At 43.0% G+C, this 72,089-nt stretch overlaps 1 long non-coding RNA gene across 2 annotated transcripts; it reads right to left on the minus strand.

Annotated features, from left to right (window-relative positions):
• Positions 1–13,878: 13,878 nt before the first annotated feature.
• LOC111753708 (uncharacterized) lies at positions 13,879–55,345 on the minus strand. Of its 2 annotated transcripts, XR_002788502.2 has the most exons (4): positions 55,025–55,345; positions 54,230–54,691; positions 47,967–48,038; positions 13,879–14,164 (listed from the first exon to the last, which is right to left on the minus strand). It is a non-coding gene; the product is annotated as an uncharacterized LOC111753708 (long non-coding RNA). The 2 variants fall into 2 exon arrangements; XR_010041788.1 differs by lacking the exon at positions 47,967–48,038.
• Between the last annotated feature and the right edge of the window lie 16,744 nt (positions 55,346–72,089).

Here is a 72,089-nt window from a genome sequence, read left to right on the forward strand (position 1 = left end):
CAGCGACTTAGAACGCTTTTAGGACCTGCTGTGATTCCTACAACGGCTTGCACCTTGGTGTTGTCTAGCCTTACATCAGAAGGCATCTCGTTCTCCGGGAAAGGACTCTGAGGGTTCCGCTGCAGTCACACACCCGTTCCCGAGCCAGTCACTCTCACCGGGAGAGGTGACGGCACTTTCATTTCTATTACTGCTCTAATGAATCATCCTACGGATGGTGGCTTAAAGTAGCACATTTCTTATCTTACAGTTCTAAAGGTCACATACCCATGGAGGTTTCACCAAACTCAAATCCAGCGGTTACAAGGCTGTAGCCTCTGTTTTATTTTCTCTCTCAGCCTGTTGATAGAATTCAGTTCTTTGTGCATAGCAGATGGAGGTCCCTATTTGCTTGCTGGTCGTCACCTATGGGCCATTCCCAGGTTCCAGAGGCACCCACATTCTGTGGTTTACTGCCTGTTTCTCCATCTTCAAAGCTAACAGTTGTGGGTCAAAGTCTTCCTCATGATTCAGGTATCTCCTGTTTCTCTTTTCTATAATCTTGCTTCTCTGGCCATTCTGTCTCCTCTTTTACTTGTAACATTCATCTGCCTATGCTGGGCTCATGCAGATAATCCAATATAAAACCCCCATTGGAAAGTCTCCATTCTATCAGCAGAGTCTCTTTTGTCATATAATGGTCCTGTGTGCAAATGTCATATTTATGTATAAATTGACATGAATATATACATTGTGTGCTCACAGGTTCTGGGGCTAGAACATCCTCATGAGCAGGCAGTTATAGATGACCACAGGCTGGGTTTGGTGACATATGCACCTGTGTGGCCAGGGAATGGGCTGTCATGGACTGATATGGGCTGATCTGATTGACACCCCATGTAGAAATGGGAGAAAGGAGTATCTAGCAATGGACAAGATGCCATCAGCAGAAAAAAAGAGAAACGATGTCCACTACAAGGCAGGATGGGCCTTTTACACATTTAAGTCACTGTTCACAGGTATCTGTGGGCTTTTTAGGTAGGAAATTCAGTATCCCCAATGCTAAGTACCTTAAATATCTTTAATAAGTAATGAATGACAGGAGAAGCAGGTCACAGACAGTGAGTTAAACTGGTACCAAATTTGCTCATCTGCATGTGCTATAATATTTGGGGGCTTAACCATAAAAAACACAAAGGAAACAGAGAGTATTCATACGGAACTATAAGAATTGGACCCAAGGAATCATGTTCACATTTGGCAACACAGAACAGTCAGGAAGGAGGAGGGATCTGGGATCTGACACAAGACTCATGTGCTTGGGTAACCAGGGTGGCTGAACAGAGAGGGTTTTGCAAAAGAGAAAAATTATTGAATCTGTGGGATGGAGGAGTCTGGACTGTTACTTGGGATGTGTTAGCCATGGTTGAAACTCCTGTAACTGGCCATAGGACTTTGAATAAGTCTCACTGTGGGTCAGTTTCATCTCTAGTGGAAAGAATAAATGGTGCTATCAAGGACATTGATGAGATAACAGCCATCAGCCACTCTGCCTGACACCCATAGCCAACCATAGGATATTTTCCATTAAGTCCTACACATGGCAGCTCTTGGACAGCTACTACTAATTATCAAGTCATAACACCTGGCAAAATCCCTCGGTCATTCTGGAATCGGTTCATTTTGAAGGTGCCCTGCCCATTGACATTTTATATCATAAGATCCTAATACAGAGCAACTGCTCAGGAGCAGGTGCGCCCTGTTTAGGCTCCTGTTTCAAACTCCTGTGTCTGGATGAGGATTTTAAAGCTACTTGGCGGGAAAGGGAAATAGAGCTAGACAATCTTCATTATTTCACCTCAGGGATCAAGGACACTTTCAAATTAGATTTTTAAAACTTTCCTGTTTTAACTGTAAGTCTCAAAATGACATGCAGGTGCTTTATAAAAAGGTTAACTGATCTTTAGTGGGTAGATAATTGCCTTGAGATTACATAGGTAAGCAGTCTGGGCTTTTCTTTTCTTTTGTTTTGGTTTGTTTTTGGCAGACATAGGTGGTACAGATAAATTGAAAATTTCTATAGGTTGGATTCCAAGAAACTCTGAACAGAGGTTAGCAAATAGGAAATTTTTCTAGGTGCCATCGCAAGATTAATACCTGTGAGAGAAGAAAAAGAAACAAAACTTGTCCTTGGAAAAAATTGTGAACACAGCAAAGGTCTCACTCAGTTCCTGCACAGGGAGATCTGGTGCGGGTCTGGCCTATCAGAAACAACCTTGGTTAGGACATAGAGTAGACCCCTTTACATGTCCACCAATTGACCAGAGGATGGAAAATTCCCCCAGCTCAAAGGTCGCTCTCGGTGAAGCAGCTGTTCTCGGTAGAGGGCAGTTCTTGGGGCTCACAGGACACAGCTGTCAGCCAGCAGCAGCTCCTTCCATCTTGAAGGAAGATCTGGGGAGAGCACATACCAGGAAGAAAAACAGATGGTATCTTCCTGCATGGTCTCTCCAGGTGGCCAGCAGTGGCCACAGGTATAATGGTCTTCTGTCCACCATCCCTACAACAGCTGTCCTCTGTGTAGCTGGAACAACCTGAAGTTCCTTCAGTTTTCACCACAAGGCAAGTTTTCTGGTGGTGCTCAGGAAAAGGAACAGGACACATAAATGGCATGGAGAATTGTTTCTGGTGGGTAAACATCAAGAGTTATCTTCTGTTAACTTTATATTTTAAAAGTTTGTGAGCAAATATTTCCCACATGTTGTAAGTTCTATAGAGACACGATCTTTGTCTGCTAGTGCTACTAAATTAAAATGCCACAAATGGAGCTATTTAACTAAAGAAACCCATTTTCTCAGCATACTGGAGGCGAAAATCCAAGATCAAAGGTTGGTAGGTTTGGTTTCTCCTGAGGGCTCTCTCAATGCCCAATGTTGCATCTCTGTCTCTTTCTCTTCCTGTAAGGCCACCAGCCATGCTGGATTAAGAGTCCACTCTTGGGACCACTGAACCATAATTAGCTCTTCAAAGGCTCCTAACAAAGCCATGTTAGTGTTAAGACTTCCACATACGAATTTCTCAAGAACACGATTGAGTCTATAACAGATAGCATAGAAAAGTTATGTTAACGTACTCTGCCATTAATCTATAGATGAAATAATGTTAGTATACAAAACTTTGTACATAGATGCCATGAAAACATGTGTTTAAGTTTTGCCTCTTTTTGTTTTTGCTTTGTTGTATAGGTCTTATTGTTTACATTAGAATTCAGAAAACTGAAAATTGCGGAAAAGAAGATAAAATGCCATATTCTTAACAGCTATTAAGAATTATTAAAACAGTTGATATATTTCCTTTCAGGCTTTCTTTTCTGACACATATAAATTTCTTTTAAGGATTAGGTATCATGAGCACTATTATATAACTTTATATTTTTAAGTATGTATTATCAAAAACTTGCCCATAGAAAAAGAAAACAAAATATTAATAATTGAATGTTTAATGTCTTATTTTGGAAGCCATTGCACCAAATATTTGCTTGTGAATATTTTCTTACATGTCTGCCTTCCTCATTTTTTACTTTAATACCACATTCTTTTTTTCTTGCTCTTCAAATTTTTCATTTCCTTTTAGGCCCAGTTTAAATCCTGCCTCTTTAAAGCAAGACATTTCTTGTGTCCCTGGAACACAATACCTTGGCCTGCCTTTGCTTTTAAAGCATGTGTGTTCTGTATTATTTGCTTAATCTCACTTTTCTTGTGATATCTCTTGTACTGGTTTTGTACTGTACTTTTGTTCTAATCCTGTTTCCCAGGACAATTGTAAGCCCCCCTTGAGTACAAAAACTGTACCTTGACAGCCTTTGTGGAGGTCTGTCTGGAGGTTTCTCAAAAAGTTGGGATTGGAAATCCCATTTATTCCAGCTATTCCACTTCTAGGCATATTCCCAGAAGAACTGAAAGCATCATACCACAGTGATTTATGTGCACCTATGTTTATAGCAGCACAATTTGTAATCGCCAGATCTTGGAAACAACCCAAGTGTCCATCAACTGAGGAATGGATAAAAAAGTTGTGGTATTTCTATACAATGGAATATTATTCAGCTATAAAGAAGGATCACATTGAGATATTTATCAATAAATGGGCGCAGCTTGAGACCATACTCATAAGTGAAATAAATCAATCTCGCATGTATGAATACCGAATAGTTTCCCTAATGTAAGCAATGATTCAAATATATGAAAATATGTGGCAATCATGATTCCCCATTATGTGGCCTTGAAGCCTTATAAAATTTTCACTTATTAATTAGAAAGGCTTTATTCCGGGCTTCTTGATATGGAAATATTTGAAGCTATAGTATATGAAGTTTTATCCAAATATCTCAAGGAAAAAGACAGACACTATGGTAACTATTATTCTTTAAAAAAATTATTTAGTTATTTCTTATGTTTATTTTAATTAAGGGAAAAATTTAAAAAATTAGGATATATAATAGTAACTCTTTTCGATTTCCTATTAACTTGTTTTGAAGTCCTGTAATGCTCCCACGATCTTGTTTTGACTGATTAGACTCTGTTCCATTCTGTGGGATAGTATCAGGTCCGAGGGTATAGGCAACTACTTTGAAGGCAGTAAGATTCACTAAGATGCCCATTCTGGTTTGACTATTGTCTCCTTTGGAAGTCCTGTAATGTTTACAATGTCTAAGTTTTATTGGTCTTGTTCTCTACTGTTTTGTCCAACTTTATAATATCTAATGAGATAGACAAATCTTTTTAAGGAAACAAGAGAAAACGTTGATAACTATTGTTAATAACCGTATACTCTGTTCTACATCATGTGCTAAGTCTATCCTTGGTTTTCACTGACAGCTTTGTTCTGCCATATTTGACTTTATTCTCCCCCCCCCAAAAAGTAATAAGAACTAAGGAGTAATAAAATCTAAAATGTGTAAATTTTGGTGTAAAAAGAGAGGAAGGGGAAAAAAGAGCTCTAACGGATATAACAGCAAGTGTGTATAGGGATGTTGAATAGCTGACTATATTAATGTTTTTGGATCATTGAACACAGCTGTTTGTAGTCTCTCTGTTTGAATGTCTACTTTGTATTCTTTGATACTGTGATTTGAGCAACTATTTCCAAGATGATAATATGTAATCTATTAACAGGTGATTTCTTACTGTTATGCTTTTTTTTGTAGTTCTGTATTATATGTAACCTTACACTGCTTTGTTTTGTTTTGTGTTTTTCTCTTTTTCCTCTTAAATAAAAAAAAAAAAAAACTGTACCTTGTATTTATTGCTTCTCACTCAAGATTGATGTTGGTTGATTGATTGATTGGTTTTCTGGTTGGTTTGCTATTTTCTAAAAATTGAGTCTCATGCCCAGTTGTCTGTGAAAATTACTTTTCTCCCCAACTTATCCTTTGGAGGGTACTGATTTGTGACATTTCCACAGCAGGACTAAATTGGAAGCATTGTGTTCCTCTTATTTCCCCACTCTGTGCGCCTTGACAGCGGGATGGTTCTATTATGTTACGTCCTATTGTGTCTTTATAATGGCTTAATTACTGTGTATGGGCTTCTGACTGCAAACTGGGGAGATGGTAAATCCTATAAATAAAATGCGCTATCAGTGACATTAATATGCTTCCAGATTTAGTTGTGTCTACATTGCACAGGTTCGCATTAAAATTCAAAGTGTTGTCAAATACACATTATAGGTAAAGAATCTATTTTAAATTCCTTTAGCGAGTGAATTAAGCTTCAGTCAAAACATGTTCTGGAATGAGTAACTTTGATGTTCTGGCACTCCCCACACTGTGAGGCAGTCTACACCCACATGCTTTCTCTCTGTGCAGTGAAAGGACAATCGGCCAGTGCTAGCGGCCCTGGAAGAGGAGGGTCTCCTTGGTGCCTGATCTGGGGATGCAAAAACTTAGATCAGTATTACTAAACCAAAGTTAGCAGCATCTAAAATGTGTGCAAAACTGTAGCTGGTTCATTGGGATAGGCACAATGCATTGCTATAAAAAAGCCTAGTGGGGCAACCTTAATTAAACAGTGAGTGGGGCACACATCACTGTCTTTCAGTATTTCGAGGAAGAAAAGAGAGGGAAGGAGGGATGGAAGAGGAAGGGGAAAAAGTCAGAGCAAGTTCTAAAGAGAGGAAGGGGACAAGGAAGGGAGGAAGCTAAGAAAGAAAGGGAAGAGCACATGCATAGCATCTACCCATAATGCCAGAGAAATGTGCCTTTTTGTTATCTTTTCTTTCCAAGCTTTATTATGTTTCAGTTTTCAGGTTAAATAAGCAACCATAATAACAAGACCAAAACTGAGAGCCTACAATCAGCCAAATGGGGACATGATATTTTTGACATTGCTTCTACGAGAGAATTATTTTAGGGAGCTATTCTTTTCTCATGTATGAAAATCGTTTGGTTTTCTTTTAGCAATGAATGGAAGAAATAACTTTCTGAAGGCTCACACCATCTTGCATGTCACCCTTGAAACTCAGACCCCTACATGAGGCATGCAAAGGTTCAGGACAGGCACGAGTGGGGCACACTTCCCTGTCTTTTTAAAAAATACTCTTATATTTGACTGGACCGTATCAAAACATTAACGCGTCTGCATTACAAGTGGTCCTTTTGGGCGAGTTACCCTGGAGGCCATTGCTGGACACCTGGAGAGAAATGCTGTAATGACGGTTCTGAGAAATCACAGGAAGATGAAAGAGTCCCTTCACTACTGTATGTCTGTCAACCAAGAGTCACGCTGTGTCAGCTGCTCCGGTCTGGCACTTCCTTGCCTCTGTCCTTATTTACTGTGGTAGGTGCGGATGTCACCTCCATGTGGCAGTGGACTCCTAGGTCTATGGGATGGCGCCCTCGCAAGAGTGAAAGATAAGGCAAAGATAAAGCAGAGCACAAAGCAGCAGAAGGGAGGAGGGCCAGGCTGCTGTCTGTGTCCTCTCCGCTAAACAAGGGTGACGCAGCAAATAAACCATAAGGAAACGGCAGGTGTCTGGTGACGGCAGCCAGTGAGACATTTGTCTAGGGCATAAAACTCAGCAGTCAAAAGCAACGCTGTGTTTATAAGTAATGTCCTTTTCTTAAAAAATCAAAATGGATGCAAAAATCTACTGTGAGCAAATTACCAAATTTTTAAATAAAGACACATCAAATGCTACAGGTAGGTGACATTTACCCTGTCCAGGCCCTGGGTCTTGGGGTCTGTCTTGGACAAATCTAAAGATGCTTTCTCCTTGAGAAATTAAAAGGCTCAAAAAAAACTCCAGCAAGCACAACACAATGCATATGTTTACTTGATTTAACCGTTTACTATATATGCATATCTCACCATCTCTTGGTTTTATACTATAAATATCCAGTTTTTATTTGTTAAGCAAATAAACATATAAATATGTGGGGAAATGTTCCATATCAGAAGCATGGACCAACTCTATCTAGATTCCTATCAGATATAATTCTCGTATTAGGCACCATTCAACTCTCCAGGTATCTATATAGTTGAGATTTTACTAAGGTCCATGTCCAAGATAATATAATTGACAAAACCATCTTTGAGAAGTAGGTATTAACAAAAAAAAGAGAAGCAACAGCAATGAAATTAGTGCAGGTGGACTATGGGGTGACAGAAGTGGTGATCCATCAATAATAAAAATAACTTGAAAATTAAGTAAATAATGTCCTCTGACCTTAATCTAAATTAATGATGGATCAAAATCAATTATAGTCAGATCCAACTTTAAATACGAAAAAATTATCTCAAGAAAGCAGGTTTGATTGCACTTCTAAAGTATTTGAAAAAAGCTGAGTCTTGGAACCAGCACCATATGCTGGCCACCGCTGGACCAGGAAAAGCCAGACTCCAGCCACTTCCAGTGCACGGGCTGGCAAACAAGAAGTACCAATCCCCACCACCACCTCCACCCTGTAAGCCACTGGCTTATCCAGAGAAACACAGGCTGTGACGATAGCTAGGGAGGTGAAATGCAATTGGATGCCTATGGTGCTTTGGTGTTTCACTAACACCAGGTCTAGGCTCAGTGGCCTGATCGTAGGTTCATAGGACAGCGGTGCGCAGTGTGGCATCTGGGGGCGGGGTTGGGGGGAGAATGTCCTTCTGAGGGTGGTAGCCATTGTTGACTCCCTATGGTCTTGTTTTGAGGTCCTATATAGTTTCCATTGTTTTGTTGGGTTGGGTTTGATTCTCTTTTGTTTTGTCTGATTATGTCAAATCCAGTGGCAGGAGCAGCTATTTCAAAGATAGCAAGATATATTATGGTAGCAATTTTGGATTTACTATTGGCTGGTTTTGAAGTGCTTTATCGCATCCATTGTTTTGCTTTTATTCTATTCTGTTCTATTTGATGTTTACTATGTCCGAAGTTATCTGTAACTATTTTGAAGATATCAAAAGGCATTATGCTAACTATTGTTGATTTTGTAATGTTTTGAAGTCCTGTATCTCTTATACTGGTTTGTTTTGATTGGTTTTATTCTGTTTTATCCTCTTTAAAATAAAAAGTTTTAAAAAGAAAGAAAAAAGCTTATGAGCCTGGGCTGAACTTTCTGGAAAAGATGAGTTTATTAAAGAAAATGTTGCTTATTTGCTTTCTGTCACATAATAACCAGCTAAGAAGCATTCATGAATCAAAAAAATCAGAACAAATATAACAAGTATTGGAAAAATATTTGTTCAGGTGAGGGGATTATGAGTATCTTATGTTTTGAATCTGGTATTTCTCTATTTATAGTAATATTTTTGCAGAAATATGCCAAAAAGAAGGCTTGATCAGCCACAAAAGTATAAGCTACCTTGTCTCTGCTGCATCTTGTCTAGGACCTCAGGTGGGAAGACAAATGGCTGGACACACTCAACAGCTGGGCACCGGAATCATCAGAACCTTCCTCACTCATATACCTTCCCTGGGCTAGGGTGGTTCCAAACTAGGACTGCTCATCAGAGTGCCGATATATGACCTGTTGGTGTGTGGCCTAGCTTCCTCAAAGAATGGGACAGAGAGTAGACAACTCGCTCCCAGTGCAGCTCTGTGATCCATGTACAAGGGGTCCAGTAAACAAGGCGAAGTTGCATCACCTTTCATGACCAAACCTTAGAAGTCTTACAGCATCATTTCCACCAGATCTATTGGCTCAAGTGGTCCTGAGCTGGGTAGTCACTGCACCTCTAGAGGGAAGAGTGGCAAAGATACATGCAGAAGATCGTGTGAACAGAAGTTCTTGCTACCATTGTTGGGCAGTGCAATTTGCCACAGTGTCTAAGTTTAAATGTCCAGTTTGTCTGACAAAGGCAGAGCTCTGTGGTCAAGATGCCTCAGGGACCCCTAGTTTATTATGAGAATCACATAGCTGGCTCCCCTTGTTCCAATTCTCTGATAATCCAGCTTTTTAGACAGTTTGCTGGCAATTAATGGGGAGAACCTAGGAGCTACATGGCACTTACATTTTTCACTGCACGTGAGGAATCAGCTTTTTCATTTTAACTACCACTGTCTACAAACATGTAAGCAGGCATCACTGTGGCACTACCCCTGTCCCTACAGTCACATGCACTCTAAGATGGCTAGGATCATGGTCAATTTTCCATGATCAGTGCTTCACTTCAGGATGTGCTGGGGGCACCAGTAACCTTCCCAACCATATCCTTGGCCCCTTCCATTTGGAAACCAAGAATAAGTTGAAGCCAAAGTGGGGAAAGGGATGGAAGGAGCCATGAAAGAGAGAAGAGAAAGGAAATCACTACGAGAGAGAAATACCAAAAACATCAAAACAGGAAAGGAGTCCTGTATGGTGATGCACATCTGTAATCCAGCACTTAGAAGGTTGAGGCAGTAGGATTGGCAAGGCCAGTCTGGGCTACATAGTACATAGTGAGTTTGACTCCAGTTGGAACTACATAGTGATACTCTGCCTTAAAAAAAAAAAAATTGAATGAAGTGAAACATAAGTAAAATATGAAGGTAAAGGGAGAAATCAAGAGACTTTTTTCCAAACCGCGTCACACTTGACTTTTCGCTGTTTCCAAGTCTTCTCCTCCCCGGTGGTCATGAGTTGGGCTGGGAGATGCAGTCAGCCCTGCATGCTGTCAGTCTTTTGGCCCCAATGTCACCTTCCTGATTTTATTCCAAATGCCTAGCCAGAAATGAACCCCAAGAACCGAACCCATTGCTCAGAGCACCAAAGACACTCCAGGGGACAGCCCCTGGTGGCTCTGGGAACCTTGGGCCAGTAGATTTTCCCCACAATGGCCCTAGAATCTTCCTCTACAGTGGGTTTATATAATAAATTCTTGTGCAGGGTTTTACTATTTGCCAGAGACTGTTCCAAATGCTCAGTAAATATTAGCTCAGTTATTCCTCTTCAAGGGAGTTATTATTATTATCTGCATTTTATAGATGAGGAAACCGAGATAAGTTCAGTTAGTTATTACTCAAATGCTTCCAGGCAGTGAGCAGTGAGACTGGGCTTCAAACCCAACAAAGCCAACTCCAGATTCACAGGCTCTGTGTGAGGCTGGCATGGCTAGGAAACAAGTGGCCAGGCAAAGAGGATAGGAGGGATGGGGAGACCCAGGACACAGTTACATGGGTGTGCAAGGCTAGCAGGATTACTGAGGCTTTTCTTATCCTCCCTGGGGCCTGAGGGTTTCTGAAGAAGAAGAAGAAGAAGAAGAAGAAGAAGAAGAAGAAGAAGAAGAAGAAGAAGAAGAAGAAGAAGAAGGAGAAGAAGAAGAAGAAGAAGAAGAAGAAGAAGAAGAAGAAGAAGAAGAGGAAGAAGTCCTAAAGTCACATAGATCCTTTAGCCTTCTGGAATCTTTTCTCTCCCACCTGTAACATGAGAGTAACAAGGGATCTCAATAGATTGTGGGAACCATTAAATATTTACATTAAGATCTTAGCACTGAGTCAGTCCGGTGCATGCCAGGCATTCAGTAAATGACAGCAATCACCATGGTTAAGTAACAGGAACAGCGGCCTGAGAGGCGCCACTGACAGAACAGGTGGGGCAGTGGGTGGACCTGAGAGAATCTGTGCATTGCTGGAGACCAGCGGGACAAGTCCTGTTTTCTGACTTCAGCTCCCTTCAAGGGGGACTGAGATAAAAACAGTTCAAGGGGACAGCCTGTGATGTGAGATGGGCTACTACTGTCCATAGCCACTGGAGACGCAGACGGGGAGCAGGCTCCTTCTTGCTTCCCAGGGTGGCCAGTGGTTTCCTGCAGAGTTGGAAGCCCTGACTCTCTGGGACAGGTGAGGGGAGTTTCAGAAAGCTGAGGTGCGTAAGCAGGTTGTCCGCAGCTGCACTGTGTCTCCTCCTAATTCAAATGTTGAAGCCCCAGCCCTAATTCCTCTAAATATGACTATATGGAGATAGGGCCTTTTAAGTAGCTGAGTTAAAGGAGGCTGTTAGGGTGGGCCCTAAGCCCATCTGATGCTGCTGCATGAGACGAAGAGTTAAGATTAGAGATGTGAGATATACGTGCCTACAGGAAAGGCCATGTGAGGACACAGCGAGCAGGGCGCCATCTCCACACGGTGGAGAGAGCCTCGGGAGCAGCCACGCCTAGATTTGGATTCCAGCCTTCACAACTGGAAGAAATAAACGTCTGTTGTTGAAGCCACCCAGTTTGGGACTTTGGTATGCCAGCCCAAGAAGACTGGTTGGTCACAGGCCCTCACATTCCCAGAAGAGTGTGCGTATGCGTGTGCGTGTGTGTGTGCATGTGTGTGCACATGTGCATGCATGCGCGCGCGCACGTGTGTGTGTGTGTGTGTGTGTGTGTGTGTGTGTGTGTGTGTGTGTATAGGGTGGTAATAGTGAAAGAGGCACAGCCAGGGACAGGCACAGCCTACCTGGTATGTTTCATGGCTCTTTCAAGGAGAAAGAAGGTCATGGGTCATTACCACCCTCGGCCACCCATAGAAGTAGGGGATAAGCCAGCTTTACAGGCCGCCTGTGATCAAGCTCCCAGCCTCGCTCACGACTTAGCTCTGAAATGAGAGTATGGACTCATGGAAGTTTTAAGGTCTCCTTGCTCAGCCAGAATTGCAAGCGGCCTGCAGCAGCAGAAGGGGAGTTAGTTAGCTGGTTAGACACGCTCTGGAGCTAACGGCAGCTCCCCATAAACTCAGAAGAGGCCCACATATGTTGTAGGAGCCAGCAGAGTGGACAGGCAGAGCCAGGCCGTGCATATGGTGTGAATCCAAGACTCCTTTCTCCATGAAGGAGGCTGGCAAGCCAGAGCAGCAACAGAGCCAACCTCAGGGCAACTGCTCCCTGGACACTGGGCGGTCTATTGTGTGACACTGGCAGCATAAGGTGCCCTCTTCTTTGTTATGGAGCTGCATGGCCTCCCGGGACACTGAAAGCCCAGCCAATCCAGAGATGCTGCCAGGCCACACAGGAAGATGGGAAGTTAAAAAGCTGCTAAAAAGACCAGGACAGGCAGCAGCAATCCACAGTCACTAAGAAGGGCCTCTAGAGAAATGTCCCAGCATCCTCACTACCCCATTCCCAAAGGACAAAGGGGCACTTGTTGACCTCAGAGCAGGGAGGCGCTTCCTGGATTTGCTTCATCTACCCTGTGTGGGGGCACAGGTTAAGCTCGCAGAGTAGCAGCTTCAGAACCACTGACCGGCAGTGCTCTTGAAAGTCACTAACAAGCCAGGTGCCAGGCTCACACTGACGTGTGATATTACCGTGCAGAAGACACTCCTCGTGAACTGCTTTTGCTATTTAGCATTTATTTCTCTTGCTCCTCTGAGCATCTTGTGTCAAGGAAGATGACCTAGGTAGAGTTATTCCTCTTCAGATCAGGTCAGGAAAATAGTGAGTGAGTGGCACTGGGGCTCACCAGATGACACTGGGCACAAAAGAGTCTGGGGCACAAAAGACATCTCCAAACCCCAGATCAGGTTGTAAGTTTTAAAGCTGCATTTGGCCAGTATTCTCCTGAATTTTCTATATTCTTACTTTCTAAAACATTTTATCCATTCCGTGTTACAAATGAAATGTTAATGTTCAAATGATGGAGAAATTATTTTCCATTTTTACTTGTACATCTGATGTACATCTGGATGGATGGTATTGGGCACAGCTAAAATAAAAGGAAATAAATAGCTTGGAGATGTGACCGCAGATGCATTTCCTCAAGAGCGAATGGCAAAGATCTGTGCTTCATTTTTACAGGGTTTCATCAGACATATGGTAAACCATGCTAGGCGATTTTTGTTTAAAAAGTCAGTTATGCCAAATTCAGAGCTTAAAGGCACACACAGATATGCCATTCTGCTCTCCATGGGCACAAGAGCGTTCTTATTCCTGGGGATGTCATTACTGGTCTTCGAAAGGCAGGCTGACGTTTTCAGAGGGAACGCCAATTTCCGATGTGAAACTCAGCCATGTGTAGCAAGAACCAGAGGCTGTCTCCGTTTAACACCCACCTCTCAACGCCGTGGACTGCAGGTAAAATGATTCCAGGACACGGCAGCTTCCGATCGCCCTCCCCTCGGCTCTGCCCTCCTCTTTACAATCTGTCTCTGCCAGAGCACCTGAGAGAGGTTGTCCCCAGTAGATAACTGACTGTTTTAGCATCTTCTTTCCTAGCTCCTCATTTTTCCTTTTTCTGATTAGGTCTCAGATGAGTGTGTTTGCCTGAGGGGCTGGAGAAGTATCTACAGGAAAGAGCCAAAGAGAAAGGATTGTGATGGAGCCTTCTCCACACAGGATAGAGACAACCCACACTTCGTCCCTACCGGGAATGGTGAGGTCAGGAACAGACAGTGCGGGAGAGGACAGTGCCCGTGCACACCACTTAACTTCTTTTTGTTTTATTTTTTTTTTTCAAAATTTTATTTTTATTCAAACATGTTTGCAGGACGTAAGGGTTACATTTATCGTGGGGAGGTGGTGCGTGTTCACAGCACAGTGTGATTCATTGGCATCCCGTAAAGCTCCTCTTCCTCCCTGCTCCGTCCTCAAGGTCCCCTTCCCATTTGCAAAAGCTCTGTCTCCAGAGCTTTTCAATTCTTGTTTTCTTTTTCATCATTTCTTTTCATCTTTCTGTCCACTCACTCCTTCCTCCCTCCATCTCTTGATCCTCTTTCCACTTGCAAAAGATCTCCTTACTTGCTGGGGAAAAAAGAGAAATAAAATTTAAAAGAAAAAGAGGAAGCAGGAAATTTATTTTGTTTAAAACTCTACAAATACTCCACAATACTTCGTGTATGATTAAATACATATACACAAGTATTATTGTGCAGCTTTCTATACACAGAGCACACAAACTGCCACCCTCTTTCAGATGACATAAGGCCCTAAGACTCACTTGCACTTGCACACTCTTCCCCTCTACATTGTGTGTGTGTGTGTGTGTGTGTGTGTGTGTGTGTGTGTGTGTGTGTTACTGAGGACTAGACCCAGGACCTTCAGACTGAACCACATTCCCAATCCTTTTTTATGTTTTTGTTGAGAAAGAATCTTTCTAAATCAGTTGCCCAAGCCCAACTCAGACAGGGTCTTCCTGCCTTGACCTTCCAGGGTTTGCAATAGGAATTTTGAGGGTGTTCAATTTTTGCCTCATATACTGACCTTAGAACCAAATGTCCAAGGAAGATGCAATTCTACTTCTTTTAACTGCTAAAGGTAGTTTAATTATGATAATTAATGGAACTGTAAATTTAAAAATAAATAGATTGAAGGAGCTAGTGTTTGACTGAATAATAGAAGCAAGATAACAAAGGCTGTGGCAGAAAACATTAAACAAGAAGGGAAGGGGTAAAAGAGTTAATGGTAGACTGGGAGGAGAGGTGTAGAAACTGCAGCAAAAGTTACACCTCTCATCCAAGAGACAGGAGCTAATGGTACCGTTGTTTACCGGCCCTTAGTACAGGGTGATGCTGAAAATTCAGCCACTTTGGGCAGCTTCTCTAGAGAACCATAGTGGCTAAGAAGATGAGACCTTAGAGTGGGTTCTCCATGGAGGCCCCTGTTCTCCTCGTTATCGACATCCTTCTCATCGTTATCAACATTTACTAAGTGGCTTCTCATGTTTGACAGCAAAGACATGGGGCCAGTGTCCACTGTAGGGGTCATTTGGTTTCAAAGTACTAAACAGCTCAGAGTAGCTCCAAATCCCAAGGCATGGGCTGTCACAGAATATGTGCAAGGCTTACGGGCAGTTTGCAGGGATCTGGGAGGCAGCTGACAGCAAACTTCCATTTGTCAGATCTCTTTTGACTTTCTCTTTCTGGAGACCCACGTGGCCAGTGCTAATGGAGACCTCAACCACCAAAGCTGTCCGACCTACCAGCTCTACAGATTCCCACCACTGAGTCCTGGTCTTCGTGTCTCTCAGTGGAAATCCTTCCAACAAATAATAGTAGCAAGGAAAGCAGCCCATCCGGGGCCAGCAAGGGAGGTACAATTTCCTGCCTTACTAATAGGACACGTAGGGCCACGTGACAATACCAGTCACTTTTCTTCCTTCCTCGGGTGGCTGGAAGTAGGTGGGAACAGAAGCTGCCAGGAGAGAAGACTCTGGGTGGCACAAAGTCACAGAAAAATATGCCTCAGCATGGAACAATGCATCTTTTGTGAGTGAGCAGACCAGGATACCAAATGACTGATCCGATTTAAGGTTAGGTAATTTCTGAGGCATCTCCCAAAATGAACAAATTTATCCTCTCTGCATACTTCATGATGATAGGTAATGTTTGTTGACTTATTTGGAAATTCTAAGCACAGGGTTAAGTATTAATAAACTAATTACGTTAAAACTCTATAGGGGTGCGTCCTGTTATTATTCCCAATTTACAGATCAAGAAACTGGAAATTGAGGCTCAGTAAGACTAATGAAAGTCCATATTCCAGAACTAGCAATGGCAAAGCAGGGGCATAAATCCAGAAACCCAATTACCTACCTGTGTATTTTTAAATATTGATTTTTCTCTCATTTCTCTCACTGAAGAGCTTAAATACACAAGCATAAAATAAAATTTATGTGCAAGGCTTTCTACAGAATACTCTGAGAAGAAGACTTTATGATTTAAATTCCAAATTCTCTACTACTTGCTGTCACAAAATTATTTATAATACTCACACTGGATTTTCAGAAGGCATTTAAAATTGGTATCGCCATCAGCACATGGGCACTGGGCACCTGATATTTGCAGACCCCTGTCAAGGACGTAGAAGGAGAAAGACAGTTCTTGACTTCTGTCAAATACCCCTGCCACACTGAGAGTGTCAGGGCAGTGAGGCTGCCCCTTTGTACAGGAGAAATCACCGCCCTTCCTTCAGTCCTGCTCTCCAAACCTCTAGTCAGCTTCATTTGCCTTCTCTTTCAGTTTTCTTCAAAGTTCTCTCTGATCTGTCCATCTCACTGAAGGGATGGGGGCGGAGAGAATGGCACCGGGAGGGCTGACCGAGGCCAGTCAAGGGGGAAGATCAGCGCCGTTCCCACACGCGAGGTGCTTGTTTATGAATTCCAAGGCCGGTGTCTTAATAAGAACAAAGTGACACTGAGTAATGTTTAACTTGCTTACTATTACGGCCCCCGGTTCTGTCTCTTCCATACTTGACCACTGCCTGCTCCTTGTTTTTATGTCCTTAGTTTCATCTCCACATAAATTTCCAGCCCTCTCGTGGCATCCTGTTTTATGTCACTAGGCTTACCAACCGGCCAGGACCATTTTCATTGCTAATCTTCTCTTTCCTTTTTCCTTTCTTTTTGCAATTTGAACAATTTCTAGAAATAATCAGTTCTATCTAGTTTTTGGCCTTTGGTTTACTTACGGTTGCCCATATTGCCCTTAAAAAAACGCAAGAACAGAGTTATTATAATTTTTTTTCATAAAGGGTAAACTGTGTTTACGAGAAGATCGTCTGTGATATGTCAAATGCTGAATATATTTTCTCATTTGTTTATTAAACAGTCCTATCATTATCATCCTACTGATGAGGTCAAAGTTTGGAGAGAGTTAAGTGACTTGTCTAAGATCCTAGTGTTAAGAGAGGTAGAGTGGGAATTTAAACCCATTTCCAGTGGCCTCCAAAGTCCATCTTTTTTATTTTTTCTTACTGTTACTCTTTCTTCCTGTGAAAACATTTCTCTTTACCAGGCTCAGTCTTTTATCTTGGCTCTAACAACATGTCACTAGACATGTCACATAAGTCATTTTACTTTCTTGCGTTAATTTTCTGATCTTGAAAAAAGGAATAATAATATTCATCTGTCTCTTCTTAGAGTTGTTACAAAGGGGTCAGTGTAAAAGTACTTTGGGAAATGCATACCCTAAACAAATGTCAGTGATTATCATAGTTCTTATTGTTAACTTATGTGTTGTCTACCAAGAAGTGTGAGGAGGTTCAGAACTTACCCTCATAGGGATTCAAGGCTCCCAATATGGACAAATGGATTTATTATAAAAGATATATAACTTGGGGCTGGGGATTTAGCTCAGTGGCATAAGCAGCTGCCTGGCAAGCGCAAGGTCGTGAGTTTGACTCCCAGTACCACAAAAAAAAAAAAAAAAAAAAAAAGATACATAACTTGCCTAGGAAAGAACTCTGTTGGCTGGGGTGTTTTCAACTGCTAGTAACAAGAACTCTGAGGAAACTACCATAAACAATAAGGGAGTTATTCATATAATCAGAGGCTCCAAGGCAGGATGGTTCCAAAGCATATAATTCATGGGCTCTTTGACATCCTAACTGGGCAAAATTTCTGTCTTTGAGCTCTGCCATGCTCAAACAGATTGGCAGGTATTTATGCTAATTCCTTTCACAGATGCAAGGTGGCAGGCACTGGCACCTTAGCCAGAAGAAACTGCAGGTCCTGGTCTCTTCCTGGAGATGTGTGTGTGTGTGTGTGTGTGTGTGTGTGTGTGTGTGTGTGTGTGTGTTGTACTGGGGATTGAGTCCTGTAGATAAGGGTTGTACATTGACGTACATCCCCAGGTTGGTGATGATTTTTTATAAGCAAATCAAAAGCCTATCCCCGGTGCCCCCATTTGCCAGCAAACATTCTTTCACACATCACTGAGTAAAACTGTTCCACGCACTCCTGCCTGAGTAAACAAAGAAGAACGAAGATGACTTTGGTCACCTTCAGAGGTGCACAGCAATGTGGAGGAGGCAGGCTCTCCTGGGGAGGCACAGTCATGCTGAGAAGGATGGGAGGGAGGGATGGCTGTTTACAAGAAACAACCAGTATCTGCTCCATCGATTCCAGCCTCTCCAAGTCTCGTTTCTCAGACAGAAATGAGCACACCAATCTCTTCTCTTCCCGACTCTGCACTTCCATTTCATTTCAACACAGTTTGAGTTTAAAGCATTAAATTTCACTTCACATTCACAGCCTTAATATCCTTCTTTTGCTGCCCTGGGTCTCTCACTGTCTATTTTGGATTCAGCCTGCACTAATCAGCACCAGAATGCTGAAGGGCTGATTAACATTTTCTTTTCTGGGCTTCCCCAAGTCAGACTGAGACAAGGACTCTAGGATGGAAAGGCTCTTCAAGCAGCTTTAATTAAAAGAAGATGCAAGTTCCTTCGAGCCTCTTTTCCAAATCACATCCCCCTTGACAAGAATTTATAGTTTCACCACTGTGATTACCTTCCTAACAGACTTGGCCTCAAATAAACTATCTCTCCTGTAACACAAGAGAGAATACACTGTCCCAAATGGGCAGTGGGAAATCACTGAGAATGCAAATGTTTCTAGTTTTAGTTTGGTGGTCTGTGAGTCACAGTGATTGGTCCACTCCAGGACAGTAACCCTGCCAGTCCAGATGAACCCCAAGGTTAATTATATAAGAACAAGTAATCACCATCCAGAGGTAATTATCAGGTTGTATCCCATAGATGCTGAGTCTCAACTCAAGAATATTTTTAGCCTTGGAGGCCACTGGCTTTTCCTGTCTTTCTCCCCCTCTGTTTACCCTAAAATTAACATTAATCAACATGTGGCTCCCAAGATAGTATGCTTCCACCATGTAATTATAACAGGTTTCCTAACATGTGCGTATATATTTGACCTTAACTTCCCAGCTTGTATCTCTGAGTCTAGATCATTTAATTCACAACAGAAGCTCAGGCAAACCTATATAGGCTTTGCATTATGAAGAGACGAGACAGCCCCAAAGCAACGATATTTCACTGAGTACCTCATAGAGCCCACCAAAATAGTCATAAGCAGAGACAGAGAAGCTTGCAGAAAACTAATCATTCTTCAGATGTTTTTAAAAACCACACTAAAACCTCAAGCTAGATGTCATTTGCTGGCTTCAGATGCGAATTCTTGTGACTGTTGTTAGGAGTCTCAGAATGCTAGTAAGAAACTTATTTTCTTTCTTCTACTATCTGATCAAGAGAGGAAAATGGGGGCTTTGAATGGCTGTCACTTTTTATACCAAAACACAAATCCATCTATGGCACTGGCCGCACAGGTATACAAAGGTTAAGAGATTAACAATGGATCCGTTTATTTGCAATAAAAAACTGGAACTCTTAGTGCTTGTTTGCAAGGTTTAGCACTATGAATTATTGCTGAGTCTCTGGGTTCCTTTTTGGGCTTCTGGAAATAACCGGTAAATCTGTAAAATGATCCCTTGTTTTCAAAACACTTTCCACATTTACTATTTCATGCAGGCTTAAAAGCCTTTGAGAAAGATATAGCAGATTCTCTCTCTCTCTCTTTCTCTCTCTCTCTCTCTCTCTCTCTCTCTCTCTTTCTCTCTCTCTCTCTCTCTCTCTCTCTCTCTCTCTCTCTCTCTTTCTTAATTGAATGGAGACTCAAAAAGCAGAAGGGGCTTACATTGTAGAATCTATCATTTTGCCCCTGGGAAGTCCCATTAACACATGTCTTCCCATATTAGTCATTAAAGAAAGGGCCCCTCTTGACTCTCTAAAGCAAAAGTCCTGGCCTGAATGGTAAAGGGCATGATCACCCTAACTGTAGGTCAAGGGAAGAACCCAAGTTTCTTACTGCTGGCCCCAGACTGTAATGGCCATACCTCTAACATGGTCACTGAACATCAAGCAGTCAGTCAGCAAAATGGAGCCCATCCTCCTACAGTCTACCCATGGTTATCACAAAGGAAAACACAAGCGAAACTCACCTGAGGCCAAGGAACCTCTTCCTGGGCACAGTGGTAGCTCAGAGGTGACTCTCTCACCTGACACACTATGACTCAGTGCTGTCAAAGTGACTCAGATGTGCCCGAGACACCAAATGTCAAATGCTACTTGAGAAAACCCATCACTCTTCACATGTGGCTGCATTAATCTACCCCAAATGGCTGCGCCATCCCTCAACATCCTCCACTCATGGCCAGTTACACATTTCAGTCCTAAGTATATCACCTGTTCACACCCACCTTATCTTGCAATAAACTGTGGCATTGGTGCTCTGGTTCTGGGGAGACTGATATTTTTGTATACATATTAGATCAAAAGTAAGAGAAAAATTCATGTTTATCACAGAGTCTAGAGATTGAAGCATTAGTAGAGGGAAATGAAAACCATATTTTTAAATTTAAGATTAAAAAGACACAGAAAAGAAAAACAAAAAGTGATACAAACAACAAGAAACCAAATACAGTAACACTACAGGTTTACAAAACAAGATGATAGGAATTTGACAATGGTTGTAATATTGCATATTGTCACCTTCAGGAGAGTTGCTTAGATTAATAGATATAGACAAGTAAAACTGATCTAATCATGAGTATTAACTGTTCTTTTCCAATAACTAATACGATTAGTAGTATAGTCAGTTTAGATGTCATATATATATATATATATATATATATATATATATGTATTTATATATATATATAATATACAAATTTATGGGGTTTTTTTCCTTTTTTCTTCCTTCTTTCCTCCTTTCCCTCATTCCAATTACTTTTCCCTTTGGACAGTTTCTCATCCTTACACAATGTTTGCTGTAGATTTTAGAACATATATAAATTCTCAGTTTTTTATACTATATAGATAATGCCGTATTTACACATGTGAATTTGATTTATTTCACTTATGAGTATGGTCTCAAGTTGCATTCATTTACTTATAAAAACCTTGATGCAATGTTTCTTATAGCTGAGTAGTACTCCATTATGTAAAAATGCCACATCTTTTTTATCCATTCCTTAATTGATAGGTACTTGGGCTGTTTTCAAGATCTGGTTATTACCAATTGTGCTGCTATAAACATGGGTGTATCACTGAGGTATGACGTTGAAAACTATATTTTAAGAGCCTTATTTGACTATATATAACTTTACCCACACTTGGAGACTGGCTTCACTTTTTACTTTTTTTCTATTGAAAGAGATACAAATCAATAAATGCAAGTATTTTAGAATAAACTGAAACATTTAAAAGTTAGTTTTAAAGACTCAATTTTATAAACTTGCTATCCTCTATTTTTTGCACTCATCCACCTAATCTTGAATGCTTTTCTCTCCGCAAAGAGTGATCTTAGGATAATTCACCAGCATGGACCTTATCCTGTTCTTAATGGTGTATCTCTTCTTAACCTTCATTTGCGCATCTTTCTGATCATTTTCCAACTGAGTATGCATTTGTGAATCAGAAACTGAGTTATTTATGAGTTGAGGCATTAGTTACATTTTGAAAACTGCCGTAACTGTTCTTCATAACAATCACCTCAGCTTTGCAGAGAGAAAACTTTGCAGGGTGAGCAGTGTTTGACCTCACACACCCAGCTCGGCCTTTCCTCATCAGCTCTGCTCTTCCCCCCAAACCCACCCTGTTCTCCTACAGAGTCCAACCATCTGTGGAAAACTCCCCAGGCATTGCCTGGCAACTCCCTCCCTGTGACCCGGACAACACTCAAGACAGAGGCAAACAAGCCTCAGCTAAACACAGTGCTGAAGGTCCAGGTTCTACTGTCACTGCACAGCCTATGCAGGAGGAGTTTGCTAGGTGTCACCAGAGTCTGTTGGTGTCTGATTAGCACCAAGGTGAGAAGACCTGTGCTTACACCTCGTTCTGCCTTGTCCTAGCTATGGTGGCCCGAGGTGGCTTCGAGTTATCTCTGAGGCTAGGTCTCTCATGAGAGAAAGGCAGACACTGTCTACTGCGGCTTCTCCTGGCAGCCCGAATTCACTCTACACTCACGCCATGTACGCTGCTGCAGGTACTTTGTGCACCGTGTCCAATCCTCCCCGCCACCTCAAAAGCAGAAGGTCATTATCCTCACTTGGTACACGAAGAGAGTTGAAGCCATCCCTAGGACCACACGGCACAAGAGTTGCCACTTGGGTGTGACACTCTGTCTCTCAGGCTCTATCCATCTGAACACACTGCCTCCTCTCGGAGCACTGCTGAGAGAATCAATAAACGAACACCCCGGGCAGAGCTTTAAGAAGCCTTCTAGATCCAGGTTTCTTTAGTAATCCTCTTTTTTTCTCTCCCCACATCCCGTTCTCCTGCAGTCTCACGTGAAGACCAAAGCAGGGACATCACCCTCATTGCCTTGGTGCAATGAAACAGTCAGGCACTCGGCACAGGCAATGGAACAAAATGAAGCCAGAACACTCTGTGCCAGAAATTCTCTGAGAATAATTATCTCCCAGGTCAGCCAAAGATGCCACGCAAACCACTCCAGCACCAATGTCACTGATTCCTAAGGTTCTGTCTCCCTGGCCTTTGTTCTGTCTGAGCCAAGCAAACATACCCTCACCCAATTACTTTCCCTCTTCTCTACTATGTCCCTTATTATCTCAATTACCATTCCCAAAGAGGGCCCACAAATGAAGAAGGGATTGGAACCACAGTGGCCAACATCATACTTAATAATAACAATTATATAATTATATATCTCTGCCATAATAATATGTAATTACCCAGTAATTACTATTAAACAGTGCAGTGGTGACCACTGAGGTTCCAAAGCCCTTTAATTATTGTTATCACTGATAATAAGCAGAGATCTTCTCTAACATGGTTCCTGTGTATGACAGACAATTCTTTTCTTCTGAGCTCCTCAGCTATCTACTTATTTATGTCTTCACTCTGGAGCCAAGGTCTCACAAGAAGATGGAGGCTTAGGGCTCTGACCATCTCCTGAGGCCCCATGCATGTTACGTGCAAACCACCTCAGTGGTTACTTTCTCCCTCACCTCCAAGACGAGCCAGGATTTGCAGAAGCTCCCTGCCTGTGGCGACTGACAGGGAAGCTCTCACACCAAAATAGCTACCATGACACCATTACCACACCTTCTTCCCAATCTACTTTGAAAAGAAATAAATGTGAATAATTCTTGGGTAGAATTACAGAAGATTTTCACTTACACAGACTTTATAGTCTTTTAGTAGCTCAGTTTCTCCAATCAGATCTATGCCCTCCTGTGGGGACAAACACCGAATGTCACCTTTACTTTGCAGGGTCCAGTTTTGGGACATCTTTTTTAGAGGGTAAGTAGATGTAGAGAGAATGCTACACCATAGTTTAAGAACTTCTTTTTGACAAACTCTGGAAAGTGAATTCTTTGGATAATAACCATATAATAAAATGCCAAGCATTATTTTTCCTCTTGTTTCCAGACTGCAAAAGCAAAACCCCTGAAAACTTGTTTAACAAATCTACAAACTGAATCCAAAAAGATCTCTCTTTCCTGGTGTGAGACTTATCCCTCAGTGACGCCTGACTTATGAAACAGTAAAAAGAACTAAAAGTCAGCCTCAAGAAGAGATTTCTAGCTCAAGGCCAAGGTAAATGAAAATAATGTGAATTCCTTTCCTTCAAAGTAAATTCATTACAAATGATTTCTTAAAAGAAGAGACTAAACAAATGATTTTCCTACTCATCCTGGTAAGCCATTAAAGTATTTTTTCCTAGATATATCTACCAGCTACACTAAAAGGCTAATCATTTTAGTTGATAATAATTTAAATTGTCACTCAAACCTGAGGGAATACTGTATGCAGGTGACAGAATGTAGAATATAAAATAGTTCTCGAGGCCTCCACAGCACTCGGCTAGTTACTCCTGGAAGCAAACTTTGTAGGTATCAGGCTGAATTGTGACACATGCCTGGGTATTCTGTGTGGGACTCGTTACCTCTGCCAGAGCTGAGCAGTGGAGACACCTGTCTTTTATTTCATCTGTTTCATGGGTCTATGCCAACCTTTTTTTTTTTTTCATAAAGTCATCTTTTGCCTTACAGGTAGGATAATGACACAGAATCCTTAGTGCCCGTGAAGGTGGACACCTGCCAGAGTCCTGCCTATGGATCAATTCTCCTGCCCATTACTTGATGCCCCTGCCAATGGCTGGGTGCCCACTGGGGAGCTGAGTTTGCCAGACTCACACCCCAGCCTCAGTAATAGCTACATCTCAGGGATGGGGCTGGAGACCTGGGTGGTATCCTGAAGATACTTTTGGCTGTCACAAGAAGGGAAGGAAAGATATTAGTGAGTGGCATTTAGTAGAGACTGGGGAGGCTGCGAACCATCCTGTAATATCACCATGCCTGGGAAGCCCTGAGGAAGGATTGTCTTGTCAGTCTCAAAGGACAAAGAAGGTAAGACTAAGCAGTTCTCATGTTATACTAGAGAGCTGGTTTTATCAAGCAAGACAGCTCTTCATGTGGCCAAGGGGATCGGGGGTTCAGTCTTTGCCCCCTCTTCTCACTGGATATCTAAGGTCCTTAGGGTACTGGAATATAACAGAGCACACCTGGACCCTGGCTCCATCCCCCAACAAACTGGTGAGACATGGGGGATGTCACACACCCAACACCAACTGAGTGGAAGTTAGAATGGCACTAACCTTAGCAGCCTGGTCACCACTAACTAGTTCAATATCTTCCATTCTTCTCCTGGTCTTCCATTTCCCTTCATCAACACCCTCCAAACTCCTTTGACTTCCCAGCAGGAGTTCCTTCTCCCTGGACCAGTTTGGCTGCTCATTTCCTGTTGGTCACAATGTCGCCTTTGTTTACACATGTCTAATAGGACTTGGTGGGCCTGGGAGAAAGCCACACATGCGTGGTCCTGCTCCCCAAATCAATGCTTTCACTTTAGAAGCATAAAGATACAAAAGGATTCAGACCGCAAGACCCTGGATATCCTTGGGTCTCTCTGTCTGTGTCAGTTAGCTTTTAATTATCATAAAAATATCCAACTTAACCAACTTTTAAGAGAAAATATTAATTTTGGCTAAGCAGTCCTACTATGTGCCTATGACCAATCTGCCTGTCTTGACCCAGAGGTGAGGCAGCGAGCACATCATGACAACTATGTGACAGAGCTCACAGCTATGAAAACAGCATGATGAGCAGGCCAGAGTCCCATGATCCATCTTTAAAGGTTCCACCACAGCGCAGTGATGGGTCTTTGGGGAAGCATAAAAGTCAAGAGGACAGCACTGTCCTCCCCTCCCTTGGCTGTTCACCGGGCTCTGTGCTCTGCCTTTGTCCTCCGAGTCATTTCCCCTTCAGCCAGTCTGCACCCCTGGCTCAGGACAGTAAACTCTTTCCTCTTCTGACACTGACAGCTCTCTCCTGCCACTGCTGCCTTTCTCTGAGCTCAAATGTAAAGCTTGTGTTCTCCTAAGACTCAGGTTTCAGGACTCACTGCACAGGTGCTGCCTAGGCATATCCCACTTGAACTCACTGCGAGGCTCCACTCACACCCAGCCAATCCCATTTCACAGCTACTTAAAATTTTACCCTGGTAATCCAATGTGTCATAATCTGGGAAAAGGTGGCTCTTTCTCATGCATGTGAAAGCTTTAACAACAACAACAACAAAAAATGCTTATTTATTAATCCCAAAGGATGAACTGAAAAGAACATAAAAAGGATAATTAAGAAACATTTCTGAGTAATTAGAGAAATAAAAAGCATGCTTAAAACAGAGTATAAAAATTAACAAAATGTACAAAGGAGTCTAATGCCATCGTGGTAGTTTTACTCGCTAAGAAGGCTCTTCATTAAGTCCACAAGGTATTGGAGTACCACAGACTACACCTGGGTCCTGGCTTTGTCCCCTACCTGCAGACTGGTGCGGCTTGGAGTCTGTGAAACACCCACCACATCCCGTGCATACGGCCTTCCACCCACATACCAACTCCTTCTAATTGCTTGAGTTCTCAATGTTGCTCTCCATTTTCTGGTTTCATTTTCTTTCTTTGTTTCATGTTTTTCTTGTTTGTATAATTCATAAACAACTGAGTAAAGGACCTGACCTCAAATTCTTAAAGGAAGACTAATTCTGGGGTCTGTAGACATCAGCTAAAATCTTTATTGTTCATAGCAACTCTATTTTGTACAGATTAACAAAGTAGGGACTGTTGCTTCATATTATAGCTTGGGTCCTGAATGCCTCCTAAAGGCCCACGTGGTTGAAGGCTTGGATACCAGTTGATGGCGCTACCAGAAAGTAACGGGGTGTCTAGTAGTTGGAAAACAGTAGAAAGAAACTAGGCTACTATGAATGTGTCCTTGAAGGAGATTTTGGGACTCTAGCTCCTTCATGTCTTCCCCGTTTTGCTCCCCAGCTGCTATAAGGTAAACAAACCTCCTTTACCACACTCTCCCATCACGATGTATTGGGCATCACAAAGTGACAGAGCTAAGGTGCTATAAACTGATACATCTGCTGGTTATAAACTGAATTAACCTTTCTTCCTTTTCCTCCTCTCAGATTGATTACTTCAGGTAATTTGCCATAGTAACAGAAAGCTAACTAGCACACTCTAGGCCTTTCTTCTTCATTCCTCTAGTTGTTACTCTGTTTTTTTGTTTTTGCTGTTGTTTTGTTTTGTCTTATTTTTTGAATTTTTTGTCTTCGTTGTTGTCATTTTGAAATAGGATCTCGCTATGTATGTAGTCCAGGCTGGGCTTGAACTCACTGTGTAGCCCAGGCTGGCCTCAGACTCATGGAAATCCTCCTGCTTCAGACCCCCAGATGCTGGGATTATAGGGGTGCATAATCATGCCCAGCAGCCACTTCATCCCTGCACACCCACCCTTCACTCAGAACAATGACCCCATCTCCAGTCCAGGACTGGACACTGTTTTGTGCAAGAATAAGGTCATCCATTCCTCTTGGCAGTGATTGTTTCTGCATCTCAGGATTATACTGATGATTTATAACTTTCCCTTGGTATTAGTCATGGCCCAGAGGTGAGACAAGACCTAAATTGGTCCAACTAGACTGTAGGTGAAGAAATTTTCTTTCATAAATGCAGAGAGAGCTGGATGTGATGATGCATGGCTATAATCTCAGCACTCAAGAAACTGAAGCAGGAGGCTCACAGAAGTTCAAGACCAGCCTGGGCTACATAGTGACTTCAAGTCCAGTCTGTGCTACCAAATGAGACCCTGTCTCAAAAAGCCAAAAATAAGTAAATAGATAGTTAAATAAATAAAAATAAATGAAGAGAGAACCTCCCCTTTCCTCTGAGCAAGGAAGCACACAACATTAATTTTGCTAATTACTATTACACAGCCTTGAGAAGGAAGAGCTTAAGAATGAAACCAGTGCCAAAAGAACATCAGAGCAGAAAGACAGAAATGGCTTAGGTCCTTGATAACACAGAGTCATGGACTGCTCTCCGCCTTCTTGCTGTGAGGGACGATACTCCTCTTTCTTGTGTTCGTCAGATTTTTCTCTCGGAGCCCAGCGTGCTTTAACTGGTCACTTCATCTTTGCTGCACTTACAGCTCATTAATGGCATGCCCTTTCCCTTTCCAGGTGGCTAAGTCAGCCACCAACATTTCTTTTATCTTATGCATTCCCAAATATCCTCCTTACGCACACAACAGTCAACAGAGATTCTTAAAAGCAGGGAATTTTTGTACTCAAATTCAAGACCTTTACCAAAGACTCCTGGTTCCTCTCCCATGACCCAATCCTTTCTTTTTTCCATCTCCTCCCTCCTTGTGACTTCTCCAGCCAAAACCTCTTTCCCCTCCACCGTTCTGCCCTCACCACCCCTGCCTGGCCTTCCTGAACAGCCCGCCCGAAATGGCCTCAGGTACTATTGTTAATGACGTCCACAGTAAGTACTTGCTAATCTCTCAGAAGCCACTGAGGAAATGAAATGCTGCAGTTCATCTGGGTGATCAGATTATTTCATTTTTTTTTATTCTTTTTCATTGGCATCAGTGCCTTAGAACAGAATTTGGATCTATGATTTGCTTTAAGGGAAACAACCGACAAGGGCTTGCAACTGGTAATACATCAGTTCCACCTCAAGGAAATCAACAGGGAGAAGCTAATGAAACGGAACAGTTCTCATATTAACCAGTTAGCTATTCAGCTTAGGACAGATGTGGAAAATAAGCCCATATGAGACAAATTCATTAAAGTGAAATTATCCATTCAACACCTTGATATCTGAGCAGACTGATGTTTCAAAATTATTATAATTATGATCATGGGGATAACAAGAGCCAAACTCTGGAAAGAAGACTGGAAAAAAATTAAAAATTCTAGTACCTACCCTGTGAGATGAAAATAATGAGCTGGTCATAGATCCCCAGGATATCTGCAATTGCTCTAAATCCTTCTTGATGAGGAATCTGTGACTCCGAACTCAACATTAATTCAAATGCAAATAATATCTCCCCCCCACACACCCTGAGAATCATTATTCCTGATTCAGCAGGCAGTTTAATGGAAATCTGCAGGTGCGCTGCAGATTTCAAACTAACGAAGTTGTTCGAGCTTCAGGTGAAGAGCTGACTCCCAAACCCTTGGAATCTGACTGAGTCAGAGCCCAGAGACTGAATCCCCTCAGCATCCCCGAGACAGAACCCTGGGGAAAGCGTAGGGAGCACAGTAGGCTGTGCGCCCCGTACCTGCATACTTCCACCTCCTTCTACAATCCTGCATGCACACCAACATTCAGGGTCCCACTGATCACCAGGGCCCTTCACAAGGGCCCTTATACACCATCCGCAGGGGAAGATCAGCCTGCTGCGTTGTCATCTGGAGGAGCCCCATGTGAGAGGAAAGTCTAGAGGTCTCTGGGACTGTGAGGTTTAGATTTGAATGTCTGAGGCTGGAAAAATTACATGAGTGTTCTGTGCCTCCGTTTGTCTATTGGCTTAGTTGCTTTCTCTTCAATACAGGGGAATGAACCTAGGATAAGATGCTTTCAGTTAGAAGAAATTATCCTCTCAGCAACACTTGTTACCAAGATTCAGGTCTCTGTCAGTCTGTTCTGGCTGCTATGACAAAATATCATACACTGGGTGACTTGCAGGGTGAAAATTTATTCTCTCCCAATTTCAGAAGTTGGAGGTCAGGGAACAGAGTGCCAGTCTGACTGAGTTCTAGTGAGAGCTTCTTTTTGGTTTACAGATGCTACCCTCATGCTGTGTGCTCATATGGCGAAGAAAGAGAAATCTCTCTCTTACAAGACCATAGTTACCTCAGATGAAGGCCCAACACTTAAGACCTCATCTAAATTTGATTATCTCTTACAAATTATATCTCCAGAGATAGTCACATTGGGTATTAAGGCTTCAGCATGTAGGTTAAGGAGGGGGCACAATTCAACCCATAGTAGCATATCACAGCAGAAAAGCCACATGATGTATCAGTGTGCCCTGGTGGCTCAGGCATGGCCAACAGCAATACAACAGGTACCTAGAGGCCTTGTCGGTAACAAACATGGGAACGTAATTTTGAGGTAAGAAGTGGGACAGGCTAGCCAAAGGGCTGTTACCTGTCTGTGTGTGGCCACAGGAGTTTTCTGAGTGGCCACAGGATCAGGAAGTCCTTGCATCCTTAATAAACCAGGTCATATGTAGGTTATGTTCCAAAGTCACTCACAGCCATGACACACTGCTTACACAGGAAGCTGGGCTGTACTAATCCAAGAGGCATAAACACCACAGCAGTCTTGATTTTCAGTCTTGTATTGTCATGAAGACCTGGCTGGGGTCAGTGTTTATTTACTTTAGGGAATAGCTGGAAAAAAGGACATCTGCTTATTCAAATCAGGATATAAGAGATGTGCTAAATCACAAATAGATAATACTGTGTACTTGGTTTGTTTCATATGGTAAGTCTATCCCCAAATGTGTGCAGGGAAAAAAAAATAAACTGTTATATATGCTTGGTTTAACAACCCTGCAGCCAAAATGAAACTTCAATATAATCACCCCTAATTTTTGTTTTGGGGGGTAATTGTTTGCTATTATGATGATTATATTTTGATAGACACACATGAAGTTTGCTCAAGACTTACAAGATATTTTATCCATTTTTTATGAGAAACATTTGCCTATTTCTTAATGCTAGATTGTATTAGTAAAACTTTAAAAATGTTACAAGGTAAGTAATCATTTAGATAAAATGCTTTCATATAGTGATTTCTCTAAGGTTATTTCAGGGCAACTGAGTGTGAAAGTACCAGCACAGTAAATATTAATAACTGCATCTTGCCACATCTTACAGATTTGACATTGTCAAAGGTTACAGCTTCATTATTGCATCCTTACAATGAGATTAGAATCCTGTATTAGCTAAAGCCATCTTATTTTCAAGGACAAAATTTAAGGGATACACACATGAAGGAAACAAAAAATTGTCTTCCCAACTCTTAGGATTGAGGGAAATGACAGAAAATCACCTGCAACAAACATCCTCCTTTGTTTCTAGGTCAATTTCATCTCCAAGGTTTTTCTATCTCATTAAAAATTTTAAAATATAAAATAAGAAAATAGGTCACAGCTCCACATTCATCAGAGACTCGCACATCCCTAATCTTTCCTTTACCCATTTGGTAACTATATTCAGTTATGTCTCTGCCTTTAGTTTTTGAGAGTTTAGGACTCTCTGAAGCCCAGCTTCAATTATGTGTTGATGTCGTGTCTTCTTGCAGTTACACCACGACCTGAAATAGCATTCACCACTGTCTGTTTTATCCCCAGATGATGATGTCACAATATGTGTATCACCCATCAGCAAGCCATCCAATGGAGGACAGTGGTCTACCTCTCTGTTACCTGCAACCTCACAATCAAGAGTTTTCCATCTCCACGATAATTCAGCAATTATCCAAAGAAGGAAAGAGCAGGCTGGGTGAGCAAGGCTAGAAACAGATCAACCTCCCACATACAGCCCAAGGAAGAACCAGAAAGATTGGCTGGGTGTCCTTAACCACCGACCACCCCCAGACTCCCATATTCAATTGAAAATTTTGGTTTCCTGTAACACCTGAGTGACACAGAAGCCATCACAACTCTAAAGTCCTTGCCAGTCATCTCCAGTCTGAGGGGAGTCCACAGTCTGATGGAAACCCTCTGTCAATGTATGGTTCGCTTTTGGAAACCAGAAGGAGGCCAAACCCCAGGAGACCTTGCTCCTCAGGGTTCTGCTGAGTGCTCTATGTATTTCTGTTTGCAAATCGAGAGACGCAGATCTTCTCTAACCCCTCTGCAGTGGGGCCTCTTCTAATTACATTCACTCTTCTATCAAGCTGTTCTGACTGCTCATGTATATGGATGGCCCTTGTTTCAATGTCCAAGAAGCATCATATGACATTCAGAAACTCTTGGCCCTGTTCCTTGTTCTATAATTTTTTGAAAATCACAGAGGGAAGGAAACAGAAGAGAGGTTTAATTTGAAAGTCAAGTTGCTCTCCTCTCATGGACTATGTAGTATATAGCTCCTTCAGGAGAGTGGTTCTTGCTGAAAATTCTTGAACCATAAACACTGCACTGTTCCATCTCAATCTCTCTTTCCATGCTCTGCCTGCTAATATCACACTGATCAGAGACTTGGCCAGGATCAAAGTTTCTCAAGAACCTTAAGACTAATCAGAAATCAGGGGAAATGTTAACAGTTCTGACTTTCAGGTCTTGTCTGCTAGGCATTTGATTTGGGAGATGCAAGATAGAGTTCTGAAATCTCAATTTTTAGTCACAGATCAGTTGGTTCTGAAGCAGGAAGTTGCTCACTGGCCGAAGTCAAAACTGACACTTTCTATCTAAATTCTTTATTTAGTAACTTCAGGTAGATTTTTTCTTTTCTTTCATACCAAACACTCAAGAGTAAATGCTGTCTCCAAGCCTTTAAAACATCTTAATATCTTTTTGAGGCAAACAATGTGTCTTAATTGTGTAGAATTACTCTTCTTTAATTCAGTAACAATTTTATTTTCCATATTATGTGTCTAAAGATATGAGGGTGAAAGAAGCTCTTGCCCTTGGAGCTCACAACTTAAGAAGATGTTCATTTAAATCAACAATTACAACTTGAAAGAGGAGTTTTGATCACAAATATAGGCACAGGTTACTATGCAAGAACCACAAAGTCACACTGCCTGTGAGACAGGTGACATGAAGACTCCTCAGAGGAGGTATCATAACAAAAGGGCTTTGGATTCTGAGGAGAGATTAACAAGAAGGAACTGTTTTCCAAGACTCAGAGCAAAGCAGGCACACAGGATGTTCAAGCAGCTGCAGAGTTCAATATGTCCAGAGCAGGGCTTATGAGAAGAACAACAAGATGTATGCATAAGTTTGCTCTGGCTACTATTAACAACTAACAGATACGGTAACTTATAAATGACAGAAACTCACTTCTCACAGTTCTGGAAGCTGGCAGTCCAGTATCACAGAGCCAACAGAATCTATGTCCAATGAGGATCTGCTGCCTGAATCACACATGGAAGTCTTGTCATTATGTCCTCAACTGACAAAAGGGATCAGGGTGTTCTCTGGCCTCTTTCATAAGGACATTCATCCAATTCATGGGAACTCCACTCTCATGATGTAATCACTTCCCAAAGGCCACACCTCCTAATGCCATCATCTTGGGGGTTAGGATTTCAGCATACGAATTGAGAGGACACAACATCCAGTCTAAAGCACAAGGGAAGAATGTAAAGGGGGGGAGCATAATGTAAATCATTCTGAGTAGTCTGAACATTGTACATTAGGCAATCAGAAGCCACTGGAACCTTCTGGTGTGTATAGGTGGTGTTGAGGTGATCAACACACAAAACCAGACTCAAATACTGAAAGTCAACAACCCCAAAAGATCTGTGGCTCTGGCTCTACATTCTTTTTTTTAAGTGAAAAAAAAAAAAAAAAAACTTGTTACACATGGAAGTCTGCAGACAGTTATAATCTGATGGCTGCAGCCATGGTGCAGTGTCTACTTATTGACAGTCTTTTGCAAGCTGCTGGTACAATTTGACTCAGTTTTATTTCCTTATCCTTGGAAATCTTTCTTTCGTTAAATCTGTCTCTTCCTTATGAACGAGGATGCTCCTGACAGAATCCCCAAGTCGTCTTGGGAAACGTGCGGTTAGCTGCAAACTCCTTAACAACCCTCACGCCCTCCCAGCACACTCCAGCCTGTCTCCCCTCTCACCGCTCCTCCATGACCCCTGCACTCCCATCACCAGCAGCAGAGCCCAGGCCTGCCACAGGGTGGCTTCACTCAGTACTGGCTCAGACACCTCGTCTTCCTTTCACACAGAATGTCCTTCACCGAGCAAGCCCCTTCTTCCTTCAATTAGTTACTTATTCTTTAAACTCCGTGGCTGACCTTAAAGATTCTGTGTCTTTGGCCCGAGCAAAATTGCTTCCCCTCTGGGCTTCCAGACATGTCTCCACCTAATAAAAGGGGCAACTGAGCCCCTGAGAGAAGCATGACTGACAGGGTCACAAAGATAAGACAAGTTAGGGATGGGTATGCACAGATGCTGGGACACCAGCACCTGCTTCTAATCGCGATGAGGTGCCACAAGCCAAGACACACACACCATTGGTATCTACTGCATTAATTCCTGATGGGGGGGTGGTCAGCGGGAAGCAAAGCTGAGGGGTTGAGGAGTCAGAGAATAGAAAATAGTTTTAGGGTTTGACAGTTAGGAAGCTGCTGGTGACCTTCAAGAGGAGACAATGGAAGCTCTGTCCCCAGAAAGGCTAGGGACACCCCATGCCAGGTTTCTTTCTGGACTGTCTTTGCATAAAAACAGTCAGCTTCTGTCCTGGCTCCTGCCACCTATTTTTCACTCAGGAATTCCTGCCCAGGAAGATGACCCCAAATTCCTCTCTTCCAGGCTTCTCCTTTGCACCCCACTGCCCCATATTAATGACAAAGGTCTCCAGTGCTGTGGCTCCTTGGAGCAACTAAGGAAGTGATATTCTCAACTTTCAGAAGACATCACTGAGAAGAAATGTTGAAGACAGAAACCAAAAACTCTGGGTTTATAATTTTGAGCTGGGGCTGGGGGTGGGGGTGGGGAGGCTTTCATTGGCTGTAGCCACCACATCAAAAGTAAGTCAAACATGAGAACTTTGAACCACATGAAGAAAGAGCATGCCAACCTCAGCAAGGCTCTTAACACTTAAGAAGCTCCTCAGCAGAACGAAGCCTCCCAGATGAAAAACAAGCACCGTTGTTCTTGACAGTCTAAATCACTTCAAAAGAGACTCAGAAGCCCAAAAAAGATAAAACCCAGCTCAGACAGGCACCCCACCCCACTTCCTGGCTGGCTTCTTCTACTGCATGGTGCCAGAACACTTCACTAAGTAGCAGAGGGCCAGGGGAGGGAGAGGCAGCCCTCTGGGCCCCACTGCTGTCTGCACATTGCGGGACCCAGGCCCAGATGATCAGGGAGGTGGCACAGTGTTTAATGTCTCTGTGCTCAGCCAACTGCACCATTGAGGTCAGCCACACTCTCGGCTCCGGGAGGCTACAGATTTCTGACTCAGATCTCAGCAAGAGGCACTGACATCTATTACCCCAGAAGAGATTTGATATGACGCCTAATGGATTTTCTCTGTGTTCCTTTCTGACCATGGAGAGACCACCCATGGAGACTAAATATGTCTGTGAGAAGGGTCACTGCCCTTTGCAGGGAAAATGTGATCCCAGCACAGCCCTCCTTGCTGATGCCAGAAAGTTAAAGAAAGGCATGAGAAACGAGCCAATACAGCCAACAGCAAGCTCAGCCCATTAGGCTGGCTGTAAGGGTGGCAAGCCTTACAGTGACTATACAAATGGGAGAGTGTTTCCAAGTCACTTACTCTTGGCATTCAAGAGTCTTTTGGTGCTTGCATTCAGTCGTGGGTGTGCTTGGCATCTCTATAATTTGCAACACATGGGGCCCCAGCGTGAGAACTCAGATCAGTAGGAGGTGGAGAACCATCCATCCTAACCACACCTGACCAGTTTGCCCCTGACTTGAATTGGGGGTGATGGCTGGGATCCCAGCTGATAGAAGCAGCCTCTTGGAAGCAGCAATCATCTCAGGAAAACTCCTGCCCTCTCCTGCAAGGAGGAACAAGGGAAAAATAGACTCTACTGTCCTTCCTTCCCAGGGTTGAGCCAGAACCAGAGAAGTTGAAGCTGAGACCTGGAGGAGCTCACTAGGTCCCTAAGGTGACCCACAACAAGTAAGTCCACAAAAGGAAAGCAAAGGCCTCTCCTGCTTTCTGCGGATGCTGCACTATATGAGCAGAAAGGTCAGAGCAGTCAGGCACTCTGAGATGCCTGGGAGGCCCAACAGGAGAGTCCCCTCTCTCCTGCAGCTGGGCTCCACTCCACGCCTTTAGAAAGGGTGAGGAAGGCACTTTCCACACGGCTTCAAGTGGGCAGGACGAAGCACGTGAAGCCAGAATGTGCACTTGCAAATCATTCTTCTCACTGCTGGCGAGTTCAGGGTCAACAGGGTGGGCCAAAGCCTCCTAAACGACAAAAACTTAAGTGCTGTCTACACAGCACAGGGAGATCAGAGTTAAAAGGTAACAGATTGGATGGTAAACACTCATCTACACAAATCCACAAAAGTGCACACAAATAAACTAGCTTTCTTCCTTTAGATAATTTCCCCAAACCATCCCCTACACAGCCTGCAGAACAGGGCAAAGTATCACACGCCCACAGTAAACCAGAAACAGAGGGAAAGGAAAAGACACTGATCATGCATTTTATGTATAATAAATACAGTGTGACGTGCGTGGGCCAGCTTAACCAGGACAAGCGTCTTATCCCAGTAAAGACCAACAAGGCAGTGTGCCGTTTACATGTTTAAAGTTATAATGAGAAAAGATGAGACTTATGAGTTGACAAATCTACTTGGTCCCCCAAATGACAATCTCACCTTGCAACCAATTCTGATTAATTTTTTTTTTCAAGTTGTCTCTGAAATTGAAATTTTTAGAATCTATGACAGGGAACCTTGATGTAATTTCTTTTTAAATTCCCAGCATCTTGGACTAATGTGGGTATTCATTATGTAGTTTCAGCTTTTGACACTCAACACTAAACAGGCTACAAGGAAGGCTGACGTTCAGAATCTATCATGTGCTGGCATCATCCCGGATTCTTTCCTCTAAATTGGATCATTAAATGCAAACTACTTTTTGTATGGCAGATAGGAGTTAACACAATATTTTTCTCAAAAGAGAAGCAGAAGCTTAGTGAGTTGAACAAAACCACATGGTGGTGAAGGCAGGATTCAGCTCAGGCCATCTGACTCAGAAACCCTCTGTGTTTCCTGTTCTGCCTCCTCAGTGATCATGGAGAGTTCCAGAGCACCAGGCCTGACAGGGACCTTGGCTGTCACCCCCGCCCACACCCCTACCGCCACAGCCCCAGCTTCTGACTGCAGAGAAGACTGAGCTACTGTGACCTCAAGTGACTTGCCCCAAGGCCTGCCCCGTAAATTTGGCAGTGGGGCTAGGACCGCCTCTCAGTGGCTCAGCTCCTGGCCCTGTGCCTTCTCGGCCGCTCTCACTGCCTTTCATGTTTCTCTCTGCACCTCCATTTTGCTCCCAGATGTGAGCTCCGATAGAAAGAAAGTGCCACCCCCAGTCCCAGCCCCCATGCACGCTGAGAACAATGGACACCAGAGCCTGCCTGTTCAAGGTGCACCCCAACACACCGCTGAGGAGGAGGCGCACACCCTTCCCCTTGGCAGCCTGGGAGCGAACTACCTGGCAATGACCTCCACAGCAGCTCATGCTGTGCCCCCAGGGGCGACCGCACAGTGACAAAAAGACATTGTGCGTGAGCAAGGGAGGGAGAGAGTGTGGTGAGGAATGCGCTGGCAACCCCTTCCTCTCCCTGCCCGCCTCGCCAAGCTGTCTCGTGGCAAAGCAAGAAACCCTGAAGAAGGCAGAAACCCATGGCGGATGGCAGCAGACTGCAGAGCTCAGCTTTGCCTGCCTTGAGTCTCTGCATATAATGCCCCTATGTATGGCCCCTGCCTTGGGACATTCCCATTCATTTTACTTACATGGGTACATTTAAAAAGCCCAACAACACTTTTCTGAAAGAATCTTCGCTCCCACTCCAGTCCCCTCCAAGCCCCTTTTCAGAAGAGGAACAGAATCATTCATCTCCCAAAGTGGGCCCTGCAAAAGAAGCGGCTGCAGCAGCAGAACCCATTTTAACAACATCTTCTCTCTGCTGAATTGGGCCTTCATTTTACACTGTGGCTTTATTCTCTGCTTCTTTGACACAGCCAGCTGCCTTCACATTCCAGCCCAGAAACAGGCTGACTTCAGGCTGTAACAGGCACCAGCTTCCAAAGCCCTTTCTCTGGATGACTCACATTAGCCTGTGTGAGCCTGTAAGCTGCACTCGGCCGCTCTGAGACCTCTGTTCCCTCTGCAGAGGGCATTTGTGCGTGCCAAGCCCCAAGCACTTACACAATGTCTACCTGAGTCCCCTGCCTGACCATGGGATGGAGTAATTAATTTCACAGTGGAGTGTCTGGTTGCTGTCTCGTTCAGATTCATCCTGTTACCACCTCAGCAGATGAGGAAGTGACATCACGCACCCAAGCCCTCTTTTGAGGCTGCAGGTACATACAAAGCATCGTACGCAGCGTTCACTGGAGGCAGGAAGCATTGCATTTGGACTGTCAAACTATTTTTAAAAAGTATAAAGGCTGGGCCAGCAGTTTCACCATGGTTTACAAGGTGAAAAAGGCCTTTGCAAATTCAGTTCTTAGGTTGGAGCATCACAAAACAAGTAGAGATGAGTTTCACTAAGTGTCTAGAGATTTACATCCTTTGGTACTGAACACAAACATTCAGGGGAGGAAAATTCTTTACTGAGTGGCATTTCACACTAAGCACCAGGGTTTCTCTGCCTGAGTCTCCCAAGCCCATGTAGGAGAGCTCTATACCGCTTATCTTGGGTCTTTCCTGGTGACTGACAGCTCTGGGAACTCTCTGTGTGGATCTGAACAGCATGCAAATCATTTTACTTTTAAGACAAAAGACATGAGATTCCCATAGCTCTCTCCACCTCTGTCCCCTCTCCCCTTCCACCCTTCCTCCCTCCCCTTCCCTTCCTCCAACCCCAGGCACTAAATAAAATGCTCAAAATGAAGGGCACAGCTGTCCTTGCTTCCCATTCCAACAATCAAGAATGATGGTGAATTTAATATATTTGATTAGAGAAACTCCAATTTGGTGCACTTGAATCAGCTGCCTTTGTTTCCCTCTCCCCATGGCCCGGTTTCAGGGGAATGTCCTCTGCTGTCCGCCGCCAGTTCACTCGCACTGGGAGAAAGTTCAGCTTCTGAAAGCATCGGCCTGGCACACTCAGAAACAGGGCATTTGTGCTACAAAAGACACCAGGCCTGCTTCTTCCTAATCAGAGGAAGTGCCACTTCATTAAACCATGGCCGCTCACTGGTGACCCTTGGAGCTGTAGTCCCGGGGGAACTGTGGGTCCTCTTTTGCAATGTTAATTTTTTGTGGATTTTATTACTTTCCTTGGTTGAAATCAAGGTCTGAATCCTGTACAAACAAAATAAGAGATTCTGATGCTCAACCTGCATACCAGAAATTCAGAGAATAATCATCACATTTACATACGGGGTCTGTTTTATTTAGAAAACAAACAGAAATCTAATGGAAAGGAAGAAAATGTGTCATCATTTTCTCCACAAAATGTTATTAAAACAGCCTGAAGAATGGCCAGACAGCCTCTGTCTTGCAGAATGTTTGAAAAAGGATAGATCTCACAGAGAGGGTTCGAGACAGGGAGAATGCACCTGATTTTCACTGAAAGTTTACAAAGACTTTTAGAAGGGCTCTCATTATATATTCTAAATAAATGTCTGCTCCATGAGGTGGTACTAGAGTGAATTAGGTTGAGAGTTTAAATTGCTAGCAAAGCCATATAAAAATGCTACAGCACTCACGGGGATTACTTTGAATGAATTTCTCTTGCTACCATTGCCAAAGTCAGAGTACACGGGGATGGACCAGGTCTTGAATACTGTTAAACTCATTTTCCATGCTTTTATGAAGACAAAGTCTCATATCTCCTAGTATCACTCCATGTCCCCAGCCTCACTGAGTCCCCAGCCCAATGACTTCTCCACCCAGAGAGTGGAGCCAAAGCCTAGGACCACAGCCAAGTTAGAAATAGCCTTCAGGTTTCTGGTACCCAGAGTCCATGGCAGTCTGTGAGGCAACCTGTCAACAGCATTGACAAGGGACACAGAGGGCTGTGCTGAGCTCAGGAAGAGCCCCGTGTGCTCCCAAGGACTGGCCTCGAGCATCACACTGGAGGCGGGTGACTGGAGAGGCAGGAAAGCACCTCAGTGTGAGGCTCATTGGCTTGGGAGGCTATGCATCCAGTCCTCTGAGGAACCTAGCACTGTGGTAGCCGCACAACCAGGGACTGGGGCAGCAGGCAGAGTGAACACCACCTTCCAGAAAGGCCAGCTTCACAGGAGCAGAGCAGCTGCCAGGTCCAGGAGACTCTTGAGCCAGAGTGAGAGCTCACTGCTCCTCCGCAAGACGAATAAGGTAACTTTGGTTGCAAAATCACAACAAAGGGCTGGCTGCATTTTGCCTCCCTTCCAGTGCAAAAGTCAACTTTGAAGGTTCCTTTTGTATGAGAATTAATATGAAAGGAATTTTGTATCCTATTATGGCATTGTGTTATAATAATGGAATGCTCTCTCCGCCCCATCTGGCTTACTGTCCCCCAGACCTTGCCAACGATTATTCAGTTCAGTTCCACAGCGTCCGAGTGGTGCAGTGGGGACAACCTCTGGGACAGAAAGAAAGAGGCTGTAAACGCTTCAAGCTGGAAGCAGGGCAGTAAGACCCGGGTGCCAGACCACCTGTCTGTACTCACGCGCAGACACATGCAGCCGCAGGTGCCGTGCTCAGGCAATTTTACTCTTTCTGAGGCTGAGCACAGCCTGCCTGAAGCTGAGAACATGGGCAACTACAGCTGATGAAGGGCTCATTGTCCTTGATGTAACACACAATGGGTTCCAGACAAGGGAAACAAAATGCCCTTTAGCCAGTGCTGCCTTCTGTGCAGACGAGAGACCTGGGCCAAGAGCTTTGCTTGACAGACCGTCACACAGGTCCCAAAGTTCCCCCTAGAAGTTTCCAACTCAGAGGTTCTGAATGACCAAGGCGAGAAAAGGTGTGTTTTGAAGCCATCAAGCATCTGAATGATTCTTAAGGAAGAAAGGGAAGAAATGAACTTGGGCTGCCAGATGAGGGCTTCAGGTTAGCTGTGAAAAGGCTTCCAGACAGAGGAATGCTGGGCACCGGAATGTGGCATTGGAAGAGCATGGAAGCTTTGCTGAGGCTGGAATGTGTCTGTTGTTTGATGTGTGGGGAAGGGTGGAGCCTTGGCTTCCACAGAAGCCTCTGGCAAGTTAGGGGGTGATATTTTGTTTGTGTTGAAATTCTGTTGTTAGGCTCCCTTCATAACCGCTTTTGCTCAGAATCACCCATTTGGAGGGAGAGCGTGGCTCCCCACTTCCTCTCCATGGCTTTGCATCTTCCCAGGCCCTGTGTAATCTCTGCTTAGGAAATGCCTCTCAGGATCACCTCTTCCCTTCCTGCCATGATACAGAGTCACACATTCCCAGTGTTGAATAATAGCCACGGAAGCTGTGTCTGGCTGAGTTAGCCAGATGTGTGTGAGTGTGAGGGTGTGTGTGTGTGTATGTGTGTGTGAATGTGAGGCTGTGTGTGTGTGTGTGTGCACGCGCTTTCTTCTTTCTCAGTAGGACTTATTCAATTGCCTGTGTTTTTCTGCAGCCAGCCCATCCTCCTCCATACAAACCCAGGAAGCTCTCAGATCCAGGAGGAAGTCATTATGGGTCTCCGTGGCTGAAGTGGTCTGAGGCCGTGGGCTGTGGAAGAGGACAGTTCCTCCTCTGAGTTCATAGAGAGCCTTGTGAGGTCTGGTAGGCAGCGCTGAGGCTAACGGCTGCTGGGGGGATGGTTACTTCTTGAAGCAAAACAGTATACAGTAATTTCTGGTTTTGTTTTGTTTGGTGCTGAGGATGGAACCCAAGCCCTCCCACATAAAAGGCAGGCCTTCTGCCACTGGGCAGAACCCCATTGCCTTGAGACCATAATGTTAAGTGAAATAAATCGCACACTGAATGTAAAGTATCATTGGTTCATCTTATGTAAGAAGCACAAAGTATAAATAATTTAAAGAACAAAGTATAAGGCAGATGATAAGGAATGGGGAGATAGATTTTGTGGAGATGGTACAGGCTCTGAGGATGGGAAGAGATGGGAAAGGGGAGAGAAAGGGCACATTTGGGAAGTAAAAAGGATCAAGATGCTCTCTATATACGTATGTGTGTGTATTAATTCCCCAGGAATATATGGATTATATATTGCAAACATGGAATGATAAAAAAAAAAAGAAGGGAAAGAAAGAAAATTATAAAGTAGCCCCTCAATTCTGAACCTGTACAAGTGGAATGAAAACTGAGTGCCACTACTCTGTGTGGAGTGAAGCTTCATGAAAACAGGGTGTCGCCCATTCTTTGCACCAGTAACTCACCCAGATCTGTTCTAGGCAGTGACTGTGCCCATGCACTGCTGCCAGCTCCCAGCATTCACCCGGACCTCCAGATGCCTGCCCAGGCAATCTGTCCAGTGACTCGAAAAAAAGTCACCCTGGATATCTGACTTCTGTCACTTAGACTGCCTGTTCCTCTTTCTTCTCAGTACCGACTATACTACGAAATACTCAGCTCATCAGAGGCAGAGAACTAGCCCCGCAGTGACCACACACCCGCTCCTGCCTTCCCTTAGGGCTGATGTCCGCAGTGCGTCCATTATGTTTACAGATAGGATAGTTCTTTAAACGCATGAATATATGTTACATGTGTATGGAATATATATAGATGTGTAACATATGTGAATTAATGCAGTATATGTAGTTTTATAATACAGTGTTATACATGATAAGGAGGAATTATTTAGATTAATTAGCTGGGGGCCAGGGATTTAGCTCAGCGGCATAAGCACCTGCCTTGCAAGCAGGCAGTCGTGAGTTCAATCCCCAGTACTGATAAAAAGGAAAAAAAACCACTCAAGTAGATTAATTATCTTAATTAGTAATTGCTACTGTTGAATTAGGCCTGATAGTTGTCCCCCAGTAACCACTGGGCATATGTTTTAGGCTCCCAATAGATGTCCAAAACCTCACAGAGTACCAAACTCTATATATTACTGTTTTTCCCTATGTATACTACCTAACATAGAGTTTAATTCATAAAATAGGCACAGTAAGAGTTTAACAACAATAACTACCAATGAAATAATAAAAAAAAATTAGAACAAAGACGTTTTTAAACATATGAGTTGTTTCTTGCTAGAATTTTCTATTTAACACATTCAGACCAAGGCTGACTGTATGTAACTTGCTGTTACATACAAAGGGAATGAATACACAGCAAATGTATATGATCATTATACTGAAAATGTTCAAGCCTATCGCTGAATGCTGTGTTTCAAAGTGTGACTCTGCCTGATCATCAGAGAAGTGCCACAAGGTCACACCTTCTCTGAGACTCTGGTGGCCTCCAGATCTGCTAAGGACCCACAGCCCCTCAAAAGGTCACGAGAGGTCATGCACAAGGGTGTTCTTCCCGCTGCATCAGGACATGTTCCTTTCCTTTGTTTTGTTTTTTTTGTTTGCTTGTTTTGTTTTGTTTTTGTTTTGCCATAGTAAGGATTGAACCCAGGCCTCCTTTCTGAAGCTACATTCCCAGCTCTGTTTTTTTTTTGTTTGTTTGTTTGTTTTGTTTTTGTTCTTTTTGAGACAGTGGTTTGCTAAAGGGCCAAGATGCCTGTGCTAGGCTTAGCCTGACAATTCTTCTGCCTAAGTTTCCCAGAGTGCTGAGATTACAGGATGCCTAGGCCTAAGACATCTTCTGATGCCCTGAAAAAGGTAAGACAGGAGCCCAGACATCTTCACTCTGGCTGTCATCAGCCATCACCCCAGATGGATCATCCAAAATGACACTAGGGGAATATTTTCGTCAGCTTCCTGTTACTATAACCAATAGTTGAGATAATCAGATTATAAGCAGAAACAGTTTATTTGCTCACAGTTTCAGAGTTTCCAGCCCATGGTCCAGCAGACCCATTGCTTTTGGTTCTGTGGTAGGGGTGCTGGATGGCAGCGGTGGAGAGCACACAGCAGAGCAAAGCCACTCACCCCATGGTTGGGAAATGAAAGAGAGTGGATGGGGCTGAGGTTCCACTGTCTTGTGCAAGGGTGCGCCTCCAAAGACCCAAACACCTCTCTTGGCCCCACCTTTTAAATTTCCATTACCTCCAACAGTGCCAAGCAGGGAGCCAAGCCTTCGCCATACGTATCTTTGCAAGACATTTAAGATCCAAACTGCAGCAGTGCGTATCAACCAAAAGCCCTCATCTCAGGGAAACATGAATTAAAAATAAGCCACAGATGGTAGACTTCTTGAGTTCAGAAACTGCATCTTACCCAAGGAAGTATCTTTATTGCATGTCAAATTCTCTTTTCACAGCAGTTAATAAATGCTAACTGCTGAACCAATGCATGAATAAATTTTTCCAGGCGTCAAACATCAGAAAGCTATCAAGGAATTCCAAGAAGGCAAAAAGAAACCAGTTGGTGTGCTAGTGTTGCCAGTAAGAAGATAATTTTAAAGGATCATGAGTAATTAGGATTTGGTCCCAAAGATTTGGAGCAAATGTGGGCAGAAGCGTGTTGTGAATTTGTCTGAAATGCCCAGTGCCCATATTGCCAGATATGCATGATAAATAAGACTGAGCCAGTCTCTGCCTAGGCTGATGAGACCCAGGACACAAGATAGATTGTACCGAGGCTTATATGCAGCTCGTAGAATGTGACCTCCAACACTTTCTTTCATAACTGTACTCCTGTGGGATGAAGGGAATTCTTCAGGAGCTAAAACTACAAAATGAACTCTGCCTTTCTGTGGGAGAGGAAGTGTGCATGTGTCCCATAAGACCATGCATATATCCATGGATACCTGCACAGGCCCCTAGGCACCTGTGAGGCACAAATGGATCAACTATTATCACCATCATGATCAGAATTACCACTGTTAATAGTCCAGTGCCATTCTCTGTGATGTATCTAATAATTTGTTTAGATAATGACTATACCTAACAATAATGAGACAGATGGAAAAAAAAATAGGTGGGTAAAGGGAAAGCAAAGGAAGGACCCGCCTAAATTTATAGATTGTTAAGCAGATGGTCTACTTAATACTTGGGGTATTACTTAATATACTTGGGTTATACTTAATATACAATAAATATGCATGGATCTTTCTTCTTGCAACTTTCTTTCAAAACCAAATGAGTATAGTTGGAACAACTGCCATATCTAGAGAAATTTAACAGACCACTGAAATAAAAACAAATTTTTCAATGTTTAAAAGTATACTTGACCCATTACTAGAGCACCCTGAACCTTCTTTCATTTGAAAGTCAACATTGTTTTGTCCATTTTTCCTTGCATGTTCCTAGAGGATGGCAAACAGCCTCCACCTTTGCATGAAGGGACCAGGGAACAGCTTTTATAAGGGACAGGGCGTGAGGCAAAGGGAGAGGATGCAGAAAGAGCTCCAAGAGCACTGTGTCTCAGCGGGACATCCGAGGTTCTCCACCATCCACTGGACAAATTCATTAAAGATGAGACTACAGTGCGCTTGCTGCCTCTTCCTCCTGTCAGCCCAGCATGCAGTCACCTAGACGACACAAACAAGCTGAGAGCGTACATTAAGTACTTCTTTTTTTTTTTTTTGTCTTTTTCCTTTTTATCAGTACCGGGGATTGAACTCACGACTGCCTGCTTACAAGGCAGGTGCTTATGCCGCTGAGCTAAACCCCCAGCCCCCTCATTAAGTACTTCTTATAAGAGCAGCACAGTTGAGCAAGTGCTGTCAAAGGAGGCAGGGGTGCAAGCATTAAGGGTGCCTTGGACTGCATGTGCACAGGCCTATCGAGCCTAGTGCCGGCTATCCAGTGATTACAGTGAGGAAATCAGTGTTTAAAAGCGGCTGGAGGGACCTATCTTTAGGTCCAACACCAAAAGTGAACTCTAACTTAGTTGTTTGGGTGATCATGATAATGTGATTGTCACAGCCCTGCCCCCGTGGTGCAGGACCTCAGTGATGAATGAGGCAGTGTAGGAGGCGAGAGGAAACGTGGTCCATCTCTGCACCTTGTGCTTGGTTTGACTGTCAACCTAAAACTGCTCTAAAAAATAAAGTCAATCAATACTTCCAAAGTGAGGGGTAGAGAGAAAGGACTGGGTTATAGTACCTACAGTAGATGCTGTGATCCTACTTATCAATCCACTTCATCTAGGAACTGAAAGGATGTAACATCAAACAGCCAGTTTATTAAACTCTGGGTCAAATATTCCAACCCTCACTCCAAAGAAAAGGCTCCATCATTTTCCCTGTTTATAAGTTTCTAAGTTTCAGAATCTTACATTTTTAAACATCAAACACCGTGAGAGAATAGTTGACTTTTTCATTTTTATCATTGTTGTTAGGTCTGGATTAATATCTTCTTGCTGCTATAGCAAATTACCATGACCTGAGTGGCTAAAATGCCAATTTATTATTTTAACATTTCATAAGTCAAAAGTCTGATGTTGGTCTCTGCCAACTAGTAAAGGGCTGACAGTTTTGTTCCATATCGAAGGACCTAGAAGAGAACCCATTCCTACCCATTCAAGTGACTAGAAAAACTCCTCGCAGGACCAAGATCATCCCCGTTTTCTTCCTGGCTATAAACTTAGAGCCATTCTCAGCATCTCTGCTGACATATTCCCTGACCTACAGCCCTTCTTTCCATCTCCAGAGTTATAAACCACAGCTGGAGCCATCACATCGTATTACATATCCACTTTTCCTATACATCTTCTTTGATTTGTGAAACCTGTGTGATCACAGAGAGTCATCCAGATAATCAAGATATTCTTCCTCTCTCTAGGTTAGGACCCTTAGTTACAACTACATAGTTTCTTGCCATGTATCCTAGACATAGGAGAGACCATTATCCTGCCTACCACATTGTCATTAATGCATTAATAATTAGTTCTATATCCATAATGTTTCCGAAATTACCACCACTAAAGTCATCTGGCACACCTACATGCTTAATCTAGCTTCATTTCGTGTGACCATTCTATGGTGTTCAACACTGAGATGACCTTATTTTTGAAGCACGTGGCTTCTATTTGTAGTAATACTGTCCACTGATTGCCTCGTATCCATGGACCATTCCGTGAACCCTGAATTAATTTCCCCAGCTTTCTTCTCCTTTCTCTGCATGGTATGGCTTCATCTGTACATCTCAGCTGTATGTCCAGCTCTCTTGGGCCATGATTCTGAGTTGTAACAGCCTTCTGACCTCCACATCGATGACCTACAGGCTCCTTTCTGCTCCAGACCTCCTCACAGCAGCCCCAAGCCTTGTCTTCCTGTGCCTCGACCCTAGGAATCATTCTCTCCTCCTCCCTCTGCCTCTGCCTCACATCCCAACCCAGGCTGTCACAACCTGTCTGTCTTACCCTTGAGTGTATCTTGAATCCACTTCTCTCCTCTCTGTTTGTGTTGCCACTGGTAATGTCCAAGGCTAATCCCTAGGCTAAGGCAGCATCAGCCTGCCCTTGTGTCCTGTCCACTCATTCCAAGACATTCTTCACATTGTCATCAGACACAGATGTGATCTTGTCATCACTCTGTTTAAAAACACTGGTTATTGCCCTTGCTTAATTGCATCAAATCCAATACTCTACACAGCCACACACACACACTTCCCGCCAGCCCTCTAAGCAGTGCCTAAACTCATCAGCTCCTCTTCTCCCACCTGCTATTCACATACACAAAGTGGTCTGCAGACCAGCACACCAGCGTCTCCTGGGAACACGTTAGAAATACAAAATCTCAGGTCCTACCCAGATCTTCTTTATCAGACTCTGCATTTTAATGAGCTTCCTATTCAAATTCAATGCACATTAAAGTTTGAGACACATTGCGCCAGAGCCCTGCTCTCTGGAGTGAGACCCGGAAGGCAACATTTTGAGCACAGAAACAGCTTATTAGAAATTTTATTTTTGTATACTCTTTTTTATTTTAGTTTGGATTTTTGCACATATTTGATGATCAGTGTCCTGAATCTTTCTTGTCCCTAAGATTTTTCTACATTATTTCTTTTACCTGGAATGGTTCCGTCTCTCCACTGGCCGAGACTATTTTGCGCGTCCTCCAACATCATCTCCACAAAAGCCCACCCCATCCTTTCAAACACACTGTCATCCTTGCCTCCACAGTCTTGTGCATCCGGAATTGCTTTTTTTCTTCTGCTTATCAACTGCCTTATGAGACTATGGGTCCCTCAAGAATGAGAACTGCACCATCCCTTAGAGTGCATCCCCAGAGACATTTTCCTAGCTAATCACATGCATAACTTCAAACAAATCCTGCTATAGCTTTCATATTCTTCTAGCTTTGAAGTCCCTGTTTGAAACAGAAGAGATTGCTTCCTGATTTTTCACATGACCCCATGGCTCGGACTTGGGATGGTTTCTAGTTGGTGACACACCAGCTGGACAGACAGCTGACAGCAGACAGCACTCGATCCTCACTCACCTGAAACCAGTCAGAACATTTCAGATCATACCCTCTCTTTTCCACTCCATGACTCTTTGATGCAAATTGTTTCTACAAGGAAAAGAGAGAAAAGGACGAGCATCTTTTGCAGCATATTTGAAGGCTACAATCGCGCCAGCATGATGATGAACAGTTTTCCATCCAAAGAACATCATCCTGTTTTTCTGTCTAGACCAGAGTAACACCGACTGATGCTAATCTTAGTTTGTAAACTACAACTAGTACAGTCTAATGTCTAGGAATAAAATGGCAACCAGTGAATTTTCCACGTAGGCTTATTTCTCTAAATCTTTTATAAAGAAATTAGCTTAATCCAAAGAGACATGTCATTGAACTAAATCCATCTTTATATGCAAACTTGAGATGATAGAATCATTCCAACCCACATCACAAGACCAATAGGAAGTACTGATGAAAGAATGCAGGTCAAAAATTATACAACTTAAGATATTATAAAAATGTATAGCTGTTGATATTACACAGTGGCACGGCACCTACATGGCAAGCTTAAGGTCCTGAGTTTGATTCTGGGTACAAAAAAAAGTGTAGTATTCTTATTAATAGTTTTTAATGACTTCTTAGATTTCGTTTGTTCACCCGAACATTTGCAAAACTTCTACTGTATGGTACAAGCTTCTTTTTCCTATCCTGCTATTTTCATCATGTTCCTTGAATCAAAGGGATACATGCATCCCTTTAAATTAAATAATAATTCAGTACTGTGCACAGGGTAACTGCTTACAGAATTATTTCCATGTACTTTATTTAGACATTTTAGCCAGGATTTGAATTACTCATAGACTTCTCCCTCCCTGACATATAATGTATCTGGCAGTATATAGAATTAGGCTTAAAGTCAAAAAGTTGACATCGTTCCCTTCTGTTCTTTGTCTTCTCTGATCTATCATAAGTGTCAAGCAGAATTGGTGTGCTCTGGGTCAGGTGGAAAGATGGGAGGCAGAGAGCAGGAAAAGGAGCAAAAACATGAAAGTTTGCAGCACTGTTCCTCAATTGGTTCTCACTGACACCTGCTGTGTGGTTATCTGCCTTTTAACTATTTAGACAGTAGAGAGGATGACAGATCCATCCAACACTGGATACCACAAACTTTATTCACAACATGCTACCACCCTATGTCAGGTTCTATTATCTAAAATTGTTAGTATAAATAATTAGACTGGGGATGTAGCTCAGCTTGGAGAGCATGTGCTTGGCATGAGCAAAGTTCTGGGTTCAATTCCCAGTGACTAAATAAATAGAATAATTATTTTATATTTATCTAAATAATTTCAACTCTCAAAGTCATTCTTATCTACCAAATTAGGCAAATGGTAACTTCTTTGCATATGTGAGCATTAATGGAGAGGCAATACATGCACTTTGAGCAATAAAACCTGAAAAGTAATAAAATAATTAAAATAAGAAATTCACATGAGACAGGAAAATGGTACCTACACAATGAGACACTATGACACCAAAAAAAGGTTTTAATTTAGGATCAAAGCATCGAGAAAGCTTTCTTAGAGTATCTAACCTTTGAGCAAGGCCCTAAAGAAGCTGAGAAATGGGTGAACAGAAATGAGGAGGGAAGGAGTAACCACAAGAAGTGCCAGTGACATCAAGACAGGACCTGGTGAGGCAAAGAGCAAGAATTACAGTGTCCTGGGCAGCGGGTGTGCACACACAGTATAGAGGGTTTGTTAGGAATGGAAGATGAATAAATATCACTGTGTTTATTTCTTAATTATTTGGGTTTACTGAGACCTAATTTACTTACAGTGACATTTTTCCTAATATATTTATTTTAATAACTATCATAGGGGCCCAATGTCCAGCAGAAAGCCTTGCAGATAGCAGCTACATACAGGGTTGAATGGTCTCCCTCAATGTAGTATTATTTGATGTTATAAACTGACTCTTTTTCCATAAAACTTTTTTGTAAGCATGCAATTGACATGCTAGGTATCTTGATAGTGGTCTAAAAGGGACCTTCAAAAGGTCCCTTGCTTGCACCAATTTTCTACCTCTTAATTTAGGAATCTCTCTCTCTCTCTGTCTCTCTCTCTCTCTTGCTCTCTCTCTCTCTCTCTTTCTCTCTCTCTCTCTCCAGAAAATCTCAGAACATTTGGTTTGAAGTAACCCTAAGGAATCCAAAACAAAATGTGGGAACATTTTATTTCTCTCACTTTGTTGTGAATAGAAATTCTCTAGCTGATACTCTATTAAAGAAAGGATTAGATATCATGGGACAAATGTATATTATACCAAGGAGAAAAAAATGTCACATTTCATAGCTCAAAATTCATGTTCACATCCATTTTCTGCACTTATTCAAGCGGTGTTTTATGCCTAACTTTATAGAGAAGTAAAAAATAACTGTGAGAGCTGAAGCAGTTTATTCAAGGTCACAGGTACAGATGTATCAGCAGCAGATATAGAATCAGAACTTAAATTCTGGTGCTGTGTTCTTTACACAGAGCTATTGCAACAATCACAAGATGCTTTTTAATAATTAAGTTAAAAGTTGAAATCATCTTTCCTACACTATCCTTAACAGCTGTATCTATCAGGGCTCATTTGCAGGAAGTATACATCATGTTGGCTAACTTTAATAGCAATTTTAACACACTTAATGAATTTTCTAGAGCGGCTAGAAGATAAGCTGAGGCTGAGGTCTCCAGGCATGACTTCCAGTCCAGTCTCCTGAATTGGCCGTTGAAGAAGCTACTTCTACACTCCAGGTAGAAAATGAGACTGCTCCAAGAGGCACAGAGCACCAGGACACAGCTCCAGACCTGGGAAATCTGGGAAGCAAAAGCATCCTGGCACAGTTTCTTCTGTACCCCTCTGAAGCCAGGCGCTCAATAGATTCTTGCTACAGAAAACGACAGTAGCTTGCTTGCAAGTACTAGAACTCTATTCTCTGTCACATTTCCTCTTCCAATCTTGCATCTACTTGGAGAAACTCCTTTGTCCCCACAACTCTAACTGCAAAGGATTCTGGGAGACACACAGTTGGAACAAATGCCAAGGCCAACATGGAGTGGGGCACTGATAGTCTTAATACCTGTCCAGAGAAGTAGGGCAGATATTTTCATCAAGATTTCTTAATGAGAGACTGGCATTAAAACAACAGAGAATGAAAATGTCACACAATAGGATCTAAGAAAGTCAAAATCAATTATGCTACACTGGGATGCTTTGAACTGACTTTGTATTATAAAGTCAGTTTTGTGAAAATAAAAATATGCTGTCTCTCTAGCCATATGTTACATGTGTGCAGGCACACACACACACACACACACACACACATACACACACACACACACACACACTGCCAGGTTCCATTTCATATTGCTTTAATAGTTTCTCATATATTTGCCTTACTAACTTTGTTTCTACAGAAAATCCAGGACATTGTCTTGGATTCTGGCTTTCCCACCTCAATAAAAAAAAAAAGAATTTGGAAAGTGGAATACACCCAGAAGGGAGCAATTAAAGCAGGACAGGTCTGGACCTCGTGGCATGGGTGTAACGGGTTACAGCATCAGATGATTAACACTGGAAGAGAAGCTTGTAGGAGACACAATGGTGGTGTTCATATGTCCAAAGGGCCACCATTCTGGAAGAGAAGATTCATTTGCTCTCTGTGGCTCCAAAGGGAGGGAACAGAAGGTAGAGCCGAGCTCACTGTGTCCATTTAGTCTATCAGCAAACAGCAGCAAGCTCTTAGGCAAGTTCTCCTGCAGTATGAGATGCCAACCTCTAGCCATGTTTGCCACTTGGTCATGTTCATTTGTGGCAGATACTGGTTTGACTTCCCCCTGAACTTGAAGCCACATGAGGACATGGATCACTGATTTTTTTTCCATGTCCCCCACTCATTCCACATGGCTTCCAATCGATACTCACAGGCAATCTTGAAAATATGTAGAGATGAACTAAACCAGAAGATGTGGACACACTGGCAGAACAGGATTGCCTTCCTGGGCGCTCCAAAGAGTTGGTTCAAAGCATAAGGGAAACTAGCGTGTAAGCTGATTTTTACAAACATCATGTGCAGTGTGTAAACAGGAAAATGAGCGCTGTCCATGAGGGAGCGCCAAGCCTGGTGCAAGCGTGTGTTCCAGGTGGGCACTGACAGGCTGAGAGGGCTCAGGCAGGTGTGGGCACAGACGCTACAGTGCTTTCTTAGCACCCACAAAGAGCAGCAGGAGAGCTGTTTATTTTGGCCAGGGGCTAGTGGGAGAATGGTTCCTCTTTACAGAGGGGCTTTTGTTTTCAGGTCTTCAAACATTCTCTGCACACAGTCTCCCTCACCCTACCTCTTCCCCCGGGAGAAGCAGGCAGGTGGCTGCCACTGAAGGCACACCAGCCTGTTCTGATAAGTGTGTGCCAAATGACTCCTTGCTGGCCAGTGGCCACATTAACAGGCAGGAAAGGACTGTCGTTCAACCTCAGTGACATCATGAGATTAGATGAAACTGTATCAGCCTCTTTTCTTTGTTACTTGTGATTCACTGGATAATATTGAAATACATATATTATTTATCACAATTAGTAACCTGTGACTCAGGGCTGGACTGAATCAGTGAAGCCACACAGATCCAGGGAACAATCACGCATGTGTTTTTGATCCAGTACAAACTGTGGAAATGCACCCACCCCAGCCCCTCCTCCAGTCATTCCTCCCACGAGGCTCTGCAGAAGGCCCAAGACTGTCATTTCAGTCTGACTGCTACTGAAGTGTGTGGTGCGTTTTCTGCTGGTCAGCACTCACCTGTCACCTTATTAATAACACCCTAAAACGAAGCTGCCTGTCCCTGCCCTGGAACCACATCTGCCACCCTAGCTCACCCTCCCCTTTTTTAGAACCTCTCTTAGCTTTCTATGATTACGAGAAATGATGCTAACATCCTATACCTGCCTGCCACACTATCATGTAATGTGCAGCCCCTTCCTGTAGCGGCTCTGATGTAGTAGCCCTGGGCTACACATTCATGGGCTGAGAGCAGAAAGTTGAATTGTAGGAAAAGTATTCATACCTTTGATTTCCTGCTTTTAATGAACCTAATAAAAGAAAAGTGCTTTCTAAAAGCTATCATTGGGGCTGCAGATTTAGCTCAGCAACACAAATGCCTGCCTGATAAGCACAAGGTCCTGAGTTCAAGTCCCAACACCCAAAAAAAGTAAATAAATAAATAAATACTATAATTGGCCCCAGACAGTAATTTATAGCAAAGGAAATGGAAGCTGCATGTTGATGAAGGACCTATCACTTCAGCACATCTCCAAGTAGAGGTGTCAAGAACTACCCATGGTACACAGCTGTGCTACAGTAGCCATGCTTCTTGAGACCAAGACAAGACCATTTTCAGGACAGGAAGTAAAGAAGGGTGTGTGCAAAGTCAGTGGGTGTTAGATGGGCCACGAGGCACTGAGGAGCTCCAGCATCTCTTACAGCAGCTGACTGCTCTGTCCAAGCACTGACCTGCACATCTCGGGATTTAAAGAAGAGAGGGCCTTGGTCACATTGGAAAGTAGGCAGAGGATGGAGACGCACTTTGCAATCCCATTCACACTTACAGGCAGCAAACACTGCCATCTGTAGCATCCACTGCTTATGGAGGCAACAAAGACAGGGAAATACATGCCCTGCATCATCACACTGGGTAAAGTGATGCGGGAGCCACAGCTATAGGGGGTGAGCCCTGCCCCACCAACAGGAAAACTAAGCCAGCCACTTTCCCCTCCATCCCTGTCCTTCAACCAGGCTCTGGCTAAGACCTCCAGACACTTATACCTGGATTACAGAGCTTGTAGTGCTCCTCCTTCTTATCCTGGTCACTCTTGGAGATGTCATAAATATGCACATTAGCGAGCCCTGCACATAGCAGGCATACAGAGAGTAACAGATCCCTTCTCTCTAGAAAGACTTTATGATACAACTATTAAGGATATTGCCTTCGACTGCATTTCCACTGTGCTGTTTATTAACTGGGTAGCTTGTGCCACTCAAGCTTGGCTTCTTTGTTTACCTGCTTCACAGAGTTATCCTGATAAATGTGCTTAAAGTATGTAAGATAAAAGCCAGGCCGTTGTGCGTGCCCAGCTGAAGACTGTAATATGTCTTGACTGCACATAGATTAACCACCCCAGGCTGAGCTCATGCAGCATCACTGCCCACTTTACTTCTACATGTTAGAGTTGGTTTGCTTTTGACTGTTTGTCCACATACGTACTGGGATTTCATGTAGCTATTTCTTGCTCTCTTCTGGATTCCCAGCACTTGGAGATTGGCATCTATCTGGTGCTGAAGACACAAATGTCCTTTAGCCTGCTTGCCACCCAGAATGCTAAACATCGTCAAAGCCCAGCAGTGATAGGAGGATGCATTCATCTTTTTTATCTTCCTCCCAGGTCTCTCTTTCTCTTAAGACCATGCAATCATTGACTTGGTACAGTATTTCTTGACATACGGAATCTATATAGTCCAAGCCAGAGCCATGGGATAATGCATGGGATCCACACAGCTCCAGGTGACGCTGAAGCCCCCTGAGGAGTGAGCTCTGTGGGCCCAGGGAAACAGCTTCTGAGTTGTCTTCAGTGCAGCAAGCAGGGCTCAGGACACAGGCAGCTCTGACACACAAGGGAGAAGTTTCCCTTCCAATTTCCACAAAAAAAGAAATCAGCAATTCTCATACCTGCAAGATAAAAGGGCACCACCACTGAGTCTCAGCTAATACCATCTGCATGGAAAGACAGTCACACAGGGGCCACATCTTCCAACACAAGACAATGCAGCACTTCCTTTGTCATGCTCTATTCTATTAAACCAGAGAACCTTGGGAACCAGGAACACCCAGCCTTCACTCTGTCCCTACTATGTAGCAGGTGCTGCCCTTAAGCAGTGATAAAAACACATCTGCAGAGAATGATTTAGCATCACATGAATTTGGTCAAACCCAACTCTATGGAGAATTCATCTATTTGGTTTTTTCCCCTAAACAGCATAAGAAGTTAAAATAAAAACTCACCAGTTAATAGCAGCATTATAGGCTCTGTTTCCATTGAAGAGAGGGGGATTTATGCATGTCAGCTAGGAGCACATTTGTGTAAAATGTGTTACTAAAGCTTCATACTCCATCCAGAAAAGTCACCACGCAACACTGAGCAGAGACGCACAGAGAATGCACAATGAATTTCATAGGCTCTCAAGTTCTTAGCTGACATTTTTCTAAAATGTCTTAGCCTACAGCATTGACTTGAGTGAGCCCTTGGCTCTCTGCAACAGGTGACAGGACTGAACGAATGTTCTTGTAAGGTGCAGATTCTGGGAAAGTCAGCCCATACCCACACTGCTCTTAAAAATATCCAGTGAAACATCTGGACAACAGGCCCCTCACATCTGGGCGTGTGCCCGGGGTACCACGTGGACCCGGGAACAAAAAGCCCACACAAATCCTTTCAACTGAACTCTTACTCAGGGTACAAATAGCTCTTTGCTCTGCGTTCCAAACAGTTCAGCCAAGGGCAGAGGGACCAGTACCCAGCAGTTCTGTACAAATACTGGGAGCTCAAGATCTGCTCTGAGCAGCTTTTTTAGAGCTGCCTGTATCCCCAGGAACCATCTGCTTGATGGAAAGGATTGTTGTGGCCAGAAGGTTCAGGCTGTGCCTCTTCTGCTGGTTCAAGAGGTGGCACAAAGCCAGTGGCTGAATGGAAGACTCTTACCTGATTCTATATTGCTGGCTTGGGACAAGCTTGGAAGTGGCCATCGATGAAGGTTGTTTCATCAGTGCTCCACTCCTAAAGAGTCAGTGCTCATGTTAGGAAAGAGCCCAGGCTCTCCACTTTGTATCAATAAATTTTTTAACCCTTCATTGTCACCTTCAACAAAGTGCTAGAAAAAAGAAAATGAAATCTTTCACCCCTCCACCAACCAAATCTGAGAAAATGATTTGAAGGGAGAGATTAAAAGGGCAGGGTGAGCTGTGGATTTCATGATCCTGCTTCTTCTCCCAGAGTTTTGCATGGATAACAAACAGTGAAAAGTAAATTACATTTTGCTCCTTCCAAAAAAGTGGTTCTTTTAGGCAGCTTCCAAGATGTCACGTCTCTGGCTCAAGTGCCTCCCTTCAATGTTGGTGGAATCCCTGTTTATGACCTGTATCACAATGATTATCTGCTTGTCTGGCTCCCACCAAAGATGGGGGGCCATGAGAGAAAAGATACATAAAATCTGTTACTTGCACCATGTATGGTATTCTTGTCAGATAAGTGATTAAATGAAGATGTTGCCTAATATATAAGCAAATATAGAGCTGAGTACTTGTACGTTGTATCCTATTCAGGTCTTTCCCAGTTACAAATGTCTATGAATGATAAATGGAGAACTGAAAGATGTTGTCGGTAATTGGCCGATGCATAAGACAAGCCAGGGAGGAGTAAAGAAGGGAGATAAGACAGGTGTGAAGTGCAAAGTCGTGCCACATCTTCACCTTCAGGGCGTGGTCAGGAGCACGTGCCATTTCACTGTAGCGCACGTGGCTTTTTTGCTTTTTCAAAGTGCTTTCATCTGTTTTACCTTGTTCAGCTTCACAATAGCCCTTTGAAGGACAACAAGCCAGTCCCGTTATCCCAATGGATAGGTAGAATGATAGAGACAGGGAAACCTGGTCCTGGACCCCGAGATATCTCATGATGATGGGAAATCTAGTGTGAAAAAGGCCTGGGGCGATTCTTTTTCACCAACACTGAGGTCAAGACTGCCAGAGGATGATTCCAGAAAAGGGAAGAAGGGAATAGGAAGAGAAGTAGGGAGGGAGGGAAGGGATTACTAAGGGAAGAAATGGGCGCTGGAGGGATATTGGAAGACCTCTTAGAAGGCTATAACCTGTTTCTTCTCAGAAACAGCCTCAGGAGACACATTTATGCCTACAAATCCTCATTTTGCCCCTAAATCAGTCCTCTAGGACCCTGCTATCTCCCACATCTCTGCCATCTACTCCTCTGTGATTCTGTCATGTGACTTGACCCCATATTCTTTCTGCATACTATTGCATCCATGCCCTCCAGACCTGTGCAATGTAAGTGGAAGACCCTCTCCAATCCCTGGTCCATCTAAACCCCGTAGGTTTTCTGCATATTCTGGTTATTCTTTCAAATCATCCTCTTGCCATTAACTCTAACCTTTGTTCTCTTTATATTCCTATTTCATTCTCTCTGAAATCACCCCCATTATTCTGCTTTTCTGGCCTTCTCGATCACACTTTTTAAAAAAATATTTGGATGCAGAGATCTGAACCTAGAGCCTTGCACTAGACAATCACTGTACCACTGAGCTCAGCCTTGCCCCCTCTGTTCTGAGGGGGCCCATTGCAAAGTGAGGAAGAAGGTAGGAGTCACTGCCAAGTCATCCTCTCTCTCCAGGCTGCCCAGGGATCCCCTCTGTCTGTCACACTCTCCTTTCATTTTGCACAACTCTGAGCAGAAGTTTCACCTCTGTCTTTTTTAAAATTTTTATCAGTACCAGGGATCGAACTCATGACCACACACTTGCAAGGCAGGTGCTTATGCTGGTGAGCTAAATCCCCAGCCCCTTTCATCTCTGTCTTTGAGCCGCCATTTGTTGGCTTCTTCACATTCTTTCCCCCTCCACAAAGAGGAATGAAGCCATCAGTGAAGACCATCCTGTTCCAGTGGGCAACTTCCTTGGTCTCTCACCACCTTAGCAAATAGCACACGGCCTCCTTCTTTGATCCTTTCCTCGATTAGATCAGGGGAAACCCCCCTCTTCTGGCTCTGCTCCCACCTCATGGCTACCTCTTTTCAGCCTCCTCTGCTCCCTCCTCTTCCATGCCTCAGAATACAGGACTGGCATTCTTTAGCACTCCTGTCTCCCCTCTCCTGATGACTCCTTCTAGATCTGTGAATTTGAATATCTTTCACGAGTACCAAACTTCCTTGTTTTGTCTCCTGAGCTAAAATTTCCTATACCCACTTGCCTGCCTACAGGTCCCTTTGGATATTCCATATTCATGTCAAGTTTCACATGCTCTGATTTGTCCCCTAAAGTCTGCTCTTTTTTAATGTTCTCAAAATGATTAACCATGTGCATAAATGATGAAGACAGAAAACTGAGTGTCAACCCTTATCCCTCCTTCTCTTTTCTTTGGCTCCCAAATTTGATCAGTTGCCAACATGTTGAGTCTATCAATTTCATATTGACTCAATCCATTTTTCTCCACTTCTACCACCAAATCTGCCACCCAGACTACCACCGTCCCTCATTAAGACCATGAAATAAAATTCCTCATTGATCTGCACATTCCTCCTCTATTCTCCTCTCTCTCTCTCTCTCATCTCTGCATAGCAGCCAGCATGAGTTTTTAAAGCAAATAAGTAAACAAGTTGTTGCTCATGTAGTACCTTTCAGAAGTTTGCATCTTACTCCTATAAAAAGCCAGAGTGGTTCCAAGTTGTACTGAATTTCAGAAGTATAGGAAAGAGCCCAATACAGTCTTTCAGGCTCCCAAGCTGAAGGACACACTGCAGCCTTTACCATGTGGTTTCCAAAGGCTCCTAGAAGGTTGCCATCCCCATCCACAGAGGCAAGAGCAGCAGGAGGGACACGCATGGGAACTTTTATGAGTGACACACACCATTTTCATTCATGTTCCAATGGCTGGCGCTGAATTGCATCGTGGTGCCTCCAATCAAAGAGGACTAGGAATGCACATGCTGAAGAGGGGAAAGTGGATAGTGAACAGCTGGCCAGCCTCTGAAATGCCGTCCACTCCTTCTTTCCTTCTGTTCAACAGAAGAGATCCCCCTCTTCCTCTCCAGAACCAAACCTTCCACCTCTGCTTGGATCTCATTTCTTCTCATCTGCTCCAAGTTCTTTCTTTATTAAATTTCCCCTTTCACTGCTGTATTTTCAATTTCTTCCTCACTAATTGAATTCTTTCCTCAAGTTACATATTTCACTTGCTAAAGATACTCATAAATTTCAGGTTTTCATATCCAGGGTCCTTATTTTTCTTGAACTCTATGAGGGTTGACATATGGACCTCTCCCTTCTGTCCTGATCCCTCTGCCTCATCTTTAATGAAAACATTCTCTACTGACGTTACACCAACCTGCCTTCCCTACGAATCTCTATGAGTAATTTTTCCAACCGATTTTGTGTCTCTTCTGTTTCTTTTGTACCTTGTGTATTGTCCACCAGTTCTGCTTCTTGCCTTTGTCATATGGACTTTGTCTAGTACCAGACCATCAACTATTATGTATATTCACTGATATTCAAATCCATGTTTCTAAAGAGAACTCCTTTTTGCACTCCAGTTATCATTTCTAATCTATTCCATAACAGTTTCACTAAGTGATTTTTAAGTATTTATGTATCACCTTGATCTACAGAGCACTGAGACTGGTTACAGAGTACACGCTTACTAAAGAACTGGAATATCAATAAGAAATATAGGTAGGAAAAGATATAAAAGCAGAAATTCCAACCTTTATGACCCTGTACACATGACTTACCTCTAAGCTTTAAATCAGTCAGTTGAAAGAAGAAATGTGAGAGTTTGTAAAGTCACCAAATCTACAAGATAAAAGCAAACCAAATATCCAAGAGAAGTACATCGTATCTTCTTTTTAGGTCTTAAAAGAAATATCTCATAGGAACCTCTTTTATAATATTTTGGAGGAAGTCCTCAATTCCACCTAGAATCAATACAGGTTGTAATGGTGACTTACAATCTTCCATAAAGCTGAGACATTACACTAGATAGAATCCAAAACTACACAACCCAAAAATACAACTATTTGATGCTCTGCAGTGATGCAAATGAAGACTTGAATGTCTTTATAAAGAAATATATTTGCAAAAAGAAGTAAGCCCTCCCTGTGATTTGGTGCCATGTGGGGGGCACTGGAGGGAGAGCCAGGCACCAGCCTTTCCCCTTGAGTCAACACCATTTGTGGACTGCAGGGGAAGAGAACAAGAAGTCAATAAGAAGCAAGTCCTCCCTGCAAGTCAGCACCATGCACAGGCCACTGAGGGAGGGGACCAGAGACCAGCCTTTTCCTGTGAGTCGGCGCCATTCATGGACTTCAGGGGAAGAGAATAACAAGTCAACAAGAACAGCCCTCCTTGTGAGTCAGCACCATATGTCAGTTGACTGGGGAACAACCAGATACCAGCCCCTTCCAGTGTGTGGGCTAGGAGACAAGAGCAGCCAGCACCCCACCCCACTCCACCCAGCCTTAAGCAACTGGCTAATCTGGAAAAATGCAGGCTGTGATATTAGGTATTGAGGTAAAATACAATTTAATGCTTGTAAAGTGTAGTGTTTCACTGACTGTGCGGGTCTAAAGCCAGTAGTCTGATCATCTATTCAGAGGATAACAATATGCAATGTAGCATCTATGTGGGCTCTCCTTTTGAAAGTGGTAGCCATTGTTAATTCCCTGTTATCTTGTTTGGAAGTCCTGTATCATTTACATTGTTTTACTGAGTTGGGTTTTATTCTGTTTTGTCTTGTTGATTCTATTATATTTGATGGCATGGGCAGCTATTTCAAAGATAACAAGATATATTATGGTAATCATTTTGGATTTACTACTGTCTTGCTTTTGTTGCTGGTGTTGTGTTTTTGTATTTGTATTTATTTTTGTTTTTGTTTTTGTTTTTGTTTTTGTACCAGGGGTCAAACTTACAACCTTGTGCTTGCCAGGCAGGCGCTTATGCTGCTGAGCTAAACTCCTCGCCTACTGTCTTGCTTTGAAGTCCTTTATTGCATTCATTCTTTTATTTTTATTGGTTCTATTCCATTTTGTTTGGTTTAGTCTTTACTATGTTTGAAGGTATGGGCAGCTACTTTGAAGACAACACGAGGCATTATGGTAACCAGGTGATTTTCTATTATCTCAATTTGAAGTCCTGTATCACTTACACTGGTTTGTTTTGATTGGCTTTATTCTGTTTTATTTTGCTTGGCTTTATTCTCTTTAAAAGAAAAAAAGAAATATATTAGCTACAAATTATTCATAAACATCTTTTTTATATTCTTTCTCAAAGCCAAGTTCATCATAGAATTAAATAGTAATTATTAGTTTTATTATCTACAACCTAAAATGTACAAGTTGATATACAGACATAAGTTTTAGCAATAACCAGGATATTGTCTCCTAAAGATAATGTAGAAATTTGATCAAGAGTGTCTCAGTGAAGTCTGCTCTTGAATCCTTCTCTGTATTCTAACTCAACCTGTTCTTGTTCTTTCCCTTGTACTTTTAAATGCTCCTGCAGCCTTAAGATACAAACTGAAAGCATTTTCTACACACCGACTCAACAAAGTGTGTAAAGAACCCCGTAACTCAGTAAAACTAAACCAAGTAAAGAAAGGAAAACAAGCAAAATGCAATAGGCAAAAGATGTGAAAAGACATTTCTCTAAAGGAAAAACTACACACAGTCAACTTGAAGTCCTTGTTCCAAAGCAGGATCCGCCAAACACTAGTTCAAGAGGAGCCTCAAGATAAACAGCAAGGAAACTGAACTTCATCCCAAATCACTGAAGGATGTTAGGGAGGGATCAATACACTTAGCTTTAAATTTTAGGAAAATCTCTTGGATGCTAGTAGATGTTATATAAAATAGAGGTTTGCAACCCTCGCCCAGCTACAAATAGAGTACTGATCCACAGTCTGTTAGGAACCAGCCAGTGCAGTGGAGGTGAGCAGGAGGAAGAAAAACTTCATCTGTATATATGGCTGCTACTTATCATTGTTGCCTGATCTTCTCCTCCCATCAGATCAGCAACAGCATTAGGTTCTCTTAGGAACATGAGCCTTACTGTGAACTATGCATGCAAAGCATCCATTGTGCACTTCTTATGAGAATCTAATGTCTGATGATCTGAGTTGGGGCTGAGGCAGTGATGTGAGTACTGAGGAGCAGCTGCAAGTACAGATTAATAATATCAGAGAGGTTTAACTGCACAGAGACCATAATGAATCAATTGTTTACTGACTTACAACAAAACCTCATCAATGTATAGCAAGTGACAATTAAGCTGAATCTGGTGGCAGCCTTTTCAGTGGTAAGTGATTTGATGTACTTCAATTGTACAGTTGCATCTTTCCCCTCTTTCACAGAAGCTCTCCAGTGACATTTGTTTATAATCATTTTGGCTTGGGTTAGTCTATGGACTGACCAAAGATAGGATTAGTTTGTGAACTGAGACAGGTATGCATCTGCAGAGTTCACAAACAAAATTTTGCTCAACCAAATTATTCGCAAAATCGTTCATGAACCAAAGTACCATTGTATGTAGTAATCAGCTATCAAACCAAGCCATGAAACATTCAAATATGTTTTGCCATGTAGAAAGAAAGTACCTTGTATTAAAAGACACTTTGGAGTGTTTCAAAAGAAAAAAATATGGACATGAATAACAGACGTAATTATTGAAGGCCACCACTTTATTAAAAGTGTCTGCACTGAGATCATCCTTCTCAGTGGCTAACCATGTTGCTAAAGCTAAAAAGCCCTTTAATATTGGTAAAGAATGGATCCTGCCCTTTGCTGAGAACATCTGTCATAAACTTTTCAGAGTTTGAAGGGTACACATGTTCCTCTTTGACTAGTACTATAGCTAGATGAATTGATGAAATGGCAAATGATATTAAGGCACAATTGTTAGAGATGATTAGAGTCACTGTGGGACACAATCTAGGTTGATGAGTCTACCAATTGTTGACAACAATGATTGCTTCTGGGTAACGTATTTTTCAAGAAGATGTGCACAAGGTTATGTTGTATGCACTTTTACTGTCAGCCACATCACAGCTGAAGAATTATTCAAGTCTTTGAATGATTACATTTTGGGAGAAGTGATTTGGTGATTCTGTGTCAGTATATGCATGGACAGAATATCTGCCATAACTAGATGGTGGTCCAATTTCACTGCTCAGATCAAAGAGGTCGCTTTTGAATTAATATTTCACTGTGCCATTTATAGAGAAATATTGGCAAGCTAAAACATGTTACCTGAATTCAACATTTTTCAGGGCTGTTTAAAATTATCAACCACATTTAAGTACCCTCATTTCATACCGTTGGGGCAATTCAGTGAGGAGATAGACACAGAACACATACATCTTCTTTTATGCAATGAGATGGCTTTCAAAGGTAGGTCACCTGCCAGAATTTTTGAGTTCTACAAATGCTCCAGATATTTCTTTTAGAAACACAGTCACTGCTTGTGACATACTTCATGGACATAGAATGGGTCACAAAACTTGCTTTCTTGTGTGACATATAAACAGCTTGTTCAACAAACTCAGTCTGTAACTTCAGGGAAGAACAACTGCATTCCAGTCAGCAAATAAAACACTGCATTCGAGGTCAAAGTGGAATTCTGAGGGCTATAAATAAACATTAGGATTTTTGACACGTTTTAAACATTAGCAGGGATTTTGAAAAAGATTGAACCAGGCCCCTTTTCTTCTAGCTGATGGTGTTATCACCCATCTCAACTTCCAAAAGGGTTTGGGTATTACGCCCCAACTACAGAAGAGTGCTAAACTGGGAAGGAATGAACCTGCAACCCATTTCTGAATAAGCCAGGTGAACTGACTTGGCCCATGTTATAAAATGACCAATGACTTGAGATTGCAAATGACAATGGCTTTAAAGATATGTTTAAGACAACTTCAAATGTCTGAACTTTCTGGATTAAAGACAAGGCAGAACGTTCTGAGACTTCCACAAAAGCACCAAAAAACAACAAAAACAAGATTACAGAGTAAACCAGGCATATACAACACACTCTGGGTGTCATCGTCTCCCACCACCCCAAGATAGGGCCATCTATTTGCAGGGGTAAAAATGCTCAGGCTCCCACTGATTCAGTATTAGGGAGAGTTGTACAATTATTCCATCATATATGACAATGTTATAATAGAAATAAAGTAAACAATAAACTTAACGTGTGTGAATCATCCTGAAACCACTCCCCGATCCATGGAGAAATTGTCTTCAGTGAAACCAGTCCCTGGTGCCAAAAAGCCTGAGAACCGCTGAGATAGAAGAAAGGAACGGTTCCATGGTTAAAGGTATCTGGAAAACCTAAGCCAACCAAACCACCAGGAATCTTTGTTGCTAGAGTCTCCACAGTGACACCATGTGAGATGAGGCTCCAGGAGAAAGCAAATCAAGAGAAGAGTGGCCAAGGAGTTTGCTATGGAAGGGAGACTTCAGAGAGAGCCTGCTCAGGAAGGTTAAATAATCTTTTTCTTGAATGCCCTCCTGGACTCTCTCAGGTCCAGTCTGCCACTCACTTCCAGGGGCCTCCCAAGTTCTCATCCTATCCCGCCTGCACCCCTAGTTAGCTCCTCAGGGGGCTCCCAAGCTCCTTTCCAACACACCATTAGCCCCCTCCTGCCAGAGGAGGTCTCTTTAGTGTAAATCTCACACTGTTCCCTTGTTCAAAATCTTCCACAGTTCTCCAGAGAAAGAGGATCATGTTCGCTTTCATTAGCGTAACTCACAAACCCCTTCCTAACCTGACCAGCTACTCCCAAGAATGTCCCTCACTGCAGATTTGAAAACTACTTGTGCTTTACAAGGGGACGCTTCAGCATCCCACAAGATGTCCCCTCTCATACCACGCCTTCCTTCCTCACACTTGCCATGCATCTCCCATCCCACTGGAACACGGAGCTGTGCGGACTTCCCAGGCAGTTCCACCTCCCGGGAGACTTTCCAGGAAAGAGTTCCCTAATCCTTGCTTTTCATGCACGCCTCTGTGTACTCATGTCTGTGGCTCTTACCGTCACTGCCTGTGTGTTTGCCCATGTCCTTGACCGGAGTGAACACACCGGAAGTCAGGACTGTATTGTTTTATATTAGTCATCTGCGTGAGAACTGTGTTCACTCCTGCTTGAATTTCAGCCCACACCTGGGAATCATCTCCCCAGGCACGCTCCTTGACTTTACCCTACCTGAAAGAGTTCTTAGATGATATGTCCCCCACTTCCATTTAGTTTTGGTCATTACTTTGGTTATCCTTTCCATGGTTTAATTACTCGGTGGAATAATTATCTCTTGGTGTGTCTCTCTACAAGGCAGAGTTCATGTCCACTGTACCCTCACTGTTAGAAGGGCTCCTGGCACAGAGCTCATCTAAGATGCCACAGATATTTGATGAATGAAAGAATGGATGAAAAAGTGTTAGTCTCCAGGGGCTGAGGATTTAACTCAGCGGCATAAGTGCCTGCCTTGCAAGCAGGCAGTCATGAGTTCGATCCCTGGTACCACAAAAAAAAGGAAAAAAAACAAAAAAAAAGTGTTAGTCTCCAGTAGTGAATGCCTGACATAAAAGGAAAAAAACATAGCTGGACATGGTAACAAATACATGTAATCCCACTTACCCTGGAGGCTGAGGCAAGAGGATCTCAAATTTGAGGCTAGCCAGGGAGGTTTTGCAAGACCCTGTCTCAAAATAAAAATAATCCATAACTAAATGAAAAGATCTGGAAATATGGTTAGTGTGCAACACTTGCTTAGTATGCACTACTGTGCCCTTGTTTCCATCCCCACTACTGAAGAAAAAAGAGAAAGAAAAGGAAGGGAAGGGAAGGGAAGGGAAGGGAAAGGAAGGGGAGGGGAGGGTAAGGGAGTGGAGGGGAGGAGAGAGGAGGGGAGGGAAAAAGAAAAAAAATTCTTACTATAAAAACCTCCCCCAAATGTCATATGGTATCTCACAAATATGCACAACTTTTATGTTGTCATGTATTGGCTTAAAAATATTTTTTTTAAAAAACACACCAAGACACTCCCTTCTAGATGAAGACACGAAGAACTTCTTTGCTTCCGTCCCCTGCCCATGTCCACAGCCACACTCATATCACTGAGGAAAATAACAGCCCACACTGCATTTGTCAAAAGAGATGCCAGGCTAACCCAGAACTGAGCGCTTTCATCCTGATTTCCTAGGAGTATTTAATTACCATCATCATTAATTCTGAGCAGTAGTTCTCGTTTAAAGTAACATATTTCTAAAAATAATAGGTGAAAATTGAATCTAAAAATTATTTACCAGGTTCCGCTCCTTCCCCCAGTACTCTTCGTCAATGAAATTTGATTTGAAGTTGAATTTTTCCAAATGCGTAACTCGCTCCCAAACCTTCCACGGAGATAATAAGCTGGAGTTCCTTGCTCTTTCCCAGTTGCACTCTAAACTCCCTCCCTCCAGCTCCTTTGATCTGAGAATCTTTATCTTAAAGTATTTTCTTTGCCCTCATTAATTTTCACAGCACTCCTGCTAAGAAGCTTCTATTACTTCCAGTAAACCATACAGTAAATCAGGAAGCCAAATTAAATGATTTGCCTACTCACAAGATTAGTGGCCTTGCTAGATTCAAACATAGCAGCTCAAAATTTCTGAGGCCTGGCAGCAAGCTGCACCCTGGAATTTCCCTGCTCTGTATAATAGGGACTGGCTCTGACTCAGCATAGCCTGGATTCAAGTCCTAGCGCTGCAATTTCCTGAACATATTATTCAGCTTCATTAAGTGCTTGCAAATTGGCAATAATAAGAACACTTATTTCACAAAGTTGCAGTGAGGATTAAATATGATCATGTGTACACGGTTCTTGCACGGAGTCTGGAACAAATAAAAGGCTGTCATGCTTATCAAACACACCTGGAATAGCATATTCCCATTCAACCTCCTCCCTCAATAAAGTTTTCCTCATTGAATCATAAAATGAGAAACTCACACCTGCAACAGTATGATGCTCACCCTTCTAGATAAAGTCTGGTGAGAGAGTATTAGAACAGCTGAACACATCCATAGAGGACAACCAGCTCAATAATTACCCAATGATTCATTTGTGCATAAATATTTTCCCCATACATCTATCCATTCACCTATTTATTCATCAGCTCAACTATTTACCTGCACACTCCTCCATCTATCCATTCACCCATCCACCTATTCACTCATCCATATACTTATTTGTGTATCCATCCACCCACTCACCCTATCCATTTGTGCTTTGTACACGTACTAAACACAGTACACATACTAAGCTCTGACCATGTGCAAAAGCTATCCTAAGTGGTATGGGATATACCAAGATGATCAAGACGTGGTCCTCGCCTCCAGAGCTACAGAGTCAAACAATTCAAAGAAATTGTAAACAAAATGGAGTGCAAAACTCCATTTTAAGAGTTACTGAAAGCAACTGGGCATGGTGGCGCATGTCCATAATCCCAGCACTTGGAAGGCTGAGGCAGGCAGTATTGTTGTGAGACCAGCCTAAATTACACATTGAGACCCTGTCTCAAAAAATACCAAAAAAAAAAATTATTGAAGAAAAAAAAAACGCATATCCACATGAACACAGTAGTGAATTAAAGACCAGGAAATGTTTCTTTAGTCCTGGGCTTAATACTGATCTAACATAGACCCATCACCTTCCTGATGCTTGGGTTTCCCCACATAGACAGTGAGGAAACAGAAGTGGAAGAGTCCAAGAGTTGTTTCAGCTCTGCCTCTGAGCTGACCCACGTGGTACTCTCAGCATGCCACACTTCAGCAAACAGTTTGGTCAAGTGACCATCCTGTTTAGGGACACGCAGACAACGCTCCATGTCTGACCCCCCAGGCTTAAGGGTCAGGCCCTCCTGAGGTTAAACCAACGGAAAGGAGACAGTGCTCTGTCTACAATGTCCCTCTGTCCATCTGCCTGGTAAACACATTTTGTACTCCAACTCTTACCCCCAGAGCTGTCTGATCCAGAAGCTCTTTCTGATGATCCTAAAGCTCTCTGGGCATGATGCCCCTTTAACCTTCTCCTTTCATAATCTTAGCAGTATCCACAAGGCTCAATTTTGATATTTATTCATACATATCTTTCCCCTTAAAAACCATAACATTTCCCACGTTATGTTCCCAACATTTTCTGAGTCATGTTTGTCCTTGTGCCTGACATCTAATCATGCTTCCTAAGCATTTGCTAATGACAAGAGGAGTCAGCTTTTACAGAAAGCACACACTCTGGGGCAAGCACCACCCTGAGCACTTTATATGCACTATGCATTGAATTTTCATGACAAATGTTTTCATGCTTGATGCTTTTATCCCACTGTATAGATGAAGAAAATGAGATGTAGACCAGCCAAGTAACTTGTCCAAAATGAAAGCGCTATTCTTTCCTCAAATTTCTATCACTTTAGATAAATGGTAGATATCCATAATCTGAAGTTGAAACAGCTTCTGATACCACCGTAAAACTCTGGAGTTATTTATAGTGCTGAGGATCAAACCCAGGGCTTCATGCATGCGAGGCAAGAACTCTACCACTGAGCTACATGCCTAGCCTTCTGGAGTTATGTCAAAAAATTAGTCTAGGGGCTGGGGGTTTAGCTCAGCGGCGTAAGCACCTGCCTTGCAAGCAGGCGGTTGTGAGTTCGATCCCTGGTACCGATAAAAATGAAAAAGACAAAAAAAAAAATTAGTCTGCACCAACTAAGAAAGCCACAGAAAATGTGTGGACCCACTGAGAGTGAAAGCTTTTGCTCCCCTAGCCCTACAGAGGATTCACACTCTAGCTTTTGAGGCTCATCATTTGACCCAAATCAGGATGGGGACAGCTAATAAGTGTAGCTAGCTCCTCTCCCTCCCACCTGACTCAAGGGATACAAACTCATTAGCCCTGCATTTCATTGGTGACTTCCAGTGTCGTTCTCTGGCTCTCCCTTCTCAGGTTCATCTCAGCAGGCTCCCTACCAAAGCACATTGGACCACGTTCCAAAGAGAGTTCCTCAGCAGGAGAGGACAGAGGCCATCAGGCAGAGATATTCACTGGGTGTTTGGATCCCTCTAAAATAAACTCCGTGATAGCACAGCCTTTGATATCCGGAAGAGCAGAGAGCACATTGCATTTTATTCATTTAAAATGAGACAACCCACTGAGCCTGAATGCTTCATAGAAAAACAACAGAGAAACAGAAGGGATGGAGCTACCTCCCTGGAGCAGAGGTGGCAGTTTAAACAGTTACACAATTGCTGCTGCAAATGAGAACATTCTGTACAATCAGAAGAGGCTTAGCCTGAAGCAAGAGTCTAATATCATCCGGTCAGAACTTTTCACAGCCTGGGCTGTAACCCTAGCCATCTATGGATCAACCTACCAGAGTACTGTGGGCCCCAAACCAGATAGCATTTTGTTTGCTCCAAGGCTTAACACAGGAACACAGAGGAGTGGGAAGGGGGCTTGCCCTGTCCTTCTGCAGCCCTTAGCCGCTCTTGTGCACATGTGTGCAGCTGCACGTTCTTGGAAATGCTCTCAGTGTGCTCTTCTCTCGTGTCCTTGCTGTACTCAAAGCAAGATAAGAAAAGCAAAAAATCAACAAATGGCAAAGAAGTCACACTGTTCCTAGTGCTCTGGGAAGGGGAGATTGTCCTGTTGTTTAGGTATTGGTTTACTTTTTCATTCCTCTTCTTGGTGGTCCTGCGCAGAGACCTCCATTCAGCAACAGGCTCCACTGCAGGCTGCAGATCCACACAATCATCTTCCCTCAGCCAGTGCCCGTTGTTACCTTAACGAACTACCAAACACTTGGAATCCTCCCGGCACACATTTATTATCTTGCAGTTCAGGGGGACGGAAGTCCAAAATGTGTCTGGAGAGTGAAGATCAAAGTGTGGGTGGGACTGTGTCCTCCAGAGGCTCTAGGGCACCCCAAGGCCCTAGACACCTCCAGTGTCTAGAGGAGCCCGGGATTCGTGGTTCACGGCCCTCCTCTTTCTCCAAAACTGACAACAGCAGCCCCAGACAGCCTCGTGGTCCACTCTCTTCTGCGTCCCTCTGCCATTTGTCGGACCCACTTGGACTGACCAGAAAAATCCCCCTATCTCAACATCCTCATCCACATCTGCCAAGTCCTTTTTCACTGTGTGTGCGGCATAGGCAGTAATAGTCTCTGGTGCTGGAGTTAGAACTTGAACCTCTTGGAGGAGCTACTATTCTGTCTCCCACCATCCCAGGCTGAAATTCTTCATTTTTTCTGATTGAAACTGACCAAATTTATTTTAGCCTATTATTTCTCATTAGACTTTTTATGCTTTTATGTGTGTTCACAAACACGATATTTATAAATTATTCTTAGACCTCCGTTAGTGGTGGTTTCCCCTCCTCCTCCTTTTTTCCTCCCTCCTCCTCCTCTTCCTTCATCTCTTCCTCCTCCTTTTCTTCTTCTTTCTCTCTTTCTCTTTCTTTTTGGTACTGAGGATCAAATCCAGGGCCCACACATGCTAGGCAAGTGCTCTACCATTGAGCTACCTCATCAGCCCCTTCCACTTTTTATTTTTTAGACAGGGTCTCACTGAATTGTTCGGGCTGGCCTCTAACCTGCAGTCCTCCTGCTTCAGCCTCCCAAGAGTTGGGATCATAGGCCTCCACCATCGCGCCCTAGCCATGGTTTCCTCTTAGGTGTCAGGCTGCATAGTTATCTCCCTTGACATTTCCCATCCAGACATCCTTCTAAAGAAATAATTTATTCTTTAATACACATTAGTCTGACTTTGATTTTTAAACCAAACTGGACACTAAGATTAACACCTACAGACCCCCAAAGCAGTGACCTGGCACCTACTTTTCTCCAAAATGTGTTATCTGGGAAGAGTCCAGGCACTTAGCCAAGAAGGAGGGCTTCCCACTCACAGTTCATGTGAGTCCCCACCTCTGCATTCTGTGCCCAGCACATCTCTGGGTCCCACCACCCCTGGCCTTCTGAATAACCTCAGCTCAGACCTGCCATGCTCCCTCTCTCGCCCATTTCCACTTGGGGAGCTGAAGATACCTGACTCCCATTTGTAGCCTCTTTATGTGTGTGGTAAGAAGAACCGTGCATTCATCCTGCAAAGACATCCTCATCTCAATCTCCAAAACCTAGAACTATGTGTCACCTACATGCCACATTGACTGAGAATGAAGACCTGGAGAAAGAGACAATGCCTTACATTGCTTCTGTGGGCTCAGTGTCTGGATGCTTCAGAGGAGATTTTCTGGCTGCAGAGAATCAAGAGAGCCAGCAGTGGCATAAGGAACAGATACCCTGGTTCCGAAGGGCAGTGGGCTATGTGCAGGGACAGAGCAAGGTCTGTAACGGCTGGAAGGGGAAAGGATTGCCACTTCACCCACAGCTTGACAGTGGCCCAGGAGACCCTTGTCAGATTTCTGATCTATACAGAACTGTATGTCAATCGTGTCATGCTGTTTAAATCCCTAAAGTTGGTAATGAGTCACAAAAGCAATAGAAATTTCATACAGTGTACATTCTTTTTGTCAGGCCATGCTGATGAGTTAAGCCCTCCAAGTTAATGTGATTCAGTTATCAGTAGGCTGGCAACACCTCCAGACCATTAGCTAGAGTTTAAATAAGAGGCACATAGCAAAGCCTCTGCAGGACTCCATCTCAGAACATCTTGGGTGGAACTAGGAGTGAAATTAATTATTACTTTGAGTTTCCTGGAAATAGTTTGACATGTAAGTCAATCTGTACGCTTCTTGCAAAACATGACACTGGACAGGCTTATCTTTGTAAAGATTACCTTTTCTGGCTTTCCTCTCCTGAAGCGGCTGTCAGCTCCCCACATACACACTCTATACCAGAAGCCCCCTCAGTGTGTATGCACACACACACACACACACACACACACACACACACACACCCTTAGGAGAGAAATGATTTCAAAAAGTAACACTTACCTGAGAGAGAGTCTGGAAAAATCTGTCTCATCCTTTCTTGATGGACAGGGTTAAAATCTCATAGAATATCTAAGTATGAGTTTAAAGTTAAAATTAAATTTAAAAGTGTTGAGGAGCTAGAATTCTCTCTAAAAATAAAACAAAAATACATAAGAGTGGACTTTAATGCAGATCTCAGAGAATTCCTGTAATCAAGTTCCAAGTAACAGTTGTTTATAGAAAAAGAAAGAAGGGGCAGGAGAGAGAGAGAGAAAGAGAGATGAATGGACACACAGACAGACAGAGATTGAGATTCTAAAACAGGAAGAAAAA

The sequence above is a fragment of the Cavia porcellus genome, unplaced genomic scaffold, assembly GCF_034190915.1.
Source record: "Cavia porcellus strain 051 isolate PalLab524CR breed Dunkin Hartley unplaced genomic scaffold, mCavPor4.1 scaffold_21, whole genome shotgun sequence".
Classification (NCBI taxonomy): Eukaryota; Metazoa; Chordata; class Mammalia; order Rodentia; family Caviidae; genus Cavia; species Cavia porcellus.